Below are 72,089 nucleotides of genomic sequence, written 5' to 3'. Positions count from 1 at the left end.
TTTCAACTTCTTTCAAAGAAGTAATGCATTGGGAGACCAATGATTATGAAATCAATCTGTCCATTTTGTTTCCAGTGCCTGTGATAGAGTCTGGCATTAAGCAGACATTCAATAAATATTTGTTGAAGTTGCTGAGCTTTCTTTAGAGAATCATAGGAATTTAAAAGACAAAGATTATGAATACTCTCCCTTTTTGTATGGCTGAATCATACAAGAAGTATATCAGACAGATAAACATCTTCTGCTGCAGATATTTCCATATTTGTATTCAGTAACATTTAACTTGCTACAGAAGGAGCCGGTTTTATTAAAGAAAGCTTAGCTGAAATATGGAGCATTTTATACCATTAAAGTTTTAAACAGTTGCTTCCAACTCATTCACTGAAGGAAGTATCATTTCATAACCGTCCTCAATCCTACAAATCTACACGGATACCCAAGAGCAACATAGCTTTTCTATTATAATTATTTTTTACTGGAAAAACGTGTAAATTTTCATTGAAGTAAAAATCCCTTATTGACGAAATAACTTTGTGGGCTACAATTACATAATTTAATAAGAAGCGGAGTTTTGGATCATTTCAGTCGAAGGAGAGGAAAGAGTCAGGGATCAAAGCATAACATCAAAAAGCAACAAAACAAAATATTTGATCAAAGTCAGTTTCATAGTAAGGCATGTGCAGTATACCAGTCAATAGTATGGTTGAATCCAAGAGACAGAGATGTAGATAGGGTGTGGATGAAAACAGTTCTTCTCTGTGTTTAATCGTTTTTATGCCATTTTGACATTCATAACAATCATGGTAGAGTTGTACTTGGAAGAAACAAAAAGGCACTGTACAAACAACAGAGATCAAAATTAATCAATGCCAAAGATTTTAAGAAAGATAAGCCTTGCATTATTACACTTTCCTGACAAATGAGGATGACTGAGGCCACCTCGCCAGCCCACAAACTACAGGCAGCACTTTGAAAAACCTCAAGCAAAGAAGGGTTAGTTCTGGTTAGTAGTCCCTCAAGCCACTCCCCTGTTTTTGTTTGCCAGGTTTTGGTTTCCATTCTTAGGCATCATCTCCTTGTGCTCACACACACCTCTCCTTCCCCCGAGCGCCTTCCCCTCCTCATTAACTCTGGAGTGGCGTGTTACATCAATTGCACTTGATGAGCCAACAGAAGCACAGTAAAGCCCATGGTGTACGGCAGAGTTCCCTCTCTGTGTTATGGATTCTGTCTCTGGCATATTGTGTGTGGTGGTATCTTCACCAGCGCGGCAGCACGCGGCGTGGCTCACAGCGCGGTGGCACATGGCATGTCTCACCAGCACGGTGGCACATGGCATGTCTCACCAGCGCGGCAGCACTTGGCATGTCTCACCAGCGCGGTGGCACATGGCATGTCTCACAGCGCGGTGGCACATGGCATGTCTCACCAGCGCGGCGGCACACGGCATGTCTCACCAGCACGGCGGCACGTGGCGTGGCTCACAGCGCGGTGGCACACGGCATGTCTCACCAGCGCGGTGGCACACGGCATGTCTCACCAGCACGGCGGCACGCGGCGTGGCTCACAGCGCGGTGGCACATGGCATGTCTCACAGCGCGGTGGCACATGGCATGTCTCACCAGCGCAGCGGCACACGGCATGTCTCACCAGCACGGCGGCACGTGGCGTGGCTCACAGCGCGGTGGCACATGGCATGTCTCACCAGCGCGGCGGCACATGACATGTCTCACCAGCGCGGTGGCACATGGCGTGTCTGTCTCACAGGGCCACACCTGTGCTGCAGCCCATCTCCTCCTCCTCAGCGGCTGGTGTCCCTGCTCTGCTCTCACTGGTCCTGGTCCTCCTCAGCGGCTGGTGTCCCTGCTCTGCTCTCACTGGTCCTGGCCTGCCCTTCCGTGCCCTTCGTTCGGAGCCACGCGGTGCTTCACACTGACTGCTTTCGTTTAGTGGTGTATGTGTTAGGTCCCTGATGCCTTTCGCAGCTTTACTGCCGGCGTAGTCTCAGCTTTTTCATCATATCGTTTGCTGCACAAAAGCTTTTAATTTTTTGTGATATCCAAGTTATCTGTGTTTTCTTTTATTGGTCACGCTTCTGGTGTTCTAAGAATTCATCATGAAATCCAATGTCATGAATATTTACCCCACATTTTCCTCTAAGAGTTTTATGGTTTTAGCTCCTTTATTAGATCACCAATCCATTTTGAGTTAATTTTGCACATGATGTGAGTTGTTCCAGTTGTTCCAGCATTATTTGCTGAAAGCACTATTCTTTCCTATTGAATAGACTTGGCTTCCTTATCAAAAATTAATTGGCTACAGATGTTTGGCTTTATTTATGGACTCTCAGTTCTATTTCGTTTGTCTGTATGTCTATCATTATGCCAGTATTAGGTTTTGATTGTTACATCTACATAGTATGTCTTGAAACCAAGAAGTATGTGTCCAGTGACATTGCTCTTCTCAAAGACTTCTTGACTATGGGTGTTCTCTTGAGATTCCCTACAACTTTGAGGATTAGTTCTCCCACTTCTATGAAGCAGACTCAGAATTTCAGTAGGAATTATTTTGCCTCTTAGGTCATGTTGAGCAGTATTGACATCATGATATTAAGTCTTCCAGTCCATGAGCATAAGTGTATTTCCATTTCTTTAAAACTCATTTAATTTTATTCAGCAACGTTTTGTAGTTTTCAATGGATAATTTTTTCATCTCCTTGGTTAAAGTTTTTTAGGTATTTTATTCCATCAGATGCAATTATAAATGGAATTGTTAATTTCCTTCTCAAACTGTTACTGGATAACACATGTTTGTCTTGTGCAATGGAAGTTTGGTGTACACATTAATGAACTGTAGCTGCGTTCTTCTCAAGTCTCCCGAGTTTCCTGAATTACACTCATACAGACACTTTTACTTCTTTTCCGATTTGCATCCCTTAGTTATTGCTCTGACTGAAATTCCCAGTATCATCTTGAATAGTTAAGCTGAAAGCCCATATCCTGTCCTAGTCCTTTTGGGAGAAGTTGTCAGTCACTCATTATCAACTGTGATATTGTCTGTGCTTACTTTACCAATGTCTCTTGCAATCATATAGAAGTTCCCTTCTGTTCCTGGTTTTCTGAGTTTTTTATTATGAAAAGATATTAGATTTTGCCAGATTTTATAAAAGATACTAGATTTTTGTGTGTCACTTGATGTGTTTGTGCTTCCTTTCTATTATTTTTATTCTCATGTGATATATTCAGTGATTTTCTTCTGTGCAACCATCCTTGCATTACTGAGGTAAAACTCTTCTGATCATTCTCTGTGATCCTTTCCACGTGCTGTTTGATTTGCCTGGAGACTCCTTTGCCTGTAATTTGTATAACTAGAGTCCCAGGGAGTGCTGGTCTGCAACTTTATTCGCTTGTGGTATCTTTACTTGCTGTGGTATCAGAATGATGCTCTTTATATAGAGTGCGATTGAAAGCATTCGCTCTTCTATATCTTGGAAGAATTTGAGAAGGATTGGTATCCATTCTTTTTTAAATGTTTGGAAGGAAATACTAGAGAAACCATCTGGACTTTTCTTTGCTGGGATGATTTTGTTGCTGATTCAATCTCTTTACCTGTTGCAAGTCTGAGTTCTCATTCTTCTTGAGTCATTTTTAGTTGATTTGAGTATTTATTAGAGCTTTCCTATTTCATCTAGATTACTGAGTTTATTGACATACAGTTATTTATAGGATTCCCTTAAAGTATTTTTATTCATGTAAAGTCACTAGTGAGGTCTCACATATTCTTCAGTTTTAGTTATTTGTGGCCCTTTTCGTCCTTTCTCAGTCCAGTTAGAGTTTTTCCTTTTCGTTTCATTTTCAAGGATCCAGCTTTTGCTTTGCGGATTCATGCAGAGTCCTTGGGATTTAGGGGAGCCAGGGCAGAGCCCCCTGTGTTCCAGTGCCCCCGACCCTCTGCGCCATGGAGAACTCCTCTGTGCACCTGTATTCACACTGTGAGCCTGGCCATGTCCCTCAGCATCTCCCGGTGCTGCGACTTGGCTTTCTGGGATGTGAGCCCAAGCTTGAGTCACTCCCACACAGCACGACCAGAGCAAGGGTTCATTCACACCATGCAGTCTCGGAACCATGGCTGTTGGTACCACAAGCCCCCGCAGGCCTCAGATGTGCCTCTCCCTGCCCCCGTGTCCCTCAGCATCAGAAACATGGCTACAGCTATCAAAACCCTGGTGTGACGCCTGTCCAGTTCTCTGGAGACAAACGATGCCCACCTTTGGAAGTGCCTGTCCTCTTCACAGTTGCGCTGCTCCACACAGCTGTGGCACGCGCAGCACAACGACACCGGAAACCTCTGTGAGGATACCTGGGCTCCCCTAGAACCAAGGCCAAAGCAGCAAACCAAGTGACACCCCACACTCCGTCCAAACGCACCACTTTTCCAACCTCTGGTGTTTTCTGTTCTCTGTTTCATGGATCTGCACTCTAATCCTTATTATTTAATCTCTCCTGCTACTTGCCAGTATGCTTTGGTCTTTCCTGTCAAGTTCCTTAACGTGGGAATTTGCTGGTTTGAGATCTTTCTTCTTTTCTAATGTAGGTATTTCTGTTTTTTTTTTTCTTTTTTTTTTTTGACAGGCAGAGTGGACAGTGAAAGAGAGAGAGACAGAGAGAAAGGTCTTCCTTTGCCGTTGGTTCACCCTCCAATGGCCGCTGCGGCCAGCGCACCACGCTGATCCAATGGCAGGAGCCAGGAGCCAGGTACTTCTCCTGGTCTCCCATGTGGGTGCAGGGCCCAAGGACTTGGGCCATCCTCCACTGCACTCCCTGGCCACAGCAGAGAGCTGGCCTGGAAGAGGGGCCACCGGGACAGAATCCGGCGCCCTGACCGGGACTAGAACCCGGTGTGCCGGCGCCGCAAGGCGGAGGATTAGCCTAGTGAGCTGCGGCGACGGCCGGTATTTCTGTTTTCATTTCTCTCACTGTTTTCCAATTTCTCTTGTGATTTCTTCTTTAAGCTGTTAGTTGTTTAATGATGTTCTATTTAGCTGCCATGTATGTTGATTTTTTTGTTTTCTTCCCATCACTAATTTCTAGCTTTATTTAATTATGGTCTCAGGAGATCCATTCTATCATGCCAATATTCATAATTGTATTGGTATTTGTTTCATATCCTAACATATAGTCTACCCTGGAGAATGTTCCATGTATTCTTTTTTTTTTTTTAAAGGATTTATTTATTTTAGTTGCAAGTCAGAGTTACAGAGAGAGAGAGAGAGAGAGAGAGAGAGGGAGAGGGAGAGGTCTTCCATCTCATGGTTTACTCCCCAGTTGGCTACAATGGCCAGCGCTGTGCAGATCCAAAGCCAGGAGCCAGGAGCTTCTTCTGGGTCTCCCACGTGGGTGCAGGGGCCCAAGGACTTGGGCCATCTTCTGCTGCTTTCGTAGGCCACAGCAGAGAACTGGATCAGGAGTGGAGCATCCAGGTCTCGAACCAGCATCTACATGGGATGCCAGCGCTTCAGGCCAGGGTATTAACCCTTTGCGCCACAACCCTGGTCCCCCATGTACTCTTGAGAAGAATGTGTGTATTGTTGAAGTTGGCTGTTGTGTTCTACGTTCTACATGTGTTCTACATTGCTTTGTGATGTTGCTCAATCTATCTGTCTCTTTATTGAACTGTTTAGACATTCCGTCCATTATCCAAGGTGGTGGATTGAAGTCTCCGACTATTGTTTTAGAACTCACGTAGGTTAGCATAGCATTTGACAACAACTGCAGCAATCTGCCTGAAAGGAAACATTTGTGTTGCATCTAAACTGCTGTATGATAAACTGAGAGGGAAGCACCAGGTGACTGAGAGCAAAAATATGTAGTCATCAGTTCAGAAACTAAAATCCATAGGAAAATGAAGCACGGTGTTCTTTTATGCCTCCCCCTAATGTACTTGCTTCTTCCTGCAGAAATTAATGAAGTAGAAAATGAGTGATTACTTGAGAATGGGAAGGATGTCAGCACCCTTGAAAGGATCCACGAAACTGATAGATTTGTTGTCTGGCTACTGAAGTGGTGAGGCAGGAGGAGAAGTGACCAATGTCAAGCAAAATGGAGCACTACTAATGTTAGAGACATGGAAAGAAAGATTGGAGCTCATAATGGATGATAATCTTACCTTTGAGCATTAAGATTTATTTATTTGAAATACAGAGTCATAGAAATGGAGAAAGAAAGAGTGAGGGAGGAGGAGAGGGGAGGGAGAGAGAGAGAGAGTGTGCGGATGCGCGCTTCCATCCATGGATTCATCCCCCAGTCCCCACAACAGCTTGGGTTAGGCCAGATTGCAGTCAGGAACCAGGATCTACATCCGGGTCTCCCACATGTGTGGCCAGAAGTCAATTTCTTGGGCTATAGTCCCTGTTTCCCAGGTGCATTAGCAGGAAGCTGGATCAGAAGCCAAGTAGCCAAAATTAAAACGAGGCATTTCAATGCCACGTGTCCAATCTGCACGTGTCCCAGGCAGCACCTTCACCCATTGTGACACAATGTCTGACCACCACTGCCTGTGAACTTGAACATTAGATGAAATTGAAAACCATCTAAAACACACACACACACACACACACACTTTCCCAGCACAGAATACATTATCTATGTAGTTCTATAGTTAGTAAATAATCTAACTATGAATTAAAAACACCTCAATAAAGAAAATTCCAGGCCACAAAGCTCCATCGGTAACTTCTTCCCAAAGGGAAAAAGCACCCTTACACAAAATATTACAGAGAACAGAAAAATCATGGAAACTTTTCCTATTTATTCATAAAATCTGGCAAAAATGTATTTTAAGAAAGAAAAATTGCAAGCCAGGCTCTCTGATAAAATAGGTGCAAGATACTCCCTCAGCCTGCAAACTCAGTGTGGGTTTATTATAGTGACAAAGCTGGCTTCACATTTGAAAATAAATCAATTGTGTGTGGGGATATCTGTCCTCAGAGATGGAAATTTGGAGGAAGATTCTGAAAAAGTGAATAAAAGAAGGATCTGCAGATCAGAAAGAGCGGGAATGCGGGGAAGACAGAAAGTCACAGAAGTGAGCCCTGATGGACATACACGCCGACGGCCACTTGGATAACAGGAAGGAAAAAAGCACCACCCAGCTGAAGAGAATGCAGAGGCCGGAGATAGGTTCTTGAAGGTTGTGCTGGGGCCAGTGCTGGGGCGCAGTGGGTTAACGCCCTGGCCTGAAGCACCTGTATCCCATATGGGCACCAGTTCGAGACCTGGATGCTCCAGTTTCTGTACATCTCTCTGCAGAAGATGGCCCAAGTCCTTGGGCCCCTGCACCCACGTGGGAGACCAGAAGAAGCTCCTGGCTTTGGATCGGCACAGCTCTCCAGCCATTGTGGGAGTGAACCATCAGTTGGAAGACCTCCCTCTCTGCCTCTGCCTCTCCTCTCTCTGTATAACTCTGACTTTCAGATAAATAAATAAATCTTTTAAAAAAAGAAAGTTGTGCTTGTCTCACCCTGGTGCCTTTTGATAAAGCACCTTCAGGTTCCACAGTATCAGAACTTAATGGGAGGGGAGGACTCGGAGACGTGAAAGCAGGGAGGATCAGCTGTAGTAGGAGTGTGGTCCCTGAGTTTCCTGGACCGTGTTGTAGAGAGATGGGAAGGCACCTGCACGCGGCGAGAATGACATGAGCACAGAGTGAAGGCCGATAGAGGCCTTGGGGGCAGGAAGTAGGCAGCGGAACAGACAGCTGCACCGGAGAGGGCTGGCTGGGACTGGGCAAAGGACAGCTTTAGGAGACAGAAGTCAAGGAAGACACAGAGAATAAAGAAGCAAAGGTTTGTGAACACGTGAGAAGACAGGTGTGAGGACTTGCCATTGATGTGATGTGAAGACTGGGAGGTGGGGGAGACAACCGTGGTTCTCTGAATTTCTCTCCACGGTAAAGGCAGACCATGTTTTATAGAACGTGCTGGGTTGAGCTTTACGTGCCTTTGTGCTTTTTTTATAGAAAGCTTCTATTTAATAATATAAATTTCATTAGTACAACTTTTGGATTATAGCAGTTCATTCCCCCACACCCGTCCTCCCACCCCCAAAATGTCCCACTTCCTACTCCTTCTCCCATCCCATTCTTCATTAAGATTCATTTTTAATGATCTTTATATACAGAAAATAACTCTATACTAAGTAAAGATTCCAAGAGTTTGCACCCACACAGACACGCAAAGTATAATGTACTGTTTGAAGACTAATTCTACCGTTAATTCACGTAGTACAACACATTAAGGACAGAGGTCCTACCTGGGGAGCAAGTGCACTGTGACTCCTGTTGTTGATTTAACAATTGACGCTCTTATTTATGACTTCAGTGATCACTCAAGGCTCTTGTCATGAGCTGCCAAGGCCATGGAAGCCTTTGGAGTCCATGAACTCCAACATTATTTATAAAGGGACATAATCAAAGTGGAAGTTCTCTCCTCCCTTCAGAGAAAGATACCGCCTTCTTTGATGACCCGTTCTTTCTTTTTTCTTTCTTTCTTTTTTTTTTTTTTTTTTTGACAGGCAGAGTGGACAGTGAGAGAGAGAAACAGAGAGAAAGGTCTTCCTTTGCCGTTGGTTCACCCTCCAATGGCCGCCGCGGCCGGCGCACCACGCTGATCCGATGGCAGGAGCCAGGTGCTTATCCTGGTCTTCCATGGGGTGCAGGGCCCAAGCACTTGGGCCATTCTCCACTGCACTCCCAGGCCACAGCAGAGAGCTGGCCTGGAAGAGGGGCAACCAGGACAGAATCCGGTGCCCCGACCAGGACTAAAACCTGGTGTGCCGGTGCCACAAGGCGGAGGATTAGCCTAGTGAGCCGCGGCGCCGGCCGATGGCCCCTTCTTTCCACTGGGATCTCACTCACAGAGATCTTTCATTTAGGGCATTTTTTGCCACAGTGTCTTGGCTTTCCATGCCTTAAATGCTCTCATGGGCTTTTTAGCCAGATCCGAATGCCTTAAGGGCTGATCTTGAGGCCAGAGTGCTGTTTAGGACATCTGCCATTCTATAATTTTGCTGTGTATCCCACTTCCCATGTTGGGTCATTCTCTCCTTTTTAATTCTATCAGTCATTATTAGCAGACACTTGGTGTTATTATGTGATCTCTTTGACTCTTAATCCTATGTTTATGATCAGTTATGAACTTAAACTGATCACTTTAACTAGTAAGATGGCATTGGTAACTGCCAACATAATCAGATTTGGAGTCCCATGGCAAGTTTTTAGCTCTAACCTTAGGGGTAAGTCCGAGGGAACGTGTGCTGAACTGTACATCTCCCCCCTCACTTATTCACACTTTTATTTTTAACAGGAATCAATTTTCAATTGGATTTAAACACCTAAGAATAATTCTGTGTTAAGTAAAGAGTTCAACCAATGGTTATAAGTAGAAAAAGAAAATACTAAAAGGAATAAAGTAGTAAGCTGTTCCTCGACAGTCAGGACAGGGCTGATCAAGTCACCGTTTCTCATAGTGTCCGTTTCACTTCAACAGGTTTCCTTTCAGGTGCTCAGTTAGTTGTCACAGATCAGGGAGAACATATGATATTTGTGCCTTTGGGACTGGCTTTTTACTTTTTTTTTCTTTTCGGATTATGCCTTTGGTGTGATATCTAGGAACACTATGTTCTCCTGTGGAACTGTGGTCTTTCTACTTTTTACTTGTTGAATATGATGGTTAGTGGTTCCTTAGGCCTGTGATTGTGGAGTGGACTGAAATTACATAAAAACATAATGCTCAGCCCTCTGCTCTCTGCTGAGCCGCCCCCCTGGCCTGCCCAGGTGTATTCCCTCCATTTCAACCTTGTAACTGCTTTCCCCAAGTCTGAGTGACTGCGCCATCTCTCTCTATCCCTTCCATTCTGATAGGTATCCTGTCTCCAATAAAACCTTATTACTCTGCAAAAAAATTATGTTTTTGCAAAGATTAAGGGAACAAAAGGAAGGAAGGAAGCAGGGGGATAGAGGGAGTGAGACAGGGAGTGAGGGAGCTATGGTTATCTTCTTAAAATTGTACCTGTGAAATGCATGAAATCTGTTCTCTTTATGTTAATAAAAGTAAAGGGAAAAAAGAGAAGAAAACGTTTCTCCCATTATTTATTAATGTGTTTTGTGTTTCAGGCTTACATTTCAATGTATAATTCATCTAGAGTTAAGTTTTTATATGTTGAGTCATATGTTTCTTGTATTGTAAGTTTAGGTAGATAGATAGATAAATCAAATTGTATTCTGTTTATTTTGTTTTGTTTTGTTTTGTATGTAGACCTAAGATTCCTATAACATCAGGGATATATATTTGCTTTGGCTGTCTGTTTCTTTGACTTTTCATTGTTTTTCTGTTTGTGAAAGTCTACTACATTTTTATTGAACACTAGACATTGTGTATTTTTAAAAAAAATTGTAGGAGGCCGGCGCCACGGCTCACTAGGCTAATCCTCCACCTAGCGGCGCCGGCACACCGGGTTCTAGTCCTGGTCGGGGCTCCAGATTCTGTCCCGGTTGCCCCTCTTCCAGGCCAGCTCTCTGCTGTGGCCAGGGAGTGCAGTGGAGGATGGCCCAAGGTACTTGGGCCCTGCACCCCATGGAAGACCAGGATAAGTCCCTGGGTCCTGCCATCATAGCACGGTGCGCTGGCCGCAGTGCGCCGGCCGCCGTGTTGGCCATTGGAGGGTGAACCAACGGCAAAGGAAGACCTTTCTCTCTGTCTCACTCTCTCACTGTCCACTCTGCCTGTCAAAAAAAAAAAAAAATTGTAGGAACTCCTGATGATACATCTTCCTATCCTGAAGATTCAAATTTTTTTCATTGGATAAAAAAGTAGGAGCTGATCATTTTTATGCAAGTAGGGTCTAACGTTGGTTTCCAATACAGTAAAGACCTGTTCACTGCCAATGTGTGCCTGCTATTATTGCAAAATTCTGCAGAATTTCTGTTGAGACCCTTGGTGTGTTCAGCGTGGACCTGACACTACTGGGCCTTGAGCTGTAGTCCCGCCCTCTCAGCACGCAGGAACTTAGCAGTCAGTGTTGTAGCTTAAGGGCTCTGCTTCCCACCCCACGGAGCTTCCCACACCGAGTGACCGTCTTCACCTGAGAATGACTGCGTGTTTTCCCCGCAACTCAGTCACTTTCTTTTCATTAGGATGTTTCCCTCTCAGGCCTTAGTTTTGCTCTGTAGTGTCACAAGATCACTGCATCCTCTAATCCCTGAGCAGTGGTCATCTGCCTGGACCGAGCCCAGATTCTCCATTCCTGATCCGTGACCGGAATAAGCAAACAGATACTCTCTGAAGGAAGCTGCCCTGGAATACCGTGTGCCTCGTGGGGCTTCTCTCTGGAAATGTTCTCTCTTCCCAAGTCCTTTCGGCTTCTCTGGGCCTTGAATACCTTTCAATAGTCTGAATAAAAACACTTAGATTTCTTTAGTAGTTCTCATGAAGATTATTGATCCCCTGGGTTCTATATTCAATTGACAAGCCTAAGCCTGTATTGGAGCAGCCCCTTCCTTGTTTTTGTAGAGGAACCCTAACACGTTATTCTGTTTTTCTTCCTGTTGTAGTTTTACTTATATTTCAGCTATATCACCTTCCACTGGCATTGAACCGTGTACGTGTGTGTGTGCGATTCCTCTGCTTGATTGACGTGTAAATAGCAGCCACTTCAGGTTCATGGCGCAGTGCGTTTTATCGGGGAACTGATGGATTCCGTTCTCCTTGAGAATGTTCCTGCACCTTTGCCCCTGCCCTGCGGAACCCCTGCGGCACCCCTGCGGCACCCCTGCTTCCCAGCTTCCTGTTTTCTGTCTTTAGCTAGAGATTATCCTGTTTCAGGCACAAGGGAAGATTCAGCGGGTGAATTTACAGTGCGAGCTTGCACACAGATACCTTTGTTTTATTTTAAATCAGCCCTGGGTATCAGCATCTTCCTTTTTCATGGTAAGGAAACTTCTCCGTTGCAGCAGCAGCCTCCGTAACCAGCACACAAACCTACACGGGGGGTTGGGGAAGGGAGAGGAAAACAGTGGGAACACAGTTACCAGCCGCCTCCTGGCACTGTCCGACACACATCACAGACTGGTCTCCAAGGTGTTACCACGGGACACCATCCACGGGCTTGAGAGGTCTTTGCTGTGCCCCACACTTCCCAGGAACCTGCCTAACAGGAGTTCACGGAAAGCGAGCTTTGTCCTGCTGGGATGTGGGAAAACGTGCAGCTGGTGGAGAAGCTGCCAACAGGGCGTTTGGCTGAAGACTGTGTGACTGACGTCAAAGTCAGGGAGAAGTAGCTGACCTGGAAGTGCTCTTCGGGGCTAGCTTTGTGGTGAAGCTGCCACCAGTGACGCCAGCATCCCATGTGAGTGCCGGCGGCTCCACTTCTGATCCAGCTCCCCACTAATGTGTCTGAGAAAGCATTAGAAGGTAGCCTGAGTGCTTGGGACTCTGCCACCCACATAGGGCACCCAGATGGACCTCCAGGCTCCTGGCTTCTGCCTGGCCCAACCCTGACCGTTGGCACCATTTGAGGAGTGGACCAGGAGATGGAAGATCTCTCTCCCTCTCTCTCTCTCTCTCTCTCTTTCTCTAACTCTTTCACATAAATAAATAAATCTTAATAAAAATAAAAGAAATAGTGTTCTCCATGAAGATATGGACTTTGTCCACTTAATGAGCCATCTTAAAATTTTCAAGTGAATGAGAAATTAAAAAGTTAGCAAAAGTGGATGTAGGCTGGAAGTGGTGGTAAGTTCTGTGCACCGTGGATGAGCCAGGGGAGTCCCTGTGTCTCCTCTTCCTTCGGAGCGCTTCAGTCAGCACAGTGTGTTCCTGACTGCCTTTGCGCTTTGGGTCTGGTCAAGGTGTGTCAAGCTGCTATTAATACAAAAAGAGAGCATGGCCGGCGCCGCGGCTCACTAGGCTAATCCTCCGCCTTGCGGCGCCGGCACACCGGGTTCTAGTCCCGGTCGGGGCGCCGGATTCTGTCCCGGTGGCCCCTCTTCCAGGCCAGCTCTCTGCTGTGGCCCGGGAGTGCAGTGGAGGATGGCCCAAGTGCTTGGGCCCTGCACCCGCAAGGGAGACCAGGAGAAGCACCTGGCTCTTGCCATCGGATCAGCGCGGTGCGCCGGCCGCGGCGACCATTGGAGGGTGAACCAAAGGCAAAGGAAGACCTTTTCTCTTTCTCTCTCTCTCACTATCCACTCTGCCTGTCAAAAATTTAAAAAAAAGAAAAAAAGAGAGTGAAGCAAGGACAGGGGCATGTCAGTGCTTAATTTTGCATTAGTACTTCTGGTTATTCGAGCTCCTTAATTGTATGACTTTATTTACTGACTATTAGAGTGAAAAAGCAATCAAAATCGGATTGCGTAGCTTGCACCTGCGTAGGCCTGGGAGTGACTTATGGCATCCCTGCTGTATGGATGTGCCCTGTGCTCTGGCAGTCATCACCTGCGCTGGGCTTCATCAGGTGGCCAGCAGGTGTACCAGACCGGGGCTGCCAGGAGCAGCCTTGCCACACGTGGGCCTGCTCTGCCCACAGCTGAGTTGGATGCTGCCTGGTCCCAGTTACAGCGATTCTGAAGTTGTTATTCCTTTAGACTAAGATCGTGGTCCCTTATCTGTATCACATGTCAGGTTTACTTCAGTTTGTATCTAGAAAGCAAGTGCATTGTTCCAGGGAAATTTATCCTTACCCTGTGTTGTCTCGGCTTCAGCGCCAGTTTAAGTTCCAAGTGGAGGTCCAGACATGGCTGAATCTTTTTGGGTTGTTCACAGAAATGGCAGGATGTTGATAAGTATCCGCCATCATCATCGTCATGATCATCCTTATCGTCATCATCATCATCACCATTATCATCGTCTTTTTTTATCTGAGAGGCAGAGTTATACCAAGAGATGGGGGAGTGGGAAGACAGAGAGAGAATCTTCCATCTGCTGGTTCACTCCCCAAATGTCTGCAAAGGCTGGGGCTTTGCCAGGCTGAAGCCAGGAGCCTGGAATTTCTTCCAGGTCTCCCACATGGGTGCAGGGACCCAAGGACTTGGTCTGTCCTCCGCTGCTCTCCCAGGCACATTAGCAAGGAGCTGAATCTGAAGTGGAGCAGCCGGGTTTCAAACCTGCACCCATATGGGATGTTGACATTGCACATACGGTGTAACCCACCATGCCACCATGCTGGCCCAGTCCTAATATTTCTTTGTGAAAATGCCCAACAAGTATTATATCCTTTATGAAAGATACAGAGTTAAGCATTTTGCATCTATTTTTCAACATACAAATCTATTTATTGGGTGTGTATAAGATGTAGTTATGTGTAAGGATGCCCCTACTACCTTGAAGCTTTTATTCCAGTGAAGTAGACCAAACTCACAGAATCTCTGTGAAATAAGCAACTTACTAGGATATTTCTGGGAAGAAAAGAAAGCTCAGTGAGAGAAAGGACTGCTGCTGTAGGAAGAAGTGAAACTTTTGAGCCGATGCCTAAGTAATCCGAGATTTTAAGGAAAGAGCTTCTAGACGGAGACCACAGCAAGAGTAATGGGCCGAGAGGGTCAGGGTGAAGAAGTGGCTGAGCAAGGCCAGCATGGCCCGGGTATGGCCAAAAAGAAAAAGAGGAGTGCATGGAGATGCAGTCAGATCACCCAGAGACGTGTCTACACGCACACACCGATACGGGTGAGAACGCGTGTAACAGGAGGGTGCTTTGAGCTAATTCATATTTTTCAAAGCTAATGCTGTTGAGGAAGTGGAGAACTGGAGCCTTTGCCTGCTGCTGCCAGGGACGTAAAACGGTGCAGCTGCTGTGAAAACAGGACAGCAGATCCTCGAAACACTCAAAGTAGGTTCAGCATGAGATGCGGCCATGCAGGGTGCGTGAGCGTGCAGGGAAGCGTAGAAAGCAGGGTCTCAGGGAGACCCGTGCACACCCATGCTCACAGCAGCAAACCTCCCGATAGACAGAAGATGGCACAAGCCCGAGTCCGAGCATAGATGGACGGATAAACAGGATGCCGTGTGAGGGTATTTGAAAAGGTTCATGTTAGGCCGGCGCCGCGGCTCACTAGGCTAATCCTCCACCTAGCGGCGCCGGCACACCAGGTTCTAGTCCCGGTTGGGGCGCCGGATTCTGTCCCGGTTGCCCCTCTTCCAGGCCAGCTCTCTGCTGTGGCCAGGGAGTGCAGTGGAGGATGGCCCAAGTGCTTGGGCCCTGCACCCCATGGGAGACCAGGAGAAGCACCTGGCTCCTGCCTTCGGATCAGTGCAGTGTGCCGGCCGCAGCGTGCTGGCCGCGGCGGCCATTGGAGGGTGAACCAATGGCAAAAGGAAGACCTTTCTCTCTGTCTCTCTCTCTCACTGTCCACTCTGTCAAAAAAAAAAAAAAAAGAAAGAAAGAAAAGAAAAGGTTCATGTTAACATGCGATGAAGTGGTAAGTTTATTTTTCACCCAGTACACATTTTCCATAAACTCCTTGGAGAGCCCCTGCATACACAGGCAGGGGAATGGCATCCAGCCTTCCAGGGAGGGAAATTCTGATACATGATAAGGCAGGGTTGGAACTTGAGGGCTAACTGTGAAAAGTGGCCCAGAGGACAGCTGTGTTTGCCCTTAAATGAGATGCCTAGAGGAGGCAAGGTCACAGAGACAGAAATGGACGGGGGATTGTGGGAGGGGCGACGGGCCGCTTTTGTTTCTCTGGGACAGGGTGTCCTGCTGGGATGGTGACACTGCCCTGCAGGTGGATGGTGGCGACGGTTGCACAGCCAGGAAAATATCCTGTAGGCCGCTGAACTGCACAGCTGAAACCAGGTAACTTGGTCAAGTTTATGTCAGGTGTATTTTTGCAAGTAAAAAGGTCAAGAAAGGAAGAATCATTTGCTGGTCTTTAGAGCATGGCCTTGAAGAAGATAAGCAAAAAACTGACAAAGCCCAGGAAGCGCTCGCCTGCTCGCAGCCTAGGTATGGTGGCTTGGATAAGCGTGTCCCTAGGAGCCTTGGTTAGAATGGCTTCCAAACAGATGGCAGATGCGGGGAGTGGGGTTGGAGACAGCCCCGCCCAGGAGCCTCACTGTCAGGGCAAGCACAGAATTGCTTGCAGCAACATTTTAGCAAAGGAAAAAGAATGCGCGTGTGTGTGCGCACGCACATATATCCTTAGCACTTAGGATGTTGAGAATATGCATGAGAGAGGGGAATACTGATGAAGAAGAGAAGGGGGTATTGGTTGAAGACGAAAGGGCGATGAGTAGGAGGTGAGGTCTTGCATTAGGCATCTTTGAATCAGAGCCAGTGGACTTGGAGGGCAAGGAAAGGCCACTCTGAGTGAAATGCGTGGTGAGAATGGAGGAGGGCAGGCGCTGAAGCCCAGAGACTCTTAGCTCGCGTGTCAGAAAGACGGAGTAGTTCTCACCGCTGGTTTCTGCCTCCCCAGTGACCTAGAAGCTGGGGCTTTCACTTGGGAGTGCAGAAGAGGACAAATTATTGTTGGAGGTTAGAGTGGGGAATGGAACAGTGAAACTGTGGTCCTGACGAGCGAGGAACCAGCGCATTGGGAAATTCAGCAGGATGGAATGGGGGACTGAGAATTCACCGGGGATTTCCGAGAAATGTACACAATCTCTCATTTACTTCTCATAGACCTCCTGCGGGACAGGCGTTATTTCACCGGGGATGCTGGGTGTGAACCCTGGGGCTGAGAGGGCAAGGCAAGTTCAAGGTTCCATTCGTTCCATCTCAGCAAGGATGCACCTCACCATGCGTCACTGTCAACAGATGGGGCCCAGTGGCAATGGACTGGAGCATGGCCACCCCAGTGCAGGGACCAAGGCCGGGCTTGTAGGGATGGATTTGCTCCCTCGAGAACTGGTTATTGCTCAAGAGCAAGCCTGTCCTCTCCCCAGCCCCCTGCGTTCTCTTTCCCATGACCATTTTTTTCTCTCATGCACTTCTGCCATCTGATGTTGTTACTAGGAACCAAGGCCGACACCACGTTCCTGGGCCTCCAGAACTGTGAGCTAAAAAACCTCTTTATTTTTTAAGATTTATTTATTTATTTGAAAGGCAGAGTTATAGAGAGGTGGAGAGAGAGATAATTCTTCCATCTGCTGGTTCACTCTCTAAATGTCCGCAACAGCTGCAGCTGCGCTGATCCAAAGCCAGGAGGCAGGAGCTTCCTCTGAGTCTCCCACACAGGTGCAGGGGCCCAAGCACTTGGGCCATCTTCCACTGCTTTCCCAGGCCACAGCAGAGAGCTGGACCGGAAGTGGAACTGCTGGGACTCGAACTGGCACATATATTGGATGCCGGCACTGAAGGCAGTGACTTCACCCACTATGCCACAGTGCCAGCCCCCCAATCCTCTTTTTTTTTTTATAAAGAATGCAGCTTCACATATTTTGCTTTGTCCACACAAAATGTGCTAATGCAACTACAATGTCTTAGCTTCAGATAAAAGAGAGGTGCAAAGAAAACTTCCAAGGTCACAAGAGTCAGAAGCAGGGTTCACTCATTCTGGTCCCCAGCCCCCATCTCTGCTGACCCATGCCCCCTAGCAGAGCAAGGTCTTGTGTCAGGGCAGAAATAGCAGAGGGACCCAAGGCCAGCTGTCCTCATTCTGAAGTCACCAGAGAGCACCATGTGAGTGCTTAAGATTATTTGAAGTGTAAATTTCGGCAGCCTCCCAGATTAAGATCCCAAGTTTCTTTAGGTTTTACCTCTTTGTTGAAAAATACACAACCTGAGAATCAAAGAAAAAGGAAATAGTAACTGCTCCAAGGTTTCCAACTTCTGGTTCATACTGTCCTTGAAGTTGCAGGAGAAAGCAATTTAGCCAATAAATCTCATTTTTTTTAAATGTCAATTTTAATATGCCCAGATCTCCCATTTTCCTAGCCAAAAGGTCAAGTGCCCATGTATGGTTAATGGTCAGCAGTTTTGGAGTAACTGCTTCCTTCTTGTGCAGGCTGGTATCCAAGAGTAACCTGCAAGAGTAAACCTGTTCAGGCTGGTTCCCATCCCCGCTTCACCTTTGCACGCGTGCCCTCAAATCAGCACACCTTATCACAACCTGACATGTGTAAACAGTGAGAGATTGCATCTCAAAAGAAGACATTCCCTAAGTCTTCCCTGGTGTAACTTTTGGTATCACTGAATCTAAAATGAAATTGATTTAGCAGTTGTAAGGATAATGCAGACTGATAGAACTGATTATATATTTTTAAATCCATCTATATGTCAAAAATAGCATAAACAAGGTTAAATAGCAAGCCGTGAAGAAAATTGTAATGTGCACATCAAAAAGTCCGAAATGTGTGATGGGAAACAGAAATACAATATTGCAAATGGAGACAGAGCATATAAAAATATCTACATTTAGAAATATGAATGTCCAACAGATTAAAAATACTGTTCAACTTAAAAGCGTGAAGCATGCAGTGAATAGAATCACTAGCTGTCTAATTGGGAAACAATTTTAAATAATTATTAAATTTTCAAAGTACTAATGGTTTGTGAGTATTTAGAAAAATCTATACATTTTCCGTGGGTAAAATTCTTCTGGAAGACAATTTCCACTGACATGAAAACCTTAAAAGTGTTCATACCATTTAGATACCAGTTTCACTTCCAGAAACATGCATCAAGATAATAATGATCTGAATGGGCAAGCCTGTATGTGAGAGGAGAGGCCCTCACCCTCCCCAACATGACAGACCACGGGAATCCCCATATAGAACACGTGGGTGCCGTGAGATCCGACAAAGGGGTCACCATTCCTGTGTATCACTAAGCAACTCAATGCAGCTTCCTTAGGCTGTGTCTAGTCCAGATTTTTTGGTGGTTATGCAATGTGAAAGTACAAGACAAATACGAGAGCTGATGGAGGGGCCAGTTCATTCATGGCTCAGCCTTCAAAATGCCTCTGAGTTAAGTTCTATAAGGTCCCTAACTCTTATGAAAAGTGTATGGAGACAGAAATTGCAAACGCACAATTCTTTAAATGACGGGAGCCACGTGGAGCAAGTGAGGGAGGCACACGTAAAGTCGCTAGTGTGATGCTGGGACGTGGTAGCTGCCCTCAGCATGTGGCAGTTTGCATAATGAAATTATCTCAGTGACATTGTTATCGTCCAAAGTTCATTGCTTTTGGAAATGGCCCTTCCTTTCTTCTCCCCTTCCCTCCATTTTCCTTTGTCGTCCCTTCTCTCTTTCACCCCTGTCTTCCTCTTTCCCAGAGGATTTGAGCATCTAATATGAGTCATGAATTTCCTTAGGCACAGGACAAGAAGCAAACACCATGTTTGCCATGAAGGGTCAATGACATCATTGCTGCCTTGACGGAAGCACTGTGACACACCAGAGACGGCTTCTGAAGTGGGCTGTGAGTAATTCTGCTGCAGGAATTTCTTTATGACTTTTTTGAAGCTGAATTTTGAAGACCGAGTAATAACCCATCAGGCAGAGTTGGCACCATATCCTTTTCATGCCTGTGACATAATTGTGCCCTTAAAGAATATGGAGACCACAGAGATGGGAGAAATATGGGAAAAACAAAGAGGAAAAACATACATCAGAATAAGATTAGGGAACACATTAAGTAGTTTACCCTTGACCCTAAATGGACAAGTTAAAAAAAAAATGCAGCGGTCTGGTGAAAGCTGTATCTTGTAAGGCTGACGTGGGCAGAGATAGAATCGGTTCCAAGTTCTTCATTGAACATACAGTTTCATGGTAGCATTTCCCACGGGCAGAGTGTGCCTGTGTTAGTGTCAGGATGACAGACTCCCGAAGCAGACACTGACATGTGCTTGTTCCCCAGCAGTCTAGCTCCTTCATCCTTTATGCAGCAACAAAGTATCAAGCCAATTCTAGCAGCAAGGGAGAGGCCGGAGGCTGATAAGGGGATGGTTGCTTCTCTCAAACAGGTTGTGAGCTAATAGGACAGGAAATGATTGACCTGCCCAGCAATGGGGAGTGGCCAACACTGCAGCAGTCTTCGAGGGCTACTGACTGATCTTGGAAGAAAGTATTCCCCCGGGGGGGGGGGGGGCTGCAGTTCAGGTGGGTCTGAGGGAGGTGCAGGTGGGCAGGTGTCTGTGACTCTGATTTTCTTCCCCTGGAACTGCACACCTTCTGGGCAGGAAGGAGTGGTGGCTGCCTCCTCCAGGCGCCCATTGCAAGGCCCTGCTGCTGCTGTTCTGGGCAGTCCCCGGCTAGGCTCGGTCCTGGTTCTTGTTTCCAGGTGGGGAAGAATTCAAGGAAGAGACATAGAGAAAGATGAGCAAGGAAGCAAGATTTATTTAAAACTAGTATGCTCTCAGGAAGGAGTGCGATCAAACTCAGGAGAGAACAGCAGGCAATGAGGCCTGGGGCTTTCTCTTCATGTCACTGGCAGGCCCGGGGGTCGGTGCAGGGCTGCTGCAGGCCAGGGCTGTGGGCAGTGCTGTAGCCTTGGCTGCTCGTGCTCTTGCTACCTTCGTGCCCACAGCCATTCGTGATTTATCCAGGCGCCTGGCACTGCAGCTGAACTTCAGGTATGTAATCCCGTTACATCAACAGACTAGCTCTGTGAACTGAGTGAATTATTCTTAATTTTATAAACAAGGATAGAAAATTCCAGGAAATTAAAGTGAGGGGTTATGACAACAGCAGTTGTCATGGGAGAAATGAGACTCTGGTCTTTCTGACATCAAAGCACCTGTCAGACTTTGTGCTTGTACTTCCTGTGTGACTGAAGGTTAATCATGGACGGTAACTCCAGCCTTGTGTGCCCATCTGAGCACAGGAGCTCTGCCTGTCTGTGCTGTGTCCCGTGTGTACACAGGAGCTCTGTCTGTGCTGTGTCCCGTGTGTACACGGGCGCTCTGCCTGTCTGTGCTGTGTCCCGTGTGTACACGGGCGCTCTGCCTGTCTGTGCTGTGTCCCGTGTGTACACGGGCGCTCTGCCTGTCTGTGCTGTGTCCCGTGTGTACACGGGCGCTCTGCCTGTCTGTGCTGTGTCCCGTGTGTACACAGGCGCTCTGCCTGTCTGTGCTGTGTCCCGTGTGTACACAGGCGCTCTGCCTGTCTGTGCTGTGTCCCGTGTGTACACAGGAGCTCTGCCTGTCTGTGCTGTGTCCCGTGTGTACACAGGAGCTCTGCCTGTCTGTGCTGTGTCCCTTCTGAGCACAGGAGCTTTGCCTGTTTATTAACACGTACTTGGACCTAGGAAGTTCCCAAAATATTTGAGGACAGAACAAGGGAATGAATTTTTAAAGTAAATTTCCCCATTTCTGTCTGTCTGATCAGATTTTTATAACAGTGTCTAATCCCAACAGGGGACTGTTTGCCCTCCTCCTGTTCTGAGGGAGTAGAAATCAGGGCCTCCATTTTTCCCAGGGCTACCTCAGCTCTGGGGTTTTTGTTGGAATCCTTGTCCACCCTGTAACCTCTGTTTTCCTTCTCTCCTCTCTGGAAGCTAATTTAAAACTCGCATTCTCTCCAGCACATGCTTGGATCCCAATCAGTTTTATTCTCATAAGAAGTGTTAGCAAATTATAATTAGGACGAAAAACCAGGGGGCAAGATGACAAGTCTAATCTATCCTTGGCACTGTCTGTCACTCTTGATCAAGTCAAGCTTCTGTCAGAAGAAAACATTGAAAATGTTTTGCCATGGCTGAAAACCCCATATTCCTGCTCATTCTGTTAACATTCTGCTATCAGTGTGTGTCTGGTGAAATTAAAACATCATTCCCCAGGAAGAAAGTTGCCTGATTTATTTGTTATTTGAAGTGTAAGTGTGTGTTTGCGGGGGGAATCTTCCATCCACAGCTTCCCTCCCCAAATGCCTGTGGCATCCAGTGCTGGGCCAGGCTGAGGCCAGGATGCTTGGAATTCCTGCCAGGTCTCCCATTTGAATAGCAGGGACCCATGTACCTGAGCCGTCACCTCCTGTTCCCCAAGTGTGCATTAGCAGGGAGCAGAGGCAGAGCCTAGACTCCACGAAGGTGTCTGAAGCTATATGTTTTTTTTTTTTTTTTGGACAGGCAGAGTGGACAGTGAGAGAAAGAGACAGAGAGAAAGGTCTTACTTTACTGTTGGTTCACCCTCCAATGGCCGCTGCAACTGGTGCACCGCGCTGATCCAATGGCAGGAGCCAGGTGCTTCTCCTGGTCTCCCATGCGGGTGCAGGGCCCAAGCACTTGGGCCATCCTCCATTGCACTCCTGGGTCATATCAGAGAGCTGGCCTGGAAGAAGGGCAACCAGGACAGAATGCAGCGCCCCAACCGGAACTAGAACCCGGGGTGCTGGCGCCGCAGGCGGAGGATTAGCCTATTGAGCTGTGGCGCCGGCCCTCAAGCTATATTTTAACTGCTGCAGATTTCCTCCCCAGATTTGCCGCTTGGTGATGCAGCTGTCAGGCTGCTGTGAATTGGCATTGGACTTGCCAGAGGCCCTCTTTCGGCCCACTCATAGGATGGCAAGAGCCAAGCATGTCGCCACTGGCTTGTGTCCTGGACTCCATGTTCCTATAGTCAGCACCGCATGTACTGATTGAAATATCTCATGCTTGTGGGGAGACAGGTACATAGAGACCATGGTCACAAGTGAACTTAATCAGCAAAGACTTGTTGGTGAGCTAGTGGCCCGAAAGTCCAAGTTCTGTCACTTCCCAGTCCCTTACGACCTCCATGTCCAATGGCTAGTGAGTGACACCACACCGTTGACAGCATCCTCTGCCACTCGCTTCCTCCCCTGCCGACTCCATCACTGTGAATCACTTCCTCGCGTGGCCGCATTTCAGGGCTGCTCCGTCCGTCCGTGCTTTCCCCCTCGTCCCCACCCCACTGCTCTAATTCAGGGTCTCCTCAACGTCTTCCTGGAAAACCCCGTGTGTAGTTTCTGTTCTTGCTAAGCCAGGCAAAGCGGGGAGGTTTGTAGACCTCAGTGGCCTGGGATTTTTGTTAGCTGAAAACTAACGCTGCTTCTAAGATTATCTGTGAGGCTTAGTAGCACCTCAGACATTGTAAGTACTGTTCTTGTCAAAAGGGCATTTGTTTATCCTCTGCTCTGGGGATTTCAGGAGCCCGTCTCCTCCCCACGAGAAGAATCTTGTGTACTGTCCTGTTCACGTTGCCTCGGATGGCAGGATGTGAGGCATCACACGGTTTGGTCATTGGCCCTCTGCCAGGGCACCGGCACACTGCAGAGAACCACTGCTCCCTCACCCTGCTCTTAGAAGGAAGAAACAGTGGGCAGGGTAGTAGCCAGCCTCCGCCAGTGTAGCACAGACACACACAATTGTCGCTTGATGTTTAAGCCACCGAGATGTGAGGATTATCCCATACTCCAGCACTACAGAAGAACTTTATTAATACAGTAGCTGTTTCATTGTATTTGTTATTTGAATCCTTATAAATCCAGATTTTGTAGCAGCATTTCATTGGATTTAAAAAATAGTGTCTGTAAATCAGCACAGGCATCTATATCACAAACTGTGTGTCTCACACAAGAAGTGTGTGTTTGTCAGCACCCGGAGGCTGGAAATCAGAGCACAGGGTGTCTGCGTGGTTGAGCTCTGGTGAGGGCACTGCTCCCTGGCTTACAGAAGCCACCTTCCGGCTGCGTCCTCACGCGACAGAGAGAGGGGCCGTTTCTGTTACATATCTCCCTATAAGATGCTGGTAACACTAGTGACCTGGCCACTCCGGAGACACCACCTTCTACCGTCACCACCGTAGTGACCGCGGTTCCAGCCCAGGGCCTCTGGAGGGACACTGCTTCACGCCATGGCTTCTCCAGTGGGGCGTCCGGAGACTACGGAGTGAGGGACACCGTGTGTGCCTTGAGCACGAAGAGGACGGCCCGCTCCCCTGCCTGCACCTGCTCTTTCCTAACACGGCTTGGCTCTGTTTACTGCCAAGGCTCATTGTATTTTCCCGGAGGATTTCTGTTAAAAAGATGTTTATTAAAAAGCAGACATGTCCACGGCGCTGGGATCAAAATACTGTGCTTTCTGGTGGCTCAGTAAACCGCTAACCATCACTCAGATAGCGGCCAGCTTTGGTTCTGACTGTTGTCGTATAATTCTGGCTTGGGAAGACGAGCTCATCAGCGGGAAATGCTGTTTAAGGCTCTGGTACGTGCTGGGCCGAAGAAGAGGGAAGATGTGTGCGTCAGAGATGCACGTGGCACACCTTGGCAGGGCCGGCATTCCCTTGGGCAGATGGACCCAGAGGTGAGTGAGTAGTGTGGGTCCCAGGAGGGCTGGTTGAGAGCCAGACACAGCCCAGGCAGGGATCCAGGCCAGGGGAGTCAGGTCAGGTCCATGCGTCAGTGTTGCCTGACAGCGGGTAGCGGGGCGCAACCACGATGCAGAAGGTGGAGCAGAGTTTAAGTCGGAAGGAAGAACATCTGTCGGCCACACACTATGGGAGGTGGCGTTTACGTTTCCTTCCTACTTCATCTCTGCAGCTATTCCCAGCAGCAGGCAGGATCACGCCTTTGTAAAGACAAGGAAACGGGGTTTGTCACTCACGCGGTACCTTGCAGCGAGTAAACACCAGTGCTGTGGGTTCCTGTTCTGTCCTTGTCACTCAGCACCCAGTCCATCTGCCCTTGACCTCTGCAGCCGTATTGCATGGATGTCCCTGTAACAGCACTTTAACAGAGTTGCGTTAGTACAAACCCTCGCCGTGGGGTCCCCAAATCCTCAGTCCTTTATCCTTCTGCACATCCTAGTCCCTCTCTTGGAACACCCTCCAGCACACTGGTACCCTGGCCCGGCCTATTCCCTCTCTAAGAACACCCTCCAGCACACTGGTACCCTGGCCCGGCCTAGTCCCTCTCTTAGAACACCCTCCAGCACGCTGACACCCTTGCCCGGCCTAGTCCCTCTCTAAGAACACCCTCCAGCACACTGGTACCCTGGCCTGGCCTAGTCCCTCTCTAAGAACACCCTCCAGCACACTGGCACCCTTGCCGGGCCTAGTCCCTCTCTAAGAACACCCTCCAGCACACTGGTACCCTGGCCTGGCCTAGTCCCTCTCTAAGAACACCCTCCAGCACACGGGTACCCTGGCCTGGCCTAATCTCATCCCAAGCCTTCCCAAGCTGGGCATCTCCACCTGATGCAGTCCAGCGATACCGACCCCTCCATGGGCCCCCACAGTCAGCTGCTGTGTCCCCCATGCCTCTGCACTGGTGCTCTGGCCCTGACTTGCTTTCTGGCCAAATCGTTGGTTTTGTATCCATATCCCTTATTTCCACACTAACCCCTTGAGGCCAAGCTTCCTGGGCAGAAGAACGTTCTCTCCGTGGCCTTATTTTCATGCTGCTCATTGACGAGCACTGACTGAAGTGTGCCATGTGAAGTGCTCAGTGTTGGGGACACGGGAAACAAGGGAGCAGTGACCTCTGACCTTACTGAGCTCTCACTGTGATGGAGATGACAGGGCCTGGGCAGTTAGAACAGGGGTCATTGCAAGGGTGGGGCATACATGAGGGTCTCTGAGGAACACAGGGGCTAAGAGACATCTAAAATAATCTCCCACATTAGACACGATGTTAGCACACAAAGTCTGCCTACACTCCTACAGGGAAAGCCACCTCTGGGAGCCACAGAGCCCTTCCAGGCAGCCATCACAGAACGGGTTAACCCATATCCGTGTGTAACTCAGCCGCGCACGCTTTCGTAGACTTCGAGAAGACAGCCTGTCTTTCAAAAATAATCCTCTGTGTGTTCTGATTTGCCATCTCCATCGCCTGTTTACCTTATCTCACTTTCAGAAATGTCCTTTCAAGGTGGAAATTACAGCTGACTGCGAAAGGTGTGTTTGGGACTGGATGACGGAGAAAGGAAAGTCAGGCAGACACGGGTGAATCAGATTCTCCGGGCTCTGTTGTGTTCTCGGAGGCGCTTTTAATAAACTTCCCTGATACTCAGTAAAGGATGTGGTCGCAATCAAAAGCACTTTTCGGTAACCAAACCAACAAGAGAGAAAAATACACCTACACAGTCCCAGGTGCAGCCGAACCGGGGAGAAGGCTGAAGGGTGTGGGGTGTTGGCCTCTGCCCCCACCATCGTGCGGAGGGCTCACTCAGACCGGCGGCTCAGCCCGTCCATCGTGGGGGCACCGGTGAGTGACAGAGTGCAGCTCCCCCGCTTGGAACTGCAGCTTCTTCCCAGCCTGGGGCTCGGCCGACCCCGCCCTGTCCACATGCCCTAAGCATCTGTCAAGATTCCAGCACGCCGTGCAGCCCCAGCCTCACGCGGGGGCCCTCCCTGAACGGCTGAGCCTGCGCGGTGCAGAGGCAGATGGGTGGGTTTGGGGAATGATGGATCGGCTCGGGGCAGTGGAGCAAAGCACACAGAACTGTTGCCCCACGATGGACAAAACCCTCTTTGCTTGGGCCTTTTCTAGCATTTTCTCTTTGAGGTTAAGACAAGGCGCACGCCCTCCTGCCTAGAGAGTGCTGTGCTCAGGAAGTAGAAGGTGCATGGGAAAGGCAGGGTTTGCCCCTGTGACACCTCTGCTGGTTTCCGATAGCAAACACCATGGCCTGAATTATCCATGTGACGCTCCACCTGCTGTATTCAAGGGAACCTGATAGACCTCACAACGCGATGATGGTTTTCTCTTGCTTTATGTTCTTAGTTCTCAGTTTCTGTACCATGTAAGAGTTAAGATAATGTATGCTTTTAAAATTTATTTTAAGGAATAATGGAAAGTGGTGTGAAGGAAAATCTTCAGTTCTTGGCTCAGAGATTTAGAGCTGACAAGGTGGGGATCCTGTCTACATCACCATCTCGTAGCTAAGTGAATAAAATAAAATAAAAAAAAAAAAAACAGCTGGCAGGTATGCTGTGCGTAGCAGTTTGTCTCGGTGTCGTGGTAGTAACGGGAAAGAAGCAGAGGTTAGGATCCTGCCCTAACGTGAGCGTCGGCTATGCCAAGCATAACGGCGGCACCCGCAGGTGCTTTCCCAGGCGATGTATTATCTCCTTTCAGACTCACAGCCCTCTGAAAAGTAAGACTCGCTGTATTTCACAACATGATTCTTTCTCCACGAGAGAAAACTGGGAATCCGGGGTTTAACTGTCTCGGCAAGAGACACATGGGCGTTGGTGTCACAGCCAGAGTTGGAACCCAGACTTCTAAACCTGTCCATCAGGCCCTACAGTTCTCAAGTGACGAGAAACAGACCTGCCCACGTGAGGCAAACCACTACCAGTACGCTCTTCTCTCCACACACCAGCACAGCAAGTGGAACTCTCTCCTCCATGTGCGTGATACTGATGTGCACTGGGCCGCACATCGTCTCGTCCACAAAGTCACTCTGCAAGGCATCATTGCAGCCAGAGCTACAGAAGGGGGCGTGCAGAGAGGACCGGTCACTTCCCGGCATGGCCCGGCTCCTGTCCTCACACAGCCACTCCAAGGTGAGGCTTTCGGAGGCGTCACCAAAGCACAGGGGCTTTTACAGCCTTCCCAGGCCACGGAGAGGCAGATACGTGCAAATGGCAACATAGCTCTGATTGACCAGTGAGCCCAGCAGGTGTAGGCCACACACCAGACAGCCACGTTTGCTTTGTTCTTACTGGAAATACCTGGGTCAAGCTCTAGGATTGTGGCTTTCCACTTAGTCATCAAAACCTGATCAATATTGCATGCAGACATTACTTGGTTCGGTGTTTATGGTCACCCTCCACGTGGCCAGCGTGTGACCAAATGCAGAAACAAGGGCACTGCTGCTGAGGGCCCCACTTGTGGCGGAGTAGCCACGTCGAGCTCCGAGCAAGCACGTGACCAGCAATGCGTGCTGAGGGTTGCCTGGGATGACCACTGGCCTAGTGTCTAGTGGAGCAGGAAAAGCTCGCGCCCTGCTGTTGGTGGGCGCCCCTGGCAGAGAAAGAGAGGAGCAGGAGCAGGCAAAGGCTCAGGGGCACGGGTGCCAGCGATGGGTCCTGTGCCCTGAGCAGGCAGTAGGTGTTGTCCGTGTTCTTGAAGCACACTGGAGTTAGGTCACGAGGATCCTCGGTGCCGGGCTGACGTGTGGCTTTGATTTCCGTGGAAACGTACACCCCGTTTCTTCTGTGTGCACGGACTCTGCACACAGCAGGGGGGGGCAGTGCAGGCTTCACAGCGGTGACCTGGTGTGTGGCAGCTGGGGTTGGGCTGGGACAAAGCTTCTGTTTGTCATAGCAACCAAGGTGAAACTTCACCTCTCAGTCTTTAAAAACAGTGTTTGCTTTTCCTGTTTTATGAAATATCGTACACATTTTGATGAGAGAACAGAGTAAAATAGTGACGAGCTGTGTAAAACACCCCACTTGATCCACGTGCAAGCCAGGCCACATTCCCTTGTTGGTTTCCGTGGGCTGTGCGTCACATGGGGTCCGTGTCCCGTGCGTCACATGGGGTCCGTGTCCCTGTCTCTTCCTCAGCGTTCCCCACTTTCGGGCCCCTGGGGTGTTACTCCCAGGCAAGTGTTTTCAATGGGTGCTGTCTACCACGAGGAAGTCTAACATATTTCCACGGTGGAAAACTCTTTTATGAATGGCCTGCGCTACATTTCATGTATGTTCCCCCACTGTTGATTGATGTGCTGCTACTTTGTGGGGACCCCCGACTAGAAATTGCTCACAATTCTTGAGTCGTGTGTGGAAGGTCATGGTTTATTTTGGGGAGGAGGGAGATTGACAAGGAAAAGCCAGGAAGTGATGGCAAATTTAGTGAGCCAGCAACTGAAAGCTGCCCGGTGTGAGGTTAGCAACCAAGGCCTTGGCTGACATGGGCGTCATCTCCCATGGGTTGTCACTGCTCTCCTGCGACCTGTTGCTTGAACTTCTCCCTGTGAAGATCTCCCACGTGGTTACACACCCGCAGAGGCCAGAAGGCAGGGTTTGCAGTGAGGAGTTTTGCAGTGTTCCCGTTAGAAGTCCACACGCCGCCATGGTCTGGGGCTTACCTGCTGCTTGTCCCTGCCCTGGGGGAGCCTGTGGCTTAGATTCTGTGACTGTAGCTCAGAAGGTCTCACAGGGATTTCAGCCTGTGTCATGTTTCAGAGCTGCCCTCAAAGGCAAGTGCTTACTTCTGCCCTTGATGGTGAACTGAGGGTGCAAAGCAGTCTGTTATCTCCCATCTTCCTGCCTTCTCTGCCTTGGTTTATTTTATGGAGGAACCTGACATAAACTTCGTTATTTTACTTGGAGGTGATGGGGTGTATTATTGATTGAGAGAGCACCACTGTGCAGTTCCTTGGAACCGTTGCGCAGCAGACTTCAGGTACACGATTTTCTCTTCTCTCCTCTCCCTCTCATGGTTTGAGGCAGGCAAATCATTTTCCGTTTGTGGCTGAGAGAAGAGATACAAATGATGAAATAGTTTGTTCAAGGTCACACAGGTAGAGCAATGTAAAACAAACGCAGTTACATGAATATAATAAATTCTTGGTGAGCATGAGCGAATACTTTGGGGCAAACATTTAGCGTAGCATTTAATACACTTAAGTCTCACATTGGAATACCCACGTTGATTCCTGGCTCCAGCTCATGCCTCCAGCTTCCTACCATTGAGGACCTTGGGAGGCAGGTGGTGGGTCAAGTAACTGGGCTCCTGCCACTACCATGGGAGATCCTGGGTTAGACTTCCTGCTGCCAGCATTGGGTGCGGCACACTCCTGGCCACTGGGTACATTTGCTGTGTGAACCTGTGGATGAGAACTCCATCTGTGTTTATCTCTCTTGCCATCGGTCTCTCTGCCTCCTCTCAAATAAATAAAATGACCTTTGCAGCTCAAATTAAAGCCAACTTCTTTTCACAGAAGATCATCTTGCTGTGTTCTGTGCTCTGCAGCCCGTCCTGGCACCCTGCACAGTGAGGTGGGGTTGGAGGCCAGCCCTGTGAGCACGCTTCTCCAAACACACTCAGTGCGCCTTGAACTTCACATGCATATTTCATGCAACAAAGCATTTGCTTGTTCTAAATCAATTAAAAAGTCACCAGCAGATTGGTGTAACGCAGGTTCTATGATGACAAGAAAGGCCCTGTGTCAGCCGCAGTGGTTTGCAAACCTAAGTACATGCCCAAAGCTCAGGTGCCTTCTCCGCACGTCTGGCATGGCAGCCGGCTCAGCCCTCAGCATCTTGGGTTTCAGTAGTGGGCTCAGAGTGAAGCAGTGCTTGGGAGGGGGGGCTCTGAAGGGCAGGTATCCTTTGGTTAGTGAATCAGATTATCTTGACACAGGGCTTCTACCCAGGGATTCTCCATTAGAGGAGTCTTCAATTAGCACGGCGGCAAGGGGGAGTGTGCGTGCAATTACAATATTTTGGCTCTTGCTGCTTTTGGGGAGATGTCGGTTAATAGCCTTCAAAAATTCATTTGTAATCCAGTTATTTGCTAAAATGTGAAACTACTCATAAGGGAGCTGAATAATTGGATAAACTTACACTGTGTTTGTCACAAAAAGAATCTTTGAGGGTGAACATCATAGATTCCGTGAAGTGGCTTACATAGCCAGAGGGGTGACCCCCGTGTACTTGGGAAGACTGGAGCAGTGACTCCAAGAACTCCCAGCACAGTGAGGAAAGGTTCTCATGGCTTCAGCGTCTGTGTCTGGAGCCCCAGCAGGTTTTGGAATTTGCAGCTGCAGAAGACAGACAATTCTTTTTCTCTGCTTTCCTTTTTTTCCTGCTCAAACAATGAGGCAAGTGATTGCAACGTGGCAGTAGACAAAACCTGTTTTCACAAGATGGCCATTTGCAGAGGCCTGGGAAACTCATGCTTCCGAGTCCGCAACAATAGGTCTTTGACCCTAACACATTGCCCCAGGCTGGTGAGAAACAGTTTCCCAAGTGGCCGTGGTTTGACATGCCAGGAAGCGTATGGTAAGCAGGGTCCACGCGGTGTTCAGTGCCCCGCCCAGAAAGAGGAGTCTGAGAGAAGAGTGTCGTCCACAAGCGGGGCGGGAGCTCCCTGGGTCCTGAGGGAGCCTGGGTCTCCCCACTCACATGTACCCTCGGACAACGCAAATAGGAGTGTGTTACTCAACAGTTCAGGGTCTGTAAGGACTGAGAAGTAGCCATGAGGGAGCCAAGAAGTGCACTTTGATTTCTCTTTCTCTGTTCACTCCCCTCTCCAGTTAAATGGGGTTTGAAGGAAAGGATTAATTTTCTGCTGTTCTGAAAATTCCATGAGTTGACTGCTACTTTAACTTTACAGCGATGGACCTGGCTCCTGGTACTTACATGATAAAATTGAATGGCGATACGCTGAGCGATGAGTAAAAGTCATAGCATTACTACTGTAGCTCCTGGACATGCTGAAATAGTGTATCAAGGCAGGAATGTGCATTATATTAGCACTGTGGCACTGGGCTACATTAGGTGATTGGGAAAACTGTAGGCATAATATCTAATGACAATCAGGAGAATGTCGTTAGATATGGATGATCAGTAGATTTTCCAGAGATGTTAGGCAGTGCACAGGAAGCAGTATTGAATAGAAACATAAAAGCAAGCGTTTGCTAGGTAGACAAGGCTAAATAGAAGGGACCACCTAACCAGAAAGAATTGCTTACAGACACGATGGCATGAGTCAACAATAATACTCAGTTTATTCTTCACTGTCTGTAGGCCAGTTTTCATGTGTTATTGCAATTACTTATTTACAACAGCCAGTATCAACCAAGCACTATTAATACCTGCATTGTATATGATAAAACTGAGGCTTTGAGTATATGTTCACATCAAACAGGTGAGAAGTACCAGATACGGGATTTAAGGTCCAGCTTCTTGTTTGTTGTGGAATATGAGCTCTTAATATCATGTTACCAGGACACGTTACCTGATCTGCAGGTGCCAGGGCAGGCCAGGAAGAGGTTCAGCATTAGGCACTTGACACTCGGTTGCATCACACACACAATCCATAAAGCATATATCCCTTCAGACAGGGGGGTGAGTTCATATGCATGTTTTCAAAAGGTATCTGTTCAGCAGTTGTGCGGACAGATTGGTGGAGAGGACGTTAAAGGGACAGAGGTTGAGAGAAGGGGTCAGGATTCATAACCAATTGCGAGGTAATGAAGGCTGAAGAGAGGCAACTGTGTACGGATGCTGTGTTGAGCATAGATTTGCAAAATATTTCAAAATTAAAGATCAATGTGACTTGGGGAGAGGAAAGTGGCCTCAGAAATGCCCAAGTGTCTGGGAAGAGGATTTTGGGGAATTGTACCACAGATAGTCCAGATTATGTAATCGGAACAGACAGCTAAGGACAGCCAGGAATGATCAGCCATCTTCAGCACCAGTCAGCTGTTCTGAGTGCTGGACTGTGCCGGAAGGAACAACGAGTCTAACATCCAGGAGCTTCACGTGGGTCTCCCACACAGGTGGCAGGGGCCCGAGCACTTGGACCGTCTCCCATTGCTTCTCATAGGCCATTAGCAGGGAGCTGGATGGGAAACGGAGCAGCTAGGACCCCAGCTGGTGCCAGTATGGGATGCCAGCATCACAGGTGGTGGCTGTTCCCACTACGCTGCAATGCTTGCCCCGTGGGATCCAGTTCTTTAACCACAGCGGCGTACTGGTTCTGATATGAGTCATGGTGACCTGAGAGCCACTGACAGTTTCTGGGTAGGAAAGTGTACATAGAAAGGGTAGACAGTCAGCCTTGAACTTCTCATCCAATGACCAGTAGATGCCATATTATGAAATAAAAAACGAAAATCCTTTTAGATATCCATTCAGAGCCTCCCAGCCCTTTGAAGCCTCTTCCACCCCCTTCTGATTTGTGTTTTCTACTTGTCCCCACTTCCCATCTCTCAGCTTCTCACATTTCACCTTCTGTACATCCGTTGCTGGCCCCTCCCTCTCTTGCTTCCTTTCCCAGCTCTGGTTTTGCACTTGTGTCTCTGCTATCCAACGGGGAGATTTCTGCACTGATTCCCTCGTTGATTTTCACTGGTATTGGACGTTGAGAAAGATCCTTGCGTCTGTTGAGCTGATCGAATGCCTTTCTGATTATTGTGCTAACACAGCGAATTAGAGTGATTGATTTGGGGATGTTCAACCAGCTTTGCATCTCCTTGAGGAATTCACTCTGTGGTGCCATGATGTACTTGTGGTCTTGCACTGCTTAACAACAGGGACACAGTCTGAAAAGTGCTGTGATGGAGTTTCATTGCTGTGTGGTCATAAAGAGTCCTCATGCAAACCTAGATGGCCACAATGCACTGGGTGATGTGTCTTTACGGGGCCACTGCCCCGTGTGTGTTTCATCACTGACTGAAGCATCGTTATGAGCACGTAGCCATGAACTCAACTTGGCAATGATTTTTAAAGTGTGTGATATCACCCAAGAATTGGTCCACATGGTTTTTCAGCCCTTGCAATGCCTTGGTCTAGTTTTGATGGGGGGGTAATTGTGACTTCACAACATTGGTTTGGAAGTATTCCTTCTTCCTCTATGTTATGGAATAGTTTCTGTTGCATAGCAATTATTTCTTCCATAAATGTTGGACAGCATTCAACAGTGATTCTATCTGGAACAGGAGTTTTCTTTTTCAAAAATCTTAAAATTATAGATACACTTTACTTAATCACTATAGGACTATTCATTTTTTTCTATTTTTCCTAATTTTTAATTAGTGTCTTTTAAGAAATTTATTATCTATATATTTTTAATATATTGGCATAAAATTGCTCACAGTATTTCCCTATTATTATTTTAATTTCTGTGGAATCTTTGACAATGTTCCCTCTTTAATTCCAGATATTAATAATTTATGTCATACTTAATTTCTTGATCAATTTAACTGAGAGCTTACTATAGATATCAGAGTGATAAGTTGTACAAATTCTGATTTCGATTAGCATTTATTCCCCAAGAGTGTCATTTTTGTTTTGGCAAGAAATTTATTTGTTTGATTCAAGTTGAAAATTACATTTCTTATATTTATCACAGATTCCAATTAGACTACTTTTTTAAGAAAATTAAGCTGAACTCCTTGAGTGTCACAATAAACACTGTGGGCAAATGAAATTTGGGGACACTTGACTCCTCTCCCTCTAGGTTTCCTTTCTCAGATCTTCTCTTTCTTCTCACTCTCGATTTGCATCTCATTTCCCCTACACTCATGGGAAAGCTACTGTAAGATTCTCCTCCTGGATATGCACCACTCTTCCAAATAGGAGTCTTCTGTTAACGCTCAGTGCCTTTAGACAGTTGCCTTTTGCTTAAGCCCAATCACACACGTCACTTGCAGAAGGCCATGTCCTTGTTAATGTCCAAGGCTATGTGGACATTAACAAAAGAATACGTGTGCCTTTCTGTGCCCTCATTTTTTAGAGAAGTTTTTGCTGAAAAGTTTCTTCTTTCATTGGCTATTAGATGTTGACCCATTGTCCATGGCCTTGCATTGCTTCTGACAAGAAGTCTGTAGTCATTCCTGTCTTTGTCTCTCCATACAGTGTCTGACTTTTTTTGTTCTTGTAAAATCTTCTGTGTCTCCAACTGTCCTGTAGCACTTTAAGATGTGGTGTTGTGAGAATTTTTTTGTGTTTATCATGCTTGGGTTTTTTTAGGTTTTGGTGTATATATAAAAGTGGTTTCAAGTGTTGATCTATTTTTGAAAATGAGTTCTCTGTTCTTTTATGTGGATGCTTTTAAAGATAGTTTTAGATAAATAGAAATTGAGATGCTACTTAAATTCTAACTGTATTTGGCAATTTCAGTGATAATAACTCAGCTGAGAGGGTAACAAAACAAATCTAAACCTCTCCCCTGGGCTCAGTTCACAGTGCTCCAGAAGGAAACAGTCACAGCCCCTTTTTCTATTGGACCTCAAAAAGAGCCAATTTTTCTTTATAAATCAGTTTTGAGAGCCATTCACATTGTGAAATATTAAAATAGGAGTCTTTCATTTCATTATTGAAGAAATTAATTATTATAATGGAGGGAAAAGTGAAAGTATAAAAATGATATATTTGTAAATATAAAGTAAGCCAAGTAAAATGGAAAATACTATAAGTTTTTACATGTTAGCTTTTTATTTCTTTTCAAGTTTTTCTTGGATGAATGTACTATTTGTATGGTAAAAATGCTTTTTTAACAATTGATGATGGAAACTTCACATATTCATATGGAAAAAAAGAAATCTAAACCCTACCTTCCCCCATATACAAAAAGTAATTTAAATTGGATAATATAATTGAGGGCTGCATCACCTCTGACTTCTTTTGATATCAAATCGTGAGTGAAGGTGATTAAGGTGATTAAATTGTGTAGATCTTCATTTGGAAATAAATGAGTTTATCATAATTTGACTGGATGATAAAGCATCAGATACAATACACTGCTTTGACCACCACTGGAGGTGTAAGTCAGATAGGCGGGAGGTTTGTGCATTTTAAGCCAGACCTGGGGAAGGCAGAGTGGGTTGTGAGCCTGTGAAGGCATCAGCCAAATGGATATGGAAAAGAAGGCCGGCCAGGCACACCACAGGCAGGCGTGTGGAAACAGTTTCCAGTGCTCTCTCAGTTCCGAAGCTTTGTTTTTGCTTGTTCGGCCCATTACTGTGAGCTTGCTACAGCTCACCCCTATGGAAAGTCACTCAGACACTCCTGCCTCACCTCTTCTAAACCCAGAAGCCACGCTCCAGTCTAGGTTATCACCTTGAGGCCTCCCGTAAGAGGGCTTAGAAACTCCCAGAACTTCCTTATCACATCACCCTTGGAAAATGTTGCAAGCTTTTTAATCTTATTATATAGCAACACATGCAGCAATCTCGAGTCTTACTTATGTTGTGAATATGCAATTGCAAGATAAGCCCTAGATTTCAGGGTTATTTCGGACTTCATTCCATTCATCACTTTAATATTTTGCTACATGACCCGGCCTTACATTATCAGCAATCAAATTTTAAAACAGCAAATGAGGCTGCTTGGATCTTAATGTGATTAATGGGAGAGAAATGCTGAGGCAGAGAGCAAGTCTAGCGTATGTTTGTGCCAAAGGAACAGAAGCTGTCCTGCCCCCAGCCATGCCTACCAGTCCCAGCCAGCACACAGCCCACTGGAACAGCCCCACCCCATCCACGTCTGTCCCAGGTCACGCTTCAAGGTCATCTTGCCAGGCTCAGACCTGGCCTCATCCATAACCCCACGTCTCTGCCGCCACAACTCGCCCAGTGGAGGCGCTCCTGCGGTGTGATGCCGGGAAGCCTGCATGAGGTGCTGGCAAAGGGAGTTCTCACCTAGGTCGAGGTTCTGGCCTCACACTGGAGCCATCGCCAGGGACCATCTGTCTCCACTTGTCAATCCGATGATCTTCAGGGATCAGGGGAATGGGCTGGTTTCCTTCCACTGCCCGTGCCAACGAGCCTCCTGACATATGGAAGCTAAGACTTGACAAACACGCAGCCTGACGCTCAGAACGGAGAGCCCCTGCTGACGGGGAGGGAAAATTCTATGTTCTGAATCCTTTAAATTCTTTATGACCCACGACGTACAATTAGAAAAACAGTTAAAAATGATTTTTAAACATTGAATATAGTGCTGGCACCATGATTCTCATTAATTTCTTATTTACTGCTTTGTTACCTACAGTACATAGATTCATTTTTTACATCACAATTTTATTATAACTTTTAAAAAATATTTTCTCTACAATTTTGTTTCAAATTTTCAGAACAAGATTATAGGAAAAAAATGCCTGGACATTCAGTGCCATCCATACTAATTTTACAGCCTATGATCTGTTTGTTGAGGGGTATTTTCATGTCAGTAGTGCTTTTGTCACATTAAAAGATGTTCTAAATAATATCAGACAAGGACTGAGACAAGAAAATATGATTTCAGTCCCACAGGCACATATTTGATTATAATATTCAACTTAAAAAAAAAAACTGGCAGTAATTCTATGACTAGCCCTGTGCTAACAGGTAAAAAGCAAATATCTTCAAGAAAGTCTTGATTAATTGAGTAAATAATACAATACACAGTCATCCTAGAACAATTTATATAAAATATTGAAAATGTCTGTGAGATACATCAATTAATGTATATATCTGCCCGTGTTTTATCTAATTTGTTCCTTTCAGCCTTGCATCCATTATATTTTGTCTTGATGTTATAAACAAAGAAATTCAGCTTTAATCATTTTACTGCACAGCAACTGCCAGTTAGCAGGATGCCTGCTTAGTAAAGCTCAAAATCTGGACTGACTTAACTGTTTCTGGTGTTTCGTAAATCTCCAAACAGATCCCAAAAGTGGAGAGAGAAAGAGATGGGAGGAATCGGAGGAGAGGAAGAGAAGGAGAAAGGGGGAGGTGGGAGAGAGGGAGAGAGATGATAGAGATGTAGACAGAGAGAGCTAGAGAGAGATGATAGAGACAGAGAGTGATAGAGCAAGAAATGATAGAGGCAGAGACAAAATAGATAAAGAGATGCTACGGACAGACAGAGAGAGAGACTTTATCTGATCCTGCTGCTATCATAGAATGAATACCTGAGACTGGGTAGTTTATATAGAACATGGAGTTATTTCTCACAGTTTTGGAGGGTGGGAATTCCAAGGTCAACACACGGGGACAGTTTCAGGTCTGACAAAACGAAGCTCCTCATTGGTGCCACTTGCTCCAGCCTCTCACCTGGTGGGAGGAGTGATGGCCACAGCGGCTGGGGCCTCAGCAGATGGGAGAGAATGATGGAGGTTCCTGACCCATTCCTCCCTACATATTATGAGGACACTAATGCCATCCACAGGGCCATCTGTACCACCCCATCGCTCCTACAGGCCACCTTGTAATGACATTACCTGTGGTTTAACATCTAGCACAGAAATTTTGTAGGAATGCATACATCCAAACCATATCTGAGAAAGGGGGAGAGAGAGAGAGAGAGGGAGAGAGAGAGAGAGAGAGAGAGAGAGAGAGAGAGAATGGTGGGATACTCATGGAGGAGAAATTGGAGGATGGAAGGGAGGAAGAGAAGAAAGGAAAGGAGAAGGGGGGGACGAGGAAAGAGCAGACAGGAGGGATGGAGGGAGGGAGGCCAGGGGAGTGGAAGCGGTGCCCTGGAGTAACCAGTGCTAAAGAAGTTTCAAGCATCCACTAAATCACTGCATATTCATTTGTTGGTTTTTGTCTCCATCCTGAAATATAATGAGACAAACAATAAGTGATTAATCTGTATAGTGTCCTAGGAATAAAGGCAGATCCCTCTAATGCTCTCCAGGCTATTCAATCCTCTCTATAATTTCCTCTTTCCAAAGCTGCCTGATGTCGCCAAGTAATTCACTAATCAACTCCACATGAGGTGATAAATCTTTCCAGCAACAATCCACCATCACCCCAGTCGTGAAAAGAAGACCAGAAGCACCACCCTTTCATCATCTCCAGGAGCTGACGGACACCGCGAGCTCACTGCCAACAGAGCAGTGCAGGACTTCGGTGCCACTTCCCGAAAATGGAAGAGGGAGAGCTGTCGCAGGTGGGGTGGGATGATCTTGGCTGCAGCCAGAGTCTGTGATCCAGGCCATAAATATGTCCACAGACTCCTCCGATTCATCAGCGTGTGTGTGTGTGTGTGTGCATGCGTGCAACCTTTTAAAGAGATTAGGAACATATTCCAGTGTTAGGTGTCCATACTGGAGATTTTATTCCTGCTTTTCTGGGTAGGAAAATTGAGAGTTGTGCTCTTAGCTTTCATCATCTAAGTACAGAAACTTTCCTGTAGAAATAATCACTAGAATAATTAGTTTAATGCTTTTTTCTCTCCTTTCTCACTTTTACCAAATATCAGTTAGGGCTGGGATGAATTTTCCCTTCCAACAAATACCCATCAAATGCGTTTTCTCCAGCCGTCTCAGGTAGCAACATCCATCCATCAGCACACTTAGTGAACGCCATAGATAATTTGAGTAATTATTCCATGATCTGTCCGCATTTTCAGTTTGTGATTGTAAACTGCTATCTGAGCAGGAAAGGACATGTAGTATCGAGAGATCCCGGCTGGGAATTAAAGAAGACTTTTCCAATGTACCAGACCAGAAAGGGAGTAACAGAGTCTATGCTCTTTCATTGCATGTGTTCAGCCATCAAATTGTCACCATCTAGCAAGCTCAAAGGCATATATTTCTACCCTGAAGAATTCTAAACATGTATGTCTTGCTCACAATTTCTTCTGAACTTCAGAACCATGACCAATCACATATGCATATGTAAATTAACTTGCACAAAACCTACCGATGATCTTGTTCCTCATGTCCTCCATTCTGGTCTTCTCAATATTTTTTAAGGTTTATTTATTTATTTGAAAGTTGGAGTTACAGAGACAGGGAGAGACAGAGACAGAGAGTTCTTTCAGCCATTGGTTCACTCCCCAGATGGCTGCAGTGTCTGGGGATGGATCAGGCTGAAGCCAGGAGCCAGGAGCTTCATGTGGGTCTCCTGTGTAGCTGGCAGGGACCCGGGTACTTCAGCCATCTTACGCTGTTTTTCCCAGGCCATTAGCGAGAGCTGGATTGAAAATAGAAGAGCTGGGACATGAACCAGTGCCATATGGGGTGCTGGCATTGCAGGCAGTGGCTTTACCCATTGTGCCACAAAGCCGGCCTGGTCTTCTCAATCTTGATAAACATTATTTCATTATCCAGTTCCTAGGCCAAGATGACATTGACACCTCCCTCTTCCTCACCTCCATATACAACACATCTCCACCTTCTATGAGCTCACCCTCCAAATCTCTCCAGCATCTATGTAACAAGCTCAGGCATTGGTGTCTTTTGCCTTTAACCCGGTTTCCTGGGTAATCGCTGAAGCCACTACTGACCACCTCCAATCAGTTTTCCACACAGAAGCCAAATCAATTAAGAGGTGTTAATTAGAATTTTTAAACTAAGGTGTCTTAAAGAATGAATGCATTAAGTTAGAACGTCACCGAGTTAAGCGCATATGCCCTCCCTATTGTGAGCGAAGGAAGCTGATTGTGGATGACCACTTCCCAAATATTACTTAAAATCTGCCCACTTCTGGATCAAAAGGCCATGTTTCTGAGATCTCACATTTTAGAAATGCCTTGTGTAACACATGCCTGTAAATTGGACCGCATACTCTTTATGTTTGTTTCACACCGCTTCAGAATAGTCTGAGTGCACACCCTTATGTCTCTATATTTCCTGGAATATGGGTCATGCATTTAAGCTCAACCCCGTCGCCATCTGTCACCTCTGCATGTCAGTTTGTCATCATGAGCTTCTTCGCTGTGGCCCTATGGCTTCCTCCAAGGCAAGGGCTGCAGTTATCTCTTTTGATTACCGTTCACTCATTGTTGATTGCACACCTACTGGGGACAACAAACTGTGCTGCCTGTGCTTCTGCAGGAGACACAGAGTTAAAGAAAGTTCAGTGGCTGCCATTAAGGAATTCAGAACAGTGTGAGTAGGGGGTGGGCTGCAATGTGAGAAGCGCCATATGCGCAATAGACGTGAAGTTGAGCTGGAGTTCAGAGGAAGCAACGGCCGCTTCTGAGGTTGCTAGGAATGGGAGCTGGGAACTCTCCGACATGCTACTGATCATACATTCCAACTTCACTATCAACCTATTTCCACATATAGATGCTTCTCAACTTATGATTGGGTTAAGTCCCAATAAAGGCAACATAAAATGAAAATCTTGTAAGTGGAAAATGCACTTGATCCACCTAACCTAGCCCAACAGCTCAGCAACACAACACACTGTCCAGTCTGGGTTACTTGCCTCCAGATCAGGGCTGGCTGGGAGCGGGGCTCGCTGCCAGTGTCCGGGGTCTAAAGACAGAATCCAACTGCTTAGCACTGCCGGGGCTAAGATCCCCAGTCAAAATGCAAAGTCTAGTTTCTACTGAAAACACATCACTTTCACAGCATCACAAAGCCAAAATCTCATATGTTAATGACCATCTGGATTATTTGTTTAAATCTTTGACTTATTTATTTGAGAGAGAGAGAGAGAGAGAGAGAGAGAGAGAAAGCTCTCCAAATGCCTGCAAGGAATTGGATCTCTCTCCAAATGCCTGCAAGGGGTAGCTGTGGGAGTGGTGAACTGGGGGCTCAATCCAGATCTCCTATTTGGGTGGCAGAAACCCAACTGCTCCTAAAGGCCTCACCCCTGCCTCCTGGGGTCTGTGTTAAGGAGAAGCTGGAGCTGGGGATAGAACCCAGATACTTCCATGTATGATGCAAATATCTAGGGGGGCGCACACTTGCCCCTGTACCCCTCAGTTAGTCTGTCCATGTTCATAATACAGCCCAGAATTTCATGTCCCAGAAGGATGTTCATTAAGGTGTGCTATCTCATGAAAGCTCCTGCTGAGCTAGACCATAGCAGTAACTGCTCCCCAGTCAGAACCGCTCTTTCAGGAGGCCAGCCTCTACCTTACACAGAAAGTCAGGAGGCCGGCCTCTTTACCTTACACAGAAAGTCAGGAGGCCAGCCTCTACCTTACACAGAAAGTCAGGAGGCCAGCCTCTACCTTACACAGAAAGTCAGGAGGCCAGCCTCTACCTTACACAGAAAGTCAGGAGGCCAGCCTCTACCTTACACAGAAAGTCAGGAGGCCAGCCTCTTTACTTTATACAGAAAGTCAGGAGGCCAGCCTCTTTACCTTATACAGAAAGTCAGGGTCAGAGGGTTGAACTCAGTCCTGTGTGCCCAAATGGCATCCAGGAGAGGTGTCGCTCCCCCTCTTCGTGGAGGAACGACACAGGACCCTGCGCTGTTCTTTTGTCTGCTCGGCCCTTCCCAGGTTTGCTGCTGGTTCTTCCCGGGTTGGCTGCCGACCCTCCCACCTCCATGGAAGGGCAGCTCCCCCTGCCACATTCCCCACTTCTGCGGGGGAGTGGCACACCACCGGCCGGCTCTCTCGGGGGCTGCTCAGATGTTCCTCAGGTGTTCCTGGTGCATGTTGTCTCTCTCCTCCTTTATAGTCCTCTTCCGCCAATCCCAACTCTGCTACCCACACGCTGAGTACGCTGCTCTCCTCCAATCAGGAGCAGGATCAGCTCCTGCAGCTCATCAAATTGGCGAGAGGCAGCTGCGTAGAAGTTGTTTACTCCTCTCTCAGTGCCATATTGTGGGAGAGCAGATGCATAGAATAAGTCTTAATTCCAGTAACTTAGTCTAGTCTCAGTTGCTCCCCACAGAGAGGGAAAAGAGGAATATGTACCTTAGAATATTTGCTTGTCCCAGGACGTTTTGCACCTTCCCACCTCTACATTTCCTTTTAAAAACATCGTTCACGTGCAGGAATTTAACACACAGAGAAGTGCAGTGCAACCGTAGAGGGCGGCTCTGCCGTGTGGAGAGTCCGTGATTCAACAGGCTCGTAAGGCACACGATTCCTTGATGCTGGTGGGACCACGCACGCACAGAGGAAGAAGTCTCCTCGGCATCACGATAGAGACACTGTTAGTTCTGGCACCTTGTTAGCCTCTATTTTCCTCTTGTAAGACAAGGTTTATTGAAGACCACTTAAGCCCCAGGGGAGTTTACACCATGGGGAAATGGGAATCCTAATTGGGGGTATAAAGCAGAGGGATGGGGAAGTTTAGTTCTGTGTCTTACCAGCTCCGGTACTGAAATTTGTGTTAAATTGCCTATGTGGTCTAAGTGGATGGCTGAGGCCCAGGGACAAGATGTTGGAGGAAGGCCTAGCTGAAATCAAGTGTAAGATATTTCTCCTGGTTGGTGGCAACCTCATTCCAATGTATTTTTCTAGTTTGACATACAAGTGGAGTTTGCAAACAACTGGAGTTGGCCTCTTGTTACCTGGACTTCTTTACATTTAAAACAGGAAGTTTGGATTAGGCACTCACTAAGGTGTGTGGGCATGGTATGCCAATTCTGGGAAACACACACAGTAAGCCCTTCTGTCCTTTGGTGCCCCGATAACCATATACAGGTATGAGTGCCTATAAAATATCTGTGGGCCAAGAACCAGGTGCTCAAACACATGTTTGGATCCTGCAGACTGGAGGTCAGGTAACGAATCCCTTCATTAGCCATTCCCTTTTGCCAGAGAAAGGCCCTGTAGTCGTGACCCCTGCCTGTGCTGTGGTGCTGGGCCACCGGTGGAGCTCAATGACAGCCTTCTGGTGTGCAGGGCAGGCTTGGCTCTTGGGGTGAACAATTCTTCCCACTACCACTGCACCCTCTTCCTGCACTTGCTCTGAAGAGTGACCTTGGAGCTCCCTAAGTGACGTGCATGATCCACACTCAACCTGTTTTTAAGTCACATCACAGAAGCTTCCATCCCAAATCCTTTCCCCCACGTCATGCAGTAATGGACAACTCTTCTAACTCTGATCTCGGTCACTTAAGAAGACCCACTGAAGTATAGATGCGGTACTTCTAGGAAGCGAGCTACTAAGTCATTCAAATGTTGTCCAGTTATAAAGAGAGCAGTGAGAGAAACTGAGCATGAGTGTGGGAGTTACAGGGTTTCTCCCATTTTTTTTTCACTGTTTCGTTCATTTGGTTTTGAATTCTGTGAGTGCAGGGCCATTCCTAATTTGTTCACAATTTTGCAACCAGTTTCTACCTCAAGACCAGTGAATTTTTCTACCTAAATACATTCGTGTAATTTTCCTGACCTTGGAAAACAGATGCAATCATGTCCTCCATTGTAAATAGGCACCATCTCCAACTCTGTGGTGCTAAATGACTTTTTGATCAAGTCTGGTGAGAGTGGGAGTTGGATGCATATGCCACCACAGGGTCACACCGTGGGCAGTTGGGCAAGATAAATGGGATATAGCGCAAAGCCCTACAGTGATCACGCTCACATCTGCTTGCTGGGCCAAGTTGTTCCCACTTTATCGTCCTAGTCTGAAAGAAATGCCAGATCTTGGCTGGTGCCGTGGCTCACTAGGCTAATCTTCCGCCTGCGGTGCCGGCACCCTGGGTTCTAGTCCTGGTTGGGGCGCCGGTTCTGTCCCGGTTGCTCTTCTTCCAGTCCAGCTCTCTGCTGTGGCTCGGGAAGGCAGCAGAGGATGGCCCAAGTGCTTGGGCCCTGCACCCACATGGGAGACCAGGAGGAAGCACCTGGCTCCTGGCTTCAGACTGGCAAGGTGCACCAGCCACAGCTTGCCGGCCATAGTGGCCATTTGGGGGGCTGGTAAACCAATGGGAGGAAGGCCTTTCTCTCTGTCTCTCTTTCTCTCTCACTGTCTAACTCTGCCTGTCAAAAAGAAGAAGAAGAAGAAGAAGAAGAAGAAGAAGAAGAAGAAGAAGAAGAAGAAGAAGAAGAATCTGATCTCTTTTGCTTACAGCTAAGACGGTATCAAAATTTGACATCTGTAGGCAGATGTGAGCTGAGAGCACCAGGGAGTTCTGGTTCTGTCCAGCTGCCCGCTGTGGTGGCCTGGCATGGGACAGATATCCACACCTGGAACCTTATTGCAGCAAAACCAGGGAGAACCTTCGGTGGACAGAGGTGGGAGATTATCTACCTGTAGAGCTAATGTTTTGCTCACATGAGATTTTTTTTTATTGACATCAAATGACATCATTTGAGAATTGGTAAATTTCATTTAACCTTGGATTTCCAAGTCCTCTTGAAGAATAAAAAGATTTTTCCAGTTCAGTTTATTTCAGGAGTTACGTTGCAGTCGCCGGATTGCAGTCCCTCCCCTGTCCCCCACATTTCCTGCCCCTTCCTGTGCTCCTGTTCTGGGGGGCTCTCGCTCAGGTCTGGCTATAGGCGCTGGAGTTTGTGGTCTTCTTCCCCGGAAGTTTCAGATAGAAAGCGGCGTTAACTGTGGAGTCTTCTGTTGCTGACAGTTAGCAAATTACCAGTTCTAGCTTGGGAGAGAAAGGGACCTCAGAGGCTGAGCTGCAGCCGTGAGGACACAGTCGACAGATTCAGCACATTCACACAGCTCAACTTCAGAGTTTCTGGGATGTGGAGCTTAACGCTCAGTTAACCTTGGTGCAACAATTTTGAAATTCATGAATTGTTTTCATGCTGTCTCCTTTCCGTGAACTTTTCTGAGGAACCTTTGTCATTGGATGGCTTGTTTCTGAGTCCACCAGGACCTGCAGGGTCTTGGGCAGTCTCTGCCTCACCATCACCGATGAGTCGACTACTTATCCCTGGGGAAGCAGGGTCCCTCTAAGGGAGGTTACGAAAATGCTGGCAAGAACACGGTCTGCATGGATTTCTAAAATTTCTGCACCAAAAGAAATGAATCTTTTTCTTTTCCCATAAAGTTTTGAATCTCCCTTCCCTTCGATACTTCATAGATTTTTTTTAAAAAAATTTTTCACAGCCCACCTGGCTCCGGAAGACAGCGTAGTCTGACATGTTTTGTGCAGTGACAGGTGAGGTTTTCTAAAAATGTGAACCAATGACCATTCTATCAGAATCGATTAGAAACGCATATCCCTGCCCAGACCAGAGCAGCTGAGTAAGAACTGTGGACTCGTGTGTTCAACAAGCCTTCCTGTGCAACTGCTGCAGGCTGACAAGCCCCACACCAGCACTATTCCCGTGGAGCAGGGCAGCCCTCACTGGCCTCTGGGCGCCGTCTATTTCCCCCACCCTCACCCCCACACGTTCCTCATGAGTGTGCGTTGCTCCTCTTGCTCCTGCTTCTTCATGGAACCCACACCACCCTGACATGAGTCTTGTGTCTCTGCTGCAGCCAGCGATGTTTCCAGAGGGAACACCTCATCACTTCGCTGGTTCAACTCAAACCATTTATGAGCGCTTTCACATCAGTTCCCCGTGCACCCCTGCCATGTTGTCTCCCATTCCCAATGCCCAGCCTTCGCTGGCTGCACCTGCTGACCTGAAGCAGCCACAGCCTCCCTAAGGAGGTACTTCCTTCCACAGAGTGTGATACCTTTTTTTTGTTTGTTTGTTTTGTTGTTGTGGTGGTGGTTTTTTTTTTTTTTTTTTTTTTTTTGACAGGCAGAGTGGACAGTGAGAGAGAGAGACAGAGAGAAAGGTCTTCCTTTTCCATGGTTCAGCCCACAATGGCTGTTGAGGCTGGTGTGCTGCTGCCGGCGCACCACGCTGATCCGAAGGCAGGAGCCAGGTGCTTCTCCTGGTCTCCCATGGGGTGCAGGGCCCAAGCACTTGGGCCATCCTCCACTGCACTCCCTGGCCATAGCAGAGAGCTGGCCTGGAAGAGGAGCAACTGGGACAGAATCCGGCGCCCCGACCGGGATTAGAACCCGGTGTGCCTGTACCGCCGGTGGAGGATTAGCCTGTTGAGCCGCGGCACTGGCCAGAATGTGATACCTTCTACCCCATATACCGCCACAAAAGGAAACCAGAACCGAAAGGAAAGAAGTGAGAGAGGACCCAAAGGCATTCTGTCATTGCTGCTGGGGCTGAAGCCTCCCTTGTGCATCCTGGTTCTGTGTTCACACCTCGCACAAGCAGAGCACCTGTTAGATCAGATTCCTCCTTGGTGCCCCTGAGCGACCCCTTCAGAGGTCTCATAACCCAGCCTTGCGCTCGGGCGTTGCTTGTGAGTGTAGGACCGTGAAGACTGGGGTTCCGTCAATTTTGGAATCTTCTCTCTGCACCAGGGCTAGAAACACTCCTGCAACGCTAACGCGTGAGCCAGAACAGGAGCTGGCATTGACCGATGGGCCGTGAGCAAGAGAAGCCGCAAAGAGTAGGAAAGCGATAAAGGAATAGACATTAGAGCAGTACACAACAAGGACGCACTCCAGCTGTTGGGCTGGCTTGGTTTTCAGGAAGGGCAAGATGAGGACACGATAAGTTTTGCCTGAAGCTACAGCAGATGGCAGGACAGCAGTCAGGGCCACCCTGCACGGACGTACAAAAGGCAACCAGTCTCCATTTCAGAATCAGAGTAGCCTCCATTTCATTACATGCCAACTGAAATAATTACCTTTAGAAATATATATTTTTCATTTTTAACAAGCACCTAACAACCAGTCATCTTTATGGGGTAAGGTATGACATTTCAGCACACACATACGTTAGATAGGATGAGCCTAGGGCAGTGGCATGTGTGTCACTTCAAGCATTTATCCTTTCTCTGTGTTGTGAATTTCCGGAGTCCTCTGTGACAGCATGTTGGAATGCACAATTGCTGGTTGTCAATCACGGTTACTTCCTGTGCTATAGAACACAAGTTGTTCCTTCTATCAACTGCACCTTCGTGCCCTTCAACTGCACCCTCCAACTCCTCCCCCTGTGTATGTCCTTCATCTTTATCTCAAGCATTAGATGTCATGGCGGTTAGATCCTCTACAGAAGGGGGGGGTCCTCAAACCGCAGGGAGCACAGAGCGGCCAGGGGCTACTGGAGAAATGCAGGCTGCCGGGCTCACCCAGGAGAAGGTCACTCAGTTGCTATGGGTTACAGCTTGGGAATTTGCTTTTGTCATTAGTTCTCCCATGAGCCTGAGGCTAGTGAGGGAGATCCAAGTACAAGAACCTCTGTACCACAACACAAGTGAGTGTTTATTCTCTCTGCAGTACTGAGAAAGCCAATCCATGTCGAATTGGAGAAGAGGTAGGCAGAATCCTATGAGTAGCTTTGAGCGGACTTCCATTTCCTGAGATGCTAAGTTTAAGCTCCAGGGCCCTCATGTTCATGGGCCACTGCCAAGATCGTCTGTTTGATTTTGAGCTTATAAAATCGCATTATTTTTTCTTGTAGAACTTCCCACCCCCACACACATGCACACATATAGACATACCGATTCTTAACCACAAAGATAGCTTCAGGCTCCGTAAGCTGCCGAACCGCCTTCTCCAAAGCTTACATTTTCTGTCTTTTTTTAAGCTGGCAGTCTAGAACTCAGTCTTGGTCTTCCATGCAGGGGTGCCAGGGCTCCAAGTGCTTTAGACACAGTGTGCATTAGCAGGAAGCTGAGACAGAAACAGAGCCAGGACTTCAACGCCCACATTTCGGTAGGGGATGTGGATGTCCCAGGCGCTGCCCTGGCTGTGGCACCAAATACCCACCCCTAGAAATTGTGTTCCTAATTTTAACTCTGCAGAGCCTTGAGGCTTTTTCAGTAGGCAAAGTCCATGCCTGCCTGTCCTCCCTTTCAAATGAGAATGATTTCACAATACTGGAGAACTCTCTTCTTCTAGAGGAGTACAGCCTGGCTCCCACTGTCTCCTCTCCGCCCGGTTCTCTCATCTCTCTTCCGGCCTTCAGTCTTGGGCAGGTTGTGTCCTCTGAATTTCTGATTCTCCTATATAAGAGACGTGAGTTGTGTTGTATCTCAGATCCCTTCTGTCGCATTGTCCATCAGTCTCCATCTACACCTCTCAGAGCCCCCTGGTAGCGATGGATTAAACAGTGGACAGAGTTGTGCGTATTTCATAGGTGAGTAGCAACCTTCCCAGAGTGGCGAGTGTCCCCTTCAGTATGAACATTGACTTGGTTGCTATCCATGGGTTTTTGCTGATACATTAGATGTTATCTCAATACACTATGAGACAGGCCAGCACCACGGCTCACTAGGCTAATCCTCCGCCTGCGGCATCGGCACACCAGGTTCTAGTTCTGGTTGGGGCGCTGGTTCTGTCCCAGTTGCCCCTCTTCCAGGCCAGCTCTCTGCTGTGGCCCGGGAAGGCAGTGGAGGATGGCCCAAGTGCTTGGGCCCAGCACCCGCATGGGAGACCAGGAGGAAGCACCTGGCTCCTGGCTTCAGATCAGTGCAGTGCACCTGCCGTAGCGGCCACTTTGGGGGTGAACCAATGGAAAAGGAAGACCTTTCTCTCTGTCTCTCTCTCTCTCTCTCTCTCTCTCTCTCACTGTCTAACTCTGCCTGTCAAAAAAAAAAAAAAATAGAATACACTATGAGACAGAATCAGCACCAAGTGGGAATGCCACGGTCTACAATGGAGAGAAGAGCATTTTCATAAAGGCTTAGGAACAGTCTTCTACAGATGAGTGCTCTGGAAGCAGTTGGAAGATCTGTATCATTGTCTGACAAACTCTGTGCGACTACTTGCCAAGGACAAAAGCACAGACATGGGTCAGCTCAAAACTACACTTACACAATGTTAGCCAAACTCCAAACTTCTGATACAATAGGAGCCCCGGGCACTTCAGGTGGCTTTATGTTGCCGGAGGAGGAGACTTGAGGCGGGCAGCACCGTCCATGGAGCTGTGTGACGATGTCTCCCTACGTCCAAGTTGCCGGGAGTTTTAGGTACTTCTTTGTTAATTCCCATTTGTTCCCAATTTCTGCCTCTGTACGAGGTAGATGGGCTCTGACACCAAACTTTATTTCTGATCAACTACAAAGAAGTTTTTAGCATCTGTTGGGCTCTGCTAGTAAGCACAATTTATAAAACAGTGAATGACTAACCCCTGTAACCATTTTAATGACCCTAAAATAAAGTGCTTAGAGCAACATCTGTCCCAGCAGCTGGGTTCTCTGCGTGAGTGGGCAGAGCGACACATTGGGACAAATTCTGTTCTCCCTTTTGACAGAAACAATTGCAGCAGATCATTTTTATCGTAATCAATTTAGGTACAGTTTCTTGGAAACCATCTGTGTAGTGTTCATAGATTGTGCTTAAGAATTTAAATGTGTATATTTTTGGTCGCTTGATGTAGCATCTGCTAATGGCCACATAAGTTTCACTTTTTATGCAGAAAGCTGTTTCCTTGTAAAGGGATTAGGAGAACGAGCACTCAATTTTATCCCTTTAACTACCCAGTAAGCTTCTGCAATTTGAATGGCATGCGCCAGCGAGTGTTAGCTCTACAATTAATTGCTGAAAAAATAAAAGCTGGAGTTGAAGTCATGAGATAAAGACTTGATGAAGCATTTTACAGTATTTCTATCTCTACCTCATAATTTAAAATTAATATGGTTTTTTGTGGGCAATGGAAAATGAAGGAAAGCATAGCATTTGATAATAATTATTTTTCTTCCACTTTTTTTTCCACTTTCTGTTGGGGGCTTTACAGCTTTGTGTTAAATAACACTATAAAGAAATCAAATGATCAAATGGCTCAAGCAGCCAACATTTACATTAGCTTTGAGAGTAATTTTAGAATCATATTAAAAGATAATTGGTCTTAAAATACTCGCTAATGAAACCTGAGCGGCTCTGGTGCAGATACGGATTTGCCTAACAAACACTGTCAGCTACGCTTTGGGCTGGACGCCTTCTGTTCTAGGAGGGAGTCGGAAGCACAGTTTGAACAGAGATTCCTCGGCTCAGTTGAGAATCATTTTTGCATTCAGCGAATGTGACAGCACCTTGATGATCTAAGAGAATACATTAAGATTTCCTTGGTTTGGAAAAAAAAGACATGCTATTTTACTTTTGACAACAGGCATATTTGGCCTTTTCTCTACTCAGAAGATCTGAGAAACCACAAGACTAACTAGGTACCCAACTAGCTAACTTAGCTAAATAACAAACAGAATTATGTCAGGTTTCAAATTTTGTGAGGTTGTGCAGCTCTTCAAGTTCCTTAGTTTTAATTTGCATACAACATGAGGCAAAGCTTGGGAGGAGAGTGGTTTCTCTGCTCTGTTAGAAGCATGTAGTAAGCACCAGTTACAAATGTATGAAGTTCTGTGGTTACAGGGCACACGGGAAGACATTCTTCCCAGGAAGTGGCTCAGGCTGGCAGCGGGAGGAGCGAGGCCAGTAACAGCCGGGGTTTCCTGTGTTCTCCATCACGATTGTGGACATATCTCAGCCTGGTACAAGCGTTAGGAGTTAGTGCAGTAATCAACCTGATCCTGTCCATCCATTTCCCTTTTACTCCCCTGTGGCAAGTAGTCTTGGTTTGACAAAAAAGAAAAAAAGATAAGAAAAGTAGTCTGCAGGTGATCCTCATACCCAGTTGTTTATTAAGTAAGTTGTATGGCTTTGCATTAGTTAATTGAACCACCAATAGAATGTGCAATTAGAACCACTAATAAAAGATCTTCCATTGCTTTTTTTTGGTCCCTGAAGTCTGCAAATTGTGTACTCACAAAGACATAGAAAGAGAAGAAGACGTGTAAGAAAGATAGAGTTGAGTTCTAACCATCAGAGTGGGGTGGTTGATCAAATTTCCCCATGAAATTTCTGCAGTAGATAATTCGAGTGCATTGCAGGCAGTGGGGAATGGAATTAAGAGACAAACTCACTTTGATGTTAAAAATAAAATGAAACCATGCAGTCAATGAGGGGGTCTTCAAAAAGTTCATGAATAATTTGTACTATGAAAAAGCTATGCGCGGATTTCAAAAATTCTCGCAGCACAAAAAACTTATCCTTTAAATCTATTTTCCCCAAACTTTTTGAACTGCGCTCGTACATGGCCAGAAGTGATTTATAGCAAACTCTGAAAATGCCAGGAGGTGAGAGCACTTAAAACATGTGCCGCTTTCGGCTCCCTGGTCTGGAGGAGCTCTTTCCACGCTATCAATCAGCTAAATTATCTTCAAACCTAATTAGATGAAAGAATTTGCTCCTATGTTTCCAATGTGCTGGAAGGTGGCCAGACCATCAGAGACGTCATTTCAATAATACCCTTTTATGCCATCTGTAAGAATCACACCAAACAGACTTAATGCAGATGAACATAATACAAAACAGAACTTAGAGCCAAAGAGGGAAACAGGGTTCACACACACACTCACACACAGACACACGCTGCACATGCTTCAAGCCTGATATAAATACAAAACGACTTGTAGGCACCATAGAGAAAGTTAAACAGCAGTAGGCAGGAGGGAAACTTAAAGAAAGATTTCCTCCATTTTGAGATCCACATGCCTCAAAAATACTTCTGCACTTCGAGCTTCCAATTACTGTTTTCTCAGATTGTCTATCGAATGGGGTCCTTGGGAGAGTATTTTTTTTTTTTTTTACTTAGATGTGTGTGCGTGTGTGTGTGTGTGTGTTTCTGAGTGCGATGTCAATATTCAGTCACAGTTTATTGTGGTGTTTCTTTTTGCAGGCATATAAATTAAAGGTTGTTTGGAATTTTTGTAAAGGGCTTGTTCCCAGCCCAGATCTGGTTCCTCAGCACCAACCTAGAGAAGGGAACATAAACACTCAGACACCAACACAGAAAGTACTGGATCCCACGAGAAATGCAGCCACCTGCTGTGGTCGTTCATCATGGAAAGAGTCTCCCCAGTTGGGAGATCTAGAACATCTTCCAGGGAGTGCAGTGCCATAGGGACATCTTCCCTGGAAGGGGCTTTCTACTTGAGATGCACGCGTTAGATAAGATTTGGACTAGGGGTTGAAGGAATGACCTAGACTGAAGCTAGCACGTGATGCATGTTCTTGCTTTATTTTCGAGATTATGTGCAGTAGCCTCCGAGTAATTCTGAGCTGCCAGTGGCTGACAACACCAGATCCTGGGAAGGCGCAGCTCCTCTAGAGCTTCACCAGGGACAGACCCACCTGGCTGCCTGCTGAACAGGTCCTGTTCTGAGTTGAATTAAACCTTCTATAAAGCAGTGGTTCTTGAAATGTAGCTGTTGGATGGACAGCGTCAGCATCACCTGGGAACTTTTTACAAGAGTGAATTCTTGAACCCTACCAAACCCAAAGCGGAAACTCGAGGGACGGCGCTCAGCTCCGAGTTTAACAAGTCCGCTGGGTACACTTGCTGCTCTCTAAACTTGGAGAATCGTGGCATGAGCCCATGATAATGACACTTTACTTCAGGGGCCGGGAATTGTTGATCCAGACCCCTCCTCCCTATGAAGCCCGGTGGGGTCATCCAGTTTTCCTTGAGTCTGCGCAGAGGACTCGTGACTGATTAGTTTCAGGGAGTTTTGATAGTTACTCTTACAGATCAGCTGCCTGCTGCCTTAACTGACACAACCACAAGACACAACGATTCAGTAGGCTTGCACTGTGGAAATGATCATTCTTTAGCTGCTCAGCTGAGACCCTAAGATCTCCAAACTCAAAGTACCACAGTGTGAGGGGAGGGAGGAGCCAGCCAGCGGATGCCTAGGTGAATTTGGCACATGAGTCCGTTTCCGAACAGTTGGGTGTGTAAACTGTTTGCAGTCTTATTCCTTCGGGTCAGCTACAAGTTCTTCATGTGGCTGTGGACTTCCTGGTGGGGTATAGGTGAGTCTTCATAAAACTGTTGGATTCTTGGTAGGGGATGGTTAGTTATTCGTGAGGCTGTTGGCTCCCTGGCGGAGTATAGCTGGTTCTCCAGCAGGCTGATTTCTTAGTGGGGAACAGTAGGGAGAGCTCTGTAGCTCCTTCAGTCATGCCAGAGAATAAAGAAGTTTGTGTGTCTGAAACTTTGTGAACCAAAGCAAGTTTACATGAAGAGCTGCAGTTCCGTGGCATGCTGTGGCTCACCTTCTGATCATTCGGTTCCCTCTACTTTGAGACGGGTCCCATCTACTACTTACGTGCAAAATACTGATGGAATCGAGCCACCTCCAGTCAGTCAAATAATCCCACTGTTTGAATCACTGTTGGTGCACCTTGCCTCCTCCTCCACATAGCTCATATTTCCATTCTAATGATCAGAAGACGAGGGAAGCTGTCCAGGGTCATTTGTTGGGAGTGGACCAGGGTTGGGGTGGGTCTATAGTCCAGGCCCCTCTCTCCACCATGCCATCACCTCCAACACAGTCTGTGCTAACAGTGAAGTGTGAGGAGCTTAGTTGGGGCCAGCAGCATGTTGGTGACATCAGTGCCCAGGACACATTGGGGTAGAGTAGGGGGAGGGAGGCCCACGAGGGCAGCTGCCATTCAGGACACAGCTTCATCAACCGCGGCTGTGTGAAGACACTGGCACAGTGCCGGCACATCTTGCCTTGCTTTTCAGTGAAAACTCCTGATTTTGAAACATTGCTGCAAATGAAAAATGGCTGCATGGGATTAAACAAACGTGTTGATAGGGCTGGCCGGGGCCATGGGCCACTGGCCTTCAAACTGCACCATTTCCAGCTAAGTTGTGCCCCACACTGACTTTTCTCATTTTCCCCCCGTTCACTTGGTTTGAAGTCATCCCTTTCCCAGCCCTCCTGCCTAGAGCAACATCTGCTCTTATCTCTCTGACCTACTTTCATTCTACCATTCTTCCTGACTGCTTCGGAAAACACTGCTTCCACATCCAGTCCGACTTTGATATCCTGCAAGATCCAGCTCGAGGCACGCCACCCCCATGAAGACTTCCTCACCAGCCTGAGCCAGTGAGGGACGTGACATTTGTGATGAACAAGCACTTTCGGTGTTTACTTAACCATCTGTGGCAGGTGCTGGGTATATTCGATTGTTAGAGTTTAAGAAGACCTGAAGTTCGGGCCTACTCTCCATTACTTCTAATTAAAATGGCCTCAGATGGGACCTATAGTTTTTTGTTTGTTTTTCTCCCAGAGTGGCTCTGAATTGGCAGAGTAGAAAAGGATTGAGATGGCTAATGAGGGACAAGTAACTGAAGAAATCTGATGAAAAATCTGATGAATCAGATTAAGTGACCTAAAAAAATTCTAAGAGCAAGGAAAAGATTTTATACCTATATTACGGGGTCTTAAGTGTAATAGACGAGCCACTCATTTGTGTGTCAGCCTTACACTCCACAGACAGCAGTGAGCGTGACTACTGCTTGAGTTATTAATCCTCTGTGACTTCCTGCTCTTGGGTTTCTCCCTGTGGTAAGGCACAGCCCATGCATGAACAGGACTGGGGTTACCACGGCCAGTGCTACTGATTCTTGTCATCTCTGAGTCCCACACCCTCCCTTGCCACCCTGGGCATAACAGCCGTCTCGGGGAGCAGAGGGTCAGAGTGTTGTCCTGGGGCAATGGCGCTCTGGTTCTCTGTCAAGGCTCCTTAGAAGGTTTGTCTTCACGTTTGAGCTAGTAGTAGTGGTTCAGGAATCAGTGCGAATTTGTAGGAAATACTGAAGGATCTCGATGCATGTACATATTCACTGCAAGTTTGCCAGTAATAACAAGCATTTAAATGACCAAAATATAAAACTTTGGATGTGAAATATTATGCATGTGGCCATTAAAATATTTTTAAAATCACCACTGATCTAGCACACAGGTTAAGTTCATTTTAGAATTTAAAAACCCTTGTGAATTCTTTCATTTATCTATCTGGTCAATGAAACACATACTTATTGAAATCTACTATGTACAAGGTACCAAGATAGCATATTCATAGTCTACATGTATATTCCTAAATATTGTAAAATATTGCTGCTGTTATGAAATTATTTTAATTTTTTCATCATATTATCTGAATGGTTTTGAGGAAAGCCACTGGATTTCTGTTGTATTTTTAAACTGCTTTGATAATTTCACGGTATTTAAAATAGTTTTTAAAAATTCTTTATTTAGGTGGGCTTCTTTTTGGGTGAATTCCTCTGCAAGAAGGGCTTTGCTTCTTAGATCGTAGAAGGTGATATTTATTACATCTATTTAACATAGTTTGTTGATGGCATACATAGATTAGAGATGGGAGAAAGGCAGGAAGCAGATATCACAACTAAGTGTGTGTCTTGAGTGACTAGCTGTGCAGTGAGACCATTTACTAACAGGAGGACACCGTGCATGGGCAGAGCTGGGGCTGGAGTGTGGTGTCGCAGGTTCTACATCAAACATTTAAGGGTTGAGGTATCTGTCAAACACCCAAGCTCAAATTTTTGTTTAAAGATGCGTTTATTTATTTGATAGGCATAGTAACAAAGAGATGCAGGGAGAGACAGAGAGAGGCTTCCCTCCGCTAGTTCATCTCCAAATGGCTGCAATGGTCAGGGCTAGGCCAGGCTAAACCCAAGAGCCAGAGACCCCATTCACGCTTCCCGTGTGGGTATCAGTGTCCCAAGCACGTGGGCCCTCTTCTGCTGACTTCCCAGGTGCATTAGCAGGGAGCAGGAGAGGAAGCGGAGCAATGAGGACTTGAACTCCCTTTCCGATATGGGATTTCTGCATCACCAACAGCAGCTTCTGTGAGTACAGAGACAGAAACTACTATTTGGAGCCGCCAGTCTCAACCCAGGACTTGAAACCCAAAGACGATCTGTGATTACACCTGCAAAGAGAATGACAGAAGTGATTAGAAGGAGGGCTCTTAAGAATGTAAGGATTTCATATGTGGAGAGAATGGAAGAAGTTATAAAATTTCATTATTTACATTATTTGGTTAGAGTGATATGTCCCATTATTTGGTACCTTTTTTTTATTTTCACAGCTGTGTCTGTGCTAGAATGTTGCTCAGTGAGGGCCAGCACTCTGGGTTAGTAGACTAAGCCTTCACCTGTGGCTCCAGCATCCAGTTTGGGCTCCAGTTTGATTCCCAGCTGCTCCACTTCCAATCCAGTTCCCTGCTAATGGCCTGGAGGATGGCCCAAGTGCTTAAGCCCCTGCACCCACGTGGAAGGACCCTGAAGAAGCTCCTGGCTCCTGGCTTCAGATTGGCCCAGCTCTGGCCATTTTGGCCATTTTGGGAGTAAACTAGTGGATGGAAGATCTCTCTCTGTCTCTTCCACTCTCTCTCAAAAAATAAATCTTAAAAAGAAAAAAGAGAAAGAGAATGTCACTTGGTGCCAAGCATTTCTCCCACCCACCTCTGCATCCACACTGTTGGTTTTTATTAGGTGCTGAGTAATGGTTGGATGAATAGTGACTTTATGAATGCAAGACAGGACTTACCATGAAAATACCATAAACAAAGTTTAGGAAGACACACATAAAATACTAGCAAATATCATACAGTACAAGTATCCCAGAAATACAGTTATCATTCAATATTAGAATGGACTTTATCATATTATAGCTGACATGATAAGGGCAGAAATGGAAAAACATCTGGAAGAATCTCATTTATTTACAGAAGCATTGAAAAATCTAACAGTAGATGTGAATCACTTTACTATAAAGAAGTGTATTACTGAAAATACAAATAAAATATTTCACATAATGGCAGAATTTTAGAAGTATTTGTACTTAAATCAAATAGGTCCCTGGTGTCATCATTACCCTTCATATTCTCCAATGAAATAAAACAAGGAAAACAAATAAAAGTTATTACAAAGAACATAATTATAATTTTTAGATAAAATTATTTTCTACATAGAAAATCCAAGGTAATCTTTAAACTATTATAATTAAAATATTTACTGTCCTTTGGCCTTTTAATTCTTTATTTGGAGAAACATATTAAACATGTATCTACTTTTTGAGAAAATATAAAATGCTATCAAGAAAGACAACGTAACTGAATAGACGGCATGGTATACCAAGTTCATGGAAATAATGAGTCACAAACACATTAGTTTTTCGCAACATTGGCTATAAACTCAATGATGTTTTGATAAATCACAGGCATTTTCATGGAAAAAATAATACACAGCCAATTCTAAAATCCCAAGAAGAGACTGAAGGTATAGATAGTCAAAAAACATCTGAAAGTGAAAAGCAAGGACTGATATGTCTATTAAACAACTACTCAGGCATTTTGTATTAAATTAAATTAAATAGCTTTATATTGGGAAGAGAAGGACACACAGAGCAACACGAATGAATGAAGATTCTGGAAACCTGTGTGTTAGGGGCCCAGTGGGAAGGAAGAATCAATCAGTGAGTTTTGGAAATGGGCTTTCCCACTGGTTAAAGATGCTAAAACTAGACTCCAGATCTATATCAACACACACACACACACACACACACAACCACAAACACGCACACACAGCATTCCAAATGGATTAGGTATGTAAACATATGAAGAGAAATTTTGTTCTGTTAGAAAAAGAAATATGAGAGACTTACTTTTGTGACTGTGACTATGGGGTTAACAAAACAGTATTAAACAAGATATAAAATGCCCCAATCAATGAGACTACAGAACATGAAAATGTCCACATACTAAAAAGAACCATAACATTATCTACAAAACACATAACAGCCAAAGACTCATAGATATTATTTGTACAAATGCCTATAAATCAATAATGAAAAACTAATAAAATGGTAAAAAGAATAAATAAAAGAAATTAAATGTTCAGTGGAAATACAAAATAATGTTCATTCTCATAATCTGGGAAATGGCAATTAAAGCAATAAAAAGATACCATTTTAGAATCATTAGATTAGCCGTAATTTACAAATCTGAAACTATCAAATGTTGTCAAAGACACAAGGAAAGGAAAACCTCACCACACAGTGCTGGCAGAGTAATTCTGTAATAACCAGTAATTCTGCAATAACCAGTAGCACTTAAAACCTCATACCCGATGATCTAGGAACTCGATTTTACACGCACACCTCGGGAAAACCTGGAAGTCCACCTAGACATCCTTCGATGATGGAATAAGAGTGTGCATTGTCTTACATGGACACGTTCCACGTCACTCTGTAGCCATTACAAGGATGAAATAAAGTAATACTGGCAGATCTTGGAAATCCAAGTAGCAGAGTGACACATGTGTTGTGACTCTACATATGCAGAGTCTAAAACACGCAGTGTTACTACTGTCTATGATGACAGAAACTGTGGACCCTGGGCAGGAGCTTGAGAGCCAGGCACCAGCTCTGCCGTAGACGGCTTCTGGGGCAGTGGGGGTGGGGGAGCGGGGTTTACTGTCTTGTTGGAAGTATGAAAGCACTCCGACTTTTTCTGCATAACTGTTTCAGTGAAAGTACTCAGAGCTGAAAGTCAGCACTTACTATTGAGGTGTTGAGTGCATGAGTTGTTTTCAAACACAGAGAAAGACGTGGGGGTGGAGCTGGGGGCTGTGGTGTGGCCGGCTCAGGGCGGAGTGCAAGGCAGGAGCACAGGGCTGAGCCCTGACGTGCTCAGGGCTGGGCTGTGCCTAAGGGCAGGCTGCAGGTGCACCTCCCTTGTCGGGAAATTGTACTCCTGTTAGGCCCCTCTGAGACAGCATCCAGCCTGGCCCCACCGCAGACACTCAGGGCCCGCCTTGTCCTGGCTGGGATGGGCTGGTCCACAGAACGGGGAGAGGCTTTGTGCTTCGAGATCACTAGTGATTCTTCCACTGCTAAGCAGTCTCTCTGTTTCTCAGATGGCTGCGACTATCTCCCAAAGACGGGCAAATCAATTCTGTATCCTCCAAAAACACCCACCGGGAATATTCGAGGAGTATTGGGAAGCTGTCTTCAGCCCTACTTTAGGGCCCAGAGTTAATGATCCGGTTCCTGGTAGTTGTTGGCACAGGGGCCGGTGCCAGGCTTCCAGGAAAGAACCACCCTTGAGAAGTTCTCACCAAGCAGAGGGTGAGCAGATTAGAAATCCGATTCCCCTCTAATGCCCCCTCGGGGGTAGAGCAGTGGGTTCCCTTGCATGCTCTCACAGGTCTAGTCAGGTTGGGTTCTGATACCTGGGCCAGGAGGTTTCTACACAGTGGAGAGGGAGTAGCCAGGGCACTCTCCCCTCCAAAAGGGCCCGTCTTTCATTTGCCCTGAGACTTTGCGCACCACCTCACAAGGGCGTGAATGGGATAGCTCCACAATTGGTTGAAAGGTATTGAAGGTTTACTTCCTACCTGGCTTAATGGGAAGGAAGTAGCCAGGGCATCAGATCTGCCCACAGGATTGCAGCACCAGTAAATCCTCCACTTCCCGGAAAGGCCATTAACCCCTGCAGTGCTGCAGAGACGCTGTTGAGGGCGTTGCTCGTCGCGAGGCTCCATTGCTCCACGGGAACACGCGTGTTTGAATGTTTTCAGTCGTGTGCCGGCGGATGTGTCGGAAGCGGCACTTTTTGTCGTGGCTGCTGCCATCCTGTGCAGACTGCTTCCCGAGGCAATTGGAGGTCATCTCTGGGGCGTGCGGCAGAGGTGGGGATGCCAGCATCACGGCCCGTCTGCGTTGCCTGTCCCTGAATCCGCTCCTTCAGCTGCTTCTGCCTCTGCTTGGTCAGCTGTCAGTTGGCACCACTGAAGTCTCTGCGCGCAGAGGGCACTGCTAAGGGTCAGTGAGTCAGGACGCGTGAAGTGCCTGGAACAGGGCCTGTCACCCAGAGGTGCTCATTGTCCTCAGACGGAGAGGAACGAATGTGGCAAACGTATGTCCTGCTTCAGGCTTGGCTGAGAGGCAGCGCCAAGAGAAACGACGGTGTGGGCCCCCTGGTCTGAACATCTGTGCGCCAGCCTCCCGTCCCCTCCGCATCGTCCATGCCTTTGCTTGTAGCCCCTGACTAGCTTTATGTGTTATTTTGTTTGTTTGTTTGTTTGTTTGTTTGGACAGGCAGAGTGGACAGTGAGAGAGAGAAAGGTCTTTCTTTGCCATTGGTTCACTCTCCAATGGCCGCCGCGGCTGGCGTGCTGTGACCGGCGCACTGCGCTGATCCGAAGGCAGGAGCCAGGTGCTTCTCCTGGACTCCCATGGGCTGCAGGGCCCAAGGACTTGGGCCATCCTCCACTGCACTCCCGGGCCACAGCAGAGAGCTGGCCTGGAAGAGGAGCAACCAGGACAGAATCCGGTGCCCTGACCGGGACTAGAACCCGGTGTGCAGGCGCCGCTAGGCGGAGGATTAGCCTAGTGAGCCGCGGCACCGGCTCTTATGTGTTTTAAAATAAATTCTTTCCAGTTCCTTCCACTGTTCTGCAGAAAGGTCAGAAATGGAGAGAGGCTGTGTGTTTGTTTCCACGTGCTAGCAGTGCCCGGAAACCAGTCCTGGGTCAGCAGCATCACTCCTTGGCCTGGCGTCACAGGATGGCAAGGACAGGGCAGCGTGGCCTGGGAGGCAGGACCCCCGGCCGGGGTCTTCATGCAGGCCCACGGCAACCTTGCTTTGGGTGGGAAAGGCTGCGGAACGTTGGAAAGCTGCAAGTCGGGCCGTGCGGTGAGGGAGCCTGGGTGAAGAATTGAAGGGGCTAGGAAGCACTGTGGCTCTGGAAAGCCACATCAAGGTGGCGTGGAATTCTCACGGGAAGGGCACCCAGTGGAACACGATGGCTTCAGGAGAAACGGTGTTTCGCCAGAACCTGAGGCTTGGGATCAGCCCCCTACACACAGCAGCACTCAGCCTTTCCAAGCACCCGTTCCCGAGAAATCCTAACGCCAGGGCTGCATTACCAAGGCGACCGCAGGGTGAGTCCAGGGTGTGGACGCGATTTCTCTACCCCAGAGTATTTGCCCACTCGGGGCCTAGCGCGTCGTCAACATTTCCTGATTGCAGTTCCCCCGGGGTGATCCCGTCTCACCCACAAGGACCCCCCAAACGCAGGTGAAGCAGCCTTCCCCTCACTCCCTAGAGAAATGGAAACAGAGGGAAGAGAATGGAATGCCTGCTTTTGCTTACCATAGGCTCTGCCTGCAGCCAGCGCAGCCCAGGGTCATTAGCTTAATGAGCTATTGTATTTTTCTCTCTTTCTCTCTAGAAAGTCTGCTGAAACATCCTCCCAGAAGCCAAATGAGGAGGCGAAGACATAAACAGCAGCTGATGGCTGATGGCTGACGGAGCGCAGCCAGAGAGCCGTCAGCTCAGGACGCCTTTCCAGGGCACGTGTGTGCATGTGTGCACATGCGTGTGTGCACGTGTGTGGAGGGGTGGGGTGGGGCAGTGGGCCTGAGGGAGAAGAGGGCTGGGACAGAGCAGGTCGCACACAGTCCCCAGGCGCACTTGCTCTAGAGGAATTAAAGCAGGACGGAGTGTCGCTGAGACATCCGCGTCCCGAGCTAAGGGAGCAGGACTCCCGCTGCGCACTTCCCCATGAGTGGACCTGGCTCCGAACACCGTGTTGACCAGCCGCCGTGCCTGGGTTCCTTGAGCTTCCTGGTGAGAGACACACGGGAGGTGTGTAGTTGATGGTGGCTGGAAGAGTAACCGAGTGCATTCCGTGGCTGACAGACCCAGAAGAGGCCCCGGGAGACAGGGAGGGGCCTGAGCAGAGGCCGCCCTGATCCATCCCCACCCCAGAGCAGCTCCTGGCAAGTTCCTACCCCAGTTTTCTTCATAATGTTTTCTTAAGTGACGTATTAGTGTCACAAGCTTATTGTAGGAAATTTAAAAGTTGAGAAAAATGCAGAGAAGAAAAATCACATATAATCAAGCAATCTCAAGAGTGTGCTATTGGAAGGCTGGTGGGTGATCTGCACTGAGGGTTGTGACACAGTGTGTTGAGGCTCCACCTGCCGATGCCGGCATCCTATATCCGAGTGCTGGTTTGAGTCCTGGGGACCCTGCTTCCCATCTAGCTTCCTGCCAATGTACTTAGGGAGGCAGCAGACGACGCTCCAAGTGCTGGGGTTCCTGCCACCCTAGTAGGAAACCAGGACGCACGTCCTGGCCCCTGGCTACCTCCTGGCTCAGACCTGGCTGTTGTGGCCATTTGGGGACTGGACAGATGAGTCTCTCTCTCTCTCTCTCTCCCCCACCCACCTCCATCCATCCCTTTCTGTGATACTCTCTTTCAAATAAATATGTAAACCTTTCAAAATATCATAGTACATTTGTCTGAGACATACGACCTCAAGTATCTTCTAGTTGGCATTTTGCTCCACGTGACGTTTTAACAATGTATTGCTGCCACATCCTTCGCGGTGGAGTGGAAATACTCGGCTGTTACACGCGTGCAGCCTGCTTGCTCGCTCCTCCACTGCTGAACACAGAGGGTCCCCACTAGTGCCTCAAGCACCCTGGCACGCACCCCCTTGTTAGTGTTCTGGTTGGTACCTTGTCCTTGCTGACTAGACGTGGGATGATTGGGTAAAGTGCATCCTCCCACGTGAACAGACACACACGCATCACCACGTTTCAGAGAAATCATGTGGTGCTCATGTCTCGCCAGCGAGTGTGGAAGCGCCCCCTCGTCCCACCTTTCCAGGACAGAGTCTTCAACTTTGCACGTGGGTTTTTCATCTGGAAGGGCACACAGTGGATTTCACTGCTTCCATGAGAAACGTTACTTCCACGGAGAGGTCTGTGGCCCGGGTGACAGACCAACAAGTGCTGGGAGAGTCTCCAAGGACAGAACCCCCAGCCAGAGCCCCAGGGCCCCCCTGCACCTGCAGCTGCACCACACCCACTCTGGCCCAGCAGGAGGGCAGGGGGCATCCTCCACTCCAGGATGCAACCACACGGGGAGCCCAGGAGTTTCTGCAGAGCCCTCGGTAGGGTATGAGTGCTGAGACTGAGGCCCACGGGGAAAGTTTGTGCAGGCAGAGCAGCACGTCACGGGCAGTAGGGCTCGTGTGGGTGTCCCCGTCTCCCCACATCCTGACTCAGGAGACAGGCAGCAAAGCAGAGGCTTGATTCAGAACTCCCACTTCCTACCGTCAGCTCTGTGTCCATGGCCCGGTGCCTGCCATCCTCAGGATGTCCTCAACCTGCCGGGTGACTGGGGCTGACATGGGCTTCCTTTCAAACGTCCCTGAATGCCCTGGGGGGAACGGCGCCCTGTTCCTGCAGTTCCTGAGCGCAGGGTCGGCACGCAGTACCTGATGCACAACTGGGCGGGGCTGGGATGCAGGGCCCCTCCCAGACTGCACCTGCTGCAGCCCAGAGCTGCGCTGGCTACAGGCGGTGCAGGGCAGCCTGGTTCCCCGGGCAACGGCTCTCTCTTCCGGAAAGCATCCCTCATTTGCAGTTCTGGGGCTGCAACTTTTGCCATATGTCGGTTGTCTGTGCCTTCGTGATCCCAGCCGTATTAATGTTATAATTAGAGCCAGTATTTATACAGACTTTCTTCTGCGCAGCTTTGCGCGCTCTGCAGGAGTGATCTCCTTTCTCTTCCCTGCGTTGTTGGTTCAGGGACATTATTCCATTTTAGATCTGGGGACAGATTGGGAGAGAGAAGGGAAGGGAGGCCAAGCCTGGGGAGACAGAAAAGGAGAAGCAGAAATCAACCGGGGAGGAGCCCTGTGCTCAGGGAGAGCAGCCGGCTCTGGCCAGCACGCTGCTGTTGCATGGCGGCGTCCTCGCCCCTCAGCTGTCCACCCCAGACTTCTGGGCCTGCTCAGTGCTACTGAAATCACCCTTGACATCGAAATGGCCTCGGGGATCTCTGCTTTTACTTGCCTGCTTTACTGGTCAATATTAAGGGGAGGAGCTGAAAGACCTTAGCATGCTGTGGCTTGGTGATTTTTTGCTAGATTCTGCTCCAAAGCAAACAGCCCCCAGGCGTCTGTGACTTCTGACAACCCAGGCTTGCCGACTGTGCCAGTACCCTGTCCTGCTGTGTCCATGGCAGCTCAGCCAGGGGAGGGGCAGCCCCTCTCTGCTCTGCTAACCTGGCAGAGAGAAACGAGCCACAGCTCAGGCACCTGCTGGGGAAGGGGCAGAGACCTGCATGTGCACCCACTCGGGGGTGCCCTGCGGGCTGCATAGCCAAGGCCAGGAGGGGTTAAGCTTTCACAGGGCACAAAATCATAGCGGGAGGCGAGGACTGCCAACCCCATGCGGCCTTTTTCAGTTCTGTTGAACCATTTCCATGCTTTGTGTCCAGTTCTTTCTCCCCACATCCACCTAGGCTTCCTGCTTCTAGCTCTTCGCTAAGCTGCTGCCTCCTCTCTCTCTCTCTCCCTCTCTCTCTCTCTCATTCACTCACCCTGAGCATTCTTCTCTCCATCCTTTCTCCTGCTCTTAAGTTGCTCTGCAGCCCTTGTAGACAATTTCAGTTTTCTCCGCTGCTGCTGCAGGAGCAAGTCAAGTGCTGTGGTGTCTTCGGACGACCGCCCTTCACACGCAGCCAAAGCTCTCCTCCAACCCAGGGCGGTGAAAGGAAGCACAAAGCCCTTTTCTTAACCCGCTCTGTGCTTTGCTCGTGGCCCAGATGGCCACAGCCCCCGTGTCCAGGGCTGGTGCATGTGGGGGTGCTTGGCTTTCCCAGCAGCTCCTGCAACCCCACTGGGGTCTCAGGCCCAGCCTTTGCCTTTGCCTTTCGTTTAGGAGAGATCTTCTCCTCCGACGGTCGCTCAGATCCCACGGGAAGTGATTGTCCTCTGTGGCTGTTCCCCAGCTGAAATCTAGAAATGAAGACGTGATGTAAACACATGACATCTGACTTCCCTGCCTCTCAAAAAGAGGCCTGTGAGGGGAAGACGGGGGAAGACGGTGGGAGTGGTGCTGAGTGGCTCAGCACGCATGGCCTGCAGCAGATTCTTACGAATGTCCTCACGTGCAGTGTGCATCGAGGTAGCACAGATGACCAGGTCTGACAGCACACAGACCAGCCGTGCCGTGCCTGCTGCCTCAGTTCTTGGTGTCAAATCCTGACAATGTTTGGACTCCAAGTTTCCTCATCTTTGAAAATAGACAATAACACCAATCGTTGGTCTTTGTGATAATTAAATGCGATAACAGGTTGTAAGCTAGGACAATGCTTTACTCGTCCTGAATTTTCAAAAGAATATTAGCAGCTGAGTGACACTTTGTTCATAGGTAAGGTACACCCCGTCACCTGTGTGTGCAAGCACACTCACACATGCACACACACACACGGTATCTACATCCAAGTTGTCAGAATCCAGCTCTGAGGGCCATGTACTGTGCTGTGCATGTATTCCCTGGATCTCTACGTGATACGTAGATTTCACAGGCCACCTGGACTGTCCCAAGGGCTGTGTGCCCAGGGTCTTCACACACGAAGGGACCATGTTGACTGGAAGAGGGGGCAAGTCCCTCAGAGCCAACCCAGAGAGCTGAGCAAACCGCTCTTTGGAAAGACACCCTGATCCAGCAAGTCCCGGGCCCTGCGCGCCTCTCCTCTCCTGCACTGTGCCTTGGGCGCTGCCCCGTCCCCGCTCCGGCCATCCTCGTCTTCCCTCCTTTCCTGATTGAGCCTTTACCCTTGCAGTGGATGACCTCGTCCTCTGGGAACCTCCCTCCGACAGCTTCCTCTCTCGCCTGCACTCCAGAGGTTGACCCGGGCTACGAGGCCCGCGGCCACCCAGCCCTGAGCTCCAGCCTCAGCCCCCACCTCTCCTCCCCTGCCCTTCCCAGGCCTTTCTTCCTGATCCTCAAAGCAGCCCAGCAAGCACCCACCCCGGCGACTTTGCCTCGCTGCGCTCACTGCCTGGATATCCGCACGGCTCAGTGTCCCTGCGTTCAGGTCTCTGTCAATCACCGCTCCCCGGAGAGGCTCCCCGTGGCTCAGCACCCAGCGACGGGATGCACCTCCCTGAGGCCTGCGGGCTGCCGTCTCTGAGGACAAGAAAGCCGAGGGGAGCACTCTGTCTCTCTGGTCCAGCACCAACACATGTCAGCCACCTAGCACAGACTCAGTAAATATTTGTTGGAGGAAAAGTAAATGAGTAAGAAGTGAACCCATCCCAGAGCAGCTCCCAGTTCCAGCTCCCATTCCTTCCTGCTGATTTAACCTCCTGTGTGTGGTCCTCGGGAGACCAAGGGATAAGCCCCTCCGTTCGCATTGTAGAATGGCTCATCAGAGGCTTTGCGCCTGCACCCACGGTGCAGTCTCTCAGGAGGCTCATCAGTCTTGCTAGGTTGGCGAGGTCAGTCAACTCTAACTCGGGCTCTGGCCTGGGCCGCAGGGGGCTGTGGCTGCTCTGCACTACAGTCTCAGAGCCAGGTGCAGGCAGGGAACACGTGTGTGCTGTGTTCACACAGGACTGAGCCCCACACTCTATGCTTCTGACACCCCCAAACATGTGGACAGTCTAACACGCTTTATTTTTATTTTAAAGATTATTTATTTGAAAGAGTTACAGAGAAAGAGGGAGACACAGACAGAGAGAGGGCTTCCGTCTGCTGGTTCACTCCCCAGATGGCTGCATTGGCCGGCTGGACCAGGCTAAAGCCAGGAGCCAGGAGCTTCACCCAGGTCTGCGGCATGGGTACAGGGGCCCAACACTTGGGCCACCTTTTGCTGTTTTCCCAGGTGCTTAGCTGGAGCACCCAGGACTCAGACTCCCATATGAGATGCCGGCATCACAGGCAGCTTTACCGACTATGCCACAGCACCAGCCTCATGCCAACACGTTTTTGAGCCATATTCATGTTGTCTGATTTTTGAAAGTAAATGCAAAGAAGACTTTTACTGCCATTTTTTCCTGATGCAGCGGTGGAATCCTGCGTGCCGTGAATGAGAAGCATGGGGTGAGAGCTGTCCTAGCTTTGAAACTCAAGTACCATGTTGCCTTCAACCATGTCGTATCGGATCTCACTCATTCCCGAGTTTATCAACCCGAGTTTATCTTCGTGATATGCTGTAGATCTCTGGGGTTTTCCATCGGACACACGTTGCCTCCACTCCTGTTTTTTCTAAATTTCAAGAATCAGGTCTCTCACCTCACAGTCGCATCGTTTCCATCCGTCTACAAGGCTGACACCAGAATAATGCGTGTTCCCTGCAGCCGTGGGGCCGTCCGGGAGACAGGAGGACGTATTAGTGTGCGGTCACTCTGGGTTCCGAGCCAGGAGAACCTGCAAAGTCTAGAGGGGGCTAGAAGTGGCGTTAGCAGCCCCACTACCACCTGATACGCTCAGCTAGGTGCAGATGGAGAATTTGCATTTGCACAGGTTCCTAAGACACTCTCCCCGCTGGAGTGGTTGCACCTTCCCCGTTCTCTGCACTTCTGTGGGCCACTCTGCAATGTACATTTTAGAAAGTCAGCATTCACGGTACCCTGTGAGGTACACATCGTCATCTCCAGCTCTCGGATGAGAAGCTCACACAGAGCAAGCTTGCTCGCCAAAGTCCCGCATCTGACCACTCCTGTGCCAGTGGCCTGGCTCGCCACCACCCAGGGAGGAGCCTAACTCAGTCACCAGTCTCCTTCCCAGGGTCTCCAGACAACACCCAGAAACTCAGAGAAAATTTCCCATGGGAAAAGCTCCTAACAGTTGCGGAAACACCCTGGATTGGTAGTTCTGTCTTGGAGTCGTGTGTGATGAGTAAAAGAATAAATGGCGAGCCTTAGACATTTGCCAACGAGTTACTTGTGCATTTCTCAAGTCCAAACTCCTGCCCTCGAGTCCTGTTTGGCTAAAAAGAAAATGATCCTCAAAAATGCATGCTTCGTTTCAACAGGTGGTGTTAGCCACTTTGAGGTGGATTCGTCCTGCCTGAAAGTCGTGCATTATTTGATGCATTTGATTCTGTATTTTACGATTAAAAAGAACATCGCGGGTGCACTAATACACACAGCACTCATCCACAGTGAAGCGGGGCATCACACGGAGTGTCTGCTTTCCAAGCTCTTGGACTGTGCATGAATTCAGCAAGCAAATCCCACGCCGCGTAGAGCAGGTAGCCGGCAGATGGATGCCAGAGCGGTGAGCTGACTGCCTCGGTGGTGCGGGCACGCTGCGGGATGCTGACTGCCTGAGTTATTTTTGGACAGCTCAGCAGATTTCTTCTTTCCATAATAAGTGAATTTTCTCCACAGAATTTTAAATTTAACTGATTTTTCCTCAACAAAATAAAGTTACTCCCAAAAGGAATGTTTATTAACTCTTTACCATAAGTTACTTTTGAGATCCAACTTCAGAAAGAGGAAAAGATACGTTTTCCTTTGGGATTACGCTTAATTCCCTGCGGTCCACTACGTTCGAATGACTTCACACTTTAAAAGTTACCTCCTCTCTGTCGAAAACGGTTGCAAAGTAGTTAACCCCCCCCCCCCAAATTAAAAGCCGAAAGTGCTACAGCCAAAGGGAGACGCATCTGCATCCGTTTGTCATCCCGACCTCATTGTTAGTGACTGCCGGGAAGGCGATCTCTACCTCTGCTTTTGAAACTGATGGTTCCAGGTTTTCGGAGCGGAGCCGGATGCGTCTGCGTGGCTCTCTGAGTGTGAAGTGGATGAGCTCTCGCCAGCGCTGGCCTGACAGTGAGACCACCTGAGGGCCTGCAGTGCCACTTCCCAGCCCTGTGATCCTGGGCAAAGCACCTGCCCCTCACCTGCCCCAGCCCAGCTTGGCATCTGCACAAAGCAAGTTACAAATCCTCTCTCCCTCTGTAGGAACAGGAAAGGAGACAGAGCCCCCGGACACCAGGGTGATCAGCTCCGACTCATCCAACAGGCCGATGGCTCCCCCATCCTCCCTGTACCAACCGCCTGCCTCTCCTGGCCTGTCTGTCAGGGCACTGGCCCCAGACTCCAGGCTCCTCTCGGGCCATTCTCCCCTCCACGCAGTTCGGGACAGCTCCGCTAAGCCATGCTTCCCTTGTGGAAGGGGCCCCGCTCTCTTGCCTTATGCACCAGGCTGTTGCAGAATGGGCTTACAGGACCAACTGTTCATGGGGGCCATGCCTCCATCACCTGTAGCTTGGCAGGTGACCATGTTCTGCCCAAGAGCACTGTGGGAGTCCTGTCTGTGAGCATGGAGAGACTGAAACATGTTTTAGGTATACTTGGAATATACAAGAACATTTTAAAAAGTTAGTGGGAAAAAGGAATTAAAAGCCAAGTTGGGTGGGTGTTGTGGCACACAGGGTGAAGCCCCTGCCTAGGAGACCCCTCCTCTCATTTTGCTGTTCCTGAGAGCCAGTCCTACCTCCAGCCCAGTCCTGCTCCCTGCTGATGCACATGAGAGGCACCAGATGATGGGGGAGTGCTCAGGCCCCTGCCACCACATGGGAGACCTGGATGGAGTTCCAGGTTCCTGACTTCAGCCTGGCCCAGTCCCAGGTTTTGTAGACATTTGGAGAGTGAACCAGTGGATGGGAGATCTCTCTCTCTCTCTCTCTCTCTCTCTCTGTGTATATATATATATATATATATATATATCCTCCCTCCTTCTCTCTGTCACTATTGTCTTTAAAATACATAAATCTTTTTAAAAAGATTAATTTATTTTGTTGCTTAAATTTCTTTGAACTCCCTGCATAGTTTTTCATAATTTGCGTTTCCACGAACTTTTTTTGAAGGCTTCCATAAATTCACTTCAATGAATCACTACTATCACAGCGCAGTGTTGGCTAACATTTTAAAGCACACTGTGGACATTTTGCCTGGAGGAAAATTCCCTTCAGTATTACACAAAAATCACAAAACTGGGGCCTCCCCTTCCCCATCAAAAATGAACTGGGTGTCTTCCCTCCAGGCTCCCAGAAGAGCTCCCATGGGAACCCTGTATGGGCTGAGGGCTCAGCTGGTGGGCCCAGTGGCTCCGGCTCCTGCCCAGCCCGTGTCACATTGAGACGACACACAGGTAAATGGATAAGTGGGGGGAGGAGGAAGATGGAGCAGGTTGATGAGCCCTCTCTCCTGGCATCATGAAAAAGGCCCTCCTACCATCAGAGCCCAGGGCTGGAACACAGTGACTTAGGCTGGGCTTGGTCACAGGGGGCTTGGGGTGGGCTCCATGCCCCAGAGGAAGCTTGGGGTGGGCTCAGTGCCCCAGGGCAGATTTGGGGTGGTTTTACTACCCCAGGCCAGGCTTGGTATGGTCTCCCTACCCCAGCGGAGGCCTTTGTTCTGTGCGGTGGGGAGTCGGCTGACGGCTGGCTGGGAGTGAGCTAAGCCAGCACCGGCGCAGTCCTCTCCTCTCTGGTCTCCTTTTGGCCCTGGGCTCACATATAAACAAGAAGGCACTCGTTTAAGCAGAGCTGAGGGAGGACCCTGGTCTCTCTCTTGTTCTAGACTCGCCTGCCTGGTCTGGTGCTGCACAAGGAAGCAGCCCTCCACGGACAGAGGCCTCCTCGCCACGACTCGACCCAAGCCCCAGGTGTGCCCGGTAGTCTGCCATCGCCCTACACATACCATTTGTGGCAAGCATGTCTGGTTCTCCCCTTCAACGGTGAGCCTCTGTGAGGAGGGTGGGCCTGTGACCAGCACTAAGCAGGTGGGAGAGTGTCAATAGATAACGCTGTTAGCAAGGACCGTGGGAATGGGTGCTGGAGAGCTAGCTGCCTACTGTGCTGGGGCGTACCTATCTGAGCTGCTATTTTTGATCACTCAGAAGCCCAGTCCTGCTCTGACGTTCTGTAATTCCCTGCCACACGAGTAAACAATGCAATCAATGTGGGACAGAGACTTTAAATAAGTCGGATGTCTGATCTCAAGGTTCATAAAGAGAATCTGAGGATTTTGTTGTCTTTGTTATTTAGTGGCTCTGTTGATCTGACCTGGCGATTATTAGAGGGATAGGTTTCTTTCTGGCCAAGCAACATGGGTTCATTTTCTCACCCTCCAGGATTCCCGTGGGCAAGCGTCTGCCAAGCTATTGATTACCTAGCGGCCTCACCCTGGCAGCGTCATATCACCGCTGGGAAGCCAAATTATGTTGTTCAAGTCTTGTGTCTGATAAGGGGGGGCTTTGACCCCCAGTTTTTACAAAAGGTTTGAAGCCTTCTCTGTGGCAACATAGACAGATCTGGCTACACAATCAAGCCAGCAACGGCTGCACACCATATGAAAGCAGTATTCAAGGGTGACTTTTTGAGAGCACAGAATCCAAATTACCTTCAAAAAAACACGTACAGCGGTCATCAGCTCAGTCATGAGACTGAGAACCAAGAATCTGGGGCTCCTGGCATCTGTGTCCTCCACTTCTGCTCCCCGCGAGTGCACACGCAGCCCGGGGCCGTTCCAGGAGGCACTGAACCTTGCATTCCACAGCGTTGCAGGCAGCTCCTCTTCTGGCAAGTTCTCTCCCATTGCAGCCCTCGCCCAGAGATTCTAAGCCCTGCTTCGCTGACTAAATTGGCCGTAGGTTTTTTCCATGCACTGCTGTTATTGCAGAGTTCCATTACGGTGTGGGCGTGAGGAAGCCACGGTTGACACCTGGCCAGACAACGCGATCCCCACAACACTTTATGCCTTGAAATTCGGGTGAGCGGAGAGGAAAGCGAATGTCTCTGACTCACTGGCACTCCTGCCACGGCCAAGCGTAGCCCCACTGCTGTGCGATACATTATGCCTCACCAAATTGCTGCTGGAGCCCCAGCGGCGTTGGCCGCACTGCAGCCTCTCACGGACACTGGGAAGCTGAATCCTACGGGGGGCGAGAATGCGCCCGTTCTGGAAGAGAGCTGAGGGGGAAGCAGAAATGGCAGTGGTGCTGCGAGGCGCCGCTCTGCTCCACTGTTCCGGAAGAGGGATATGCACATTGCGCCCTTCCAGTTACTGGGGTCCAGCAGGGCCGGGGATGCTCGAGCGCTGCACAGGACAGACACCAGGCTGGATGAACGGCACCCGCGTCACTGGTTG

This window comes from Oryctolagus cuniculus, chromosome 2, assembly GCF_051225735.1.
Source record: "Oryctolagus cuniculus isolate XC-2025 breed Fujian yellow rabbit chromosome 2, ASM5122573v1, whole genome shotgun sequence".
In the NCBI taxonomy this organism is placed as follows: Eukaryota; Metazoa; Chordata; class Mammalia; order Lagomorpha; family Leporidae; genus Oryctolagus; species Oryctolagus cuniculus.
This window is presented reverse-complemented; position numbering follows the sequence as displayed.